Source organism: Indicator indicator, chromosome 16 (assembly GCF_027791375.1).
Source record: "Indicator indicator isolate 239-I01 chromosome 16, UM_Iind_1.1, whole genome shotgun sequence".
Lineage (NCBI taxonomy): Eukaryota > Metazoa > Chordata > Aves > Piciformes > Indicatoridae > Indicator > Indicator indicator.
The window spans coordinates 4833400-4886496 of NC_072025.1; the positions used below are offsets into that span (position 1 = coordinate 4833400).

At 39.5% G+C, this 53097-nt stretch overlaps 2 protein-coding genes across 2 annotated transcripts; one reads left to right on the top strand and one right to left on the bottom strand.

The window, feature by feature from the left end:
• The first annotated feature begins 1530 nt into the window (after positions 1-1530).
• On the top strand, positions 1531-32504 carry ACSBG1 (acyl-CoA synthetase bubblegum family member 1). The gene is made up of 14 exons (XM_054388321.1): positions 1531-1636; positions 7549-7631; positions 15895-16112; positions 16726-16814; positions 17592-17712; positions 19272-19352; positions 22628-22777; positions 25224-25400; positions 25897-26078; positions 26702-26935; positions 27540-27757; positions 30324-30463; positions 31518-31764; positions 32416-32504. Exons 1-14 carry the CDS (start codon positions 1557-1559, stop codon positions 32490-32492), a joined length of 2097 nt encoding a protein of 698 aa, XP_054244296.1. The 5' UTR covers positions 1531-1556; the 3' UTR covers positions 32493-32504.
• Positions 32505-35109: 2605 nt separating this feature from the next.
• IDH3A (isocitrate dehydrogenase (NAD(+)) 3 catalytic subunit alpha) lies at positions 35110-48084 on the bottom strand. Its single transcript, XM_054388322.1, has 11 exons — positions 48007-48084; positions 45644-45706; positions 43271-43354; positions 41857-41971; positions 41110-41297; positions 40759-40892; positions 40014-40116; positions 39875-39939; positions 37732-37816; positions 37104-37256; positions 35110-35193 (listed from the first exon to the last, which is right to left on the bottom strand). The coding sequence occupies exons 1-11, from the start codon at positions 48031-48033 to the stop codon at positions 35110-35112; spliced, it is 1101 nt and encodes a 366-aa protein (XP_054244297.1). The 5' UTR covers positions 48034-48084.
• Between the last annotated feature and the right edge of the window lie 5013 nt (positions 48085-53097).

A 53097-nucleotide genomic window follows, 5' to 3' on the forward strand; every position in this document is an offset into this window, starting at 1 on the left:
GTATAGAAGAGATGTATATTCGAGGTTTTCTGTTTATTTGCTCAAAGGACAGGTTTTAGAGAATAAATAGCCATTCACCTGCAATGGGACAGCCTGTTACCTGGCCACTCAACGGCCAAGATGAAACCCAGGCAAGGGTTTCAATTAGGTATCATCTAGCTAGGTTCTTTTGTATAGCATAGCATATAAAACACTCTAGATGCCCAAAAGAAAGGAACAAAAACCCAACTAAATCAAACCAAAAAATATTTCTTGCAACAGAATTTAATCCTAATTTTTCTTTATGATATTTCTGGAAAGCTAGTTGCAAGCTCATGGAAGATACCTAGCACCTTTCTGAAAACAATCACTGGAACAAAGTGGGAATTTGGAGAATTATCTCAAAATGAAGGAACTAAATGAATCTGACAAAAAAAAAATAATTTTAGCTGTGTTAGATGACACATTTTTACCCTTGAAATATGGTTCTGTTCTATGTTCAGGTATTTTCAGGGCAATTTTCTGGTGTGAGAATAGACCCCTTAGAATCCTACTGCCAAGTTTTCTTTCTTTTCCTTTAATTTCAAATTGTTATATGTACAATCAGACATTTGGATCTGGTGCAAGATGTTCTGGAATAAAAATCACATCTTTCTATAAAGTTAGAGGTTTGATAGTCTTACGTTTTCCTATGGTTTCCTTTGTACCATTAAATAAAACATTCTATCTGATGATCTCTGGCTCTGAAGGCAAATGGCATGGCACAGCTTGCATCCCTCCCTTCCTCCTCCAGACAGGCAGTTATTAGCATTGCCTCCCAGTAACAACTGCTGGCCTGGATTATCCCCTGGCTTAGGGAAGTGCCGGTTTGCACAGACCGAAACCATCTCAGGACAAGTCTTCAGCCATTCCCTGGATCTCTTGTTTACTACTATAGAAGTAGCCTAAGCAGCTAAACAAGACTTTCTAATGTCCTGGGAAAGTAATTTGTTTAGTGATGTGTAGAAACTTTTACAGTATGTGAGAGGCCTGGTTCAGTGAAGTTGATTTAAGTGCTGGTGTAGTGCTACTGGAGGTGCTTGGCTTCTGCAGTGCTGAATTTGATAGGTATAATTGACTTGATGGCTTTTCCTAGTGTAATTGATCTACGTTTTCTTTAAGCAGATAACTTCATTGGATGTTTTTGGGGTTTTTTGTTTTTTTTTTTTATGTTAATAAAATTAGAATTGCTTCAACTTCTGTGAGTTAATTCATTGAAAATCTTGGTAAAAGAAAAGATTTGCATCTTAAAGCATTGTAGACTCATTAAAATTCTTCTCAGGGATAATTAAAGAGAAGTGAATTAAAAAAGGAAAGTTTAACAGTAAGCAGCTTACAGGCACTGTGACATTTCAAGCATGTTAAAATCAGAAAGAAATAGCTTTTGTAGTTGTAGTCTCCTCCCCTTGTATTGCGTCTTGTTTTTTTAACAAATAACCAGTTAGTGTTGGTTTCTTCATTTGTCTGAGGAGCTTATTTATTCCTGACCCGCACAGTTCTTTAGCATATTTGTAACCAGCTTTAGAGGGTTTTTCAGCATGCCTAACAGTGGAAAGACTCTTACAAAAAAATTACAAGATGAAAATAGAGTGAATATTTCAGAAAGCTGTGAAAATGGGTAAAGTAGCTTGACTATTTCTTTTTACAAACTGACTTAACATTTTTTCACAACTTGTCTTCTACTGCTGTGCAGATCTGGGAGAACCTTGGCTGCCTAATGGTGCCTCTATCTCATGCAGAATAAGGTGTATCTTTTGGGGCTAGAGTGAGAGAAAATGGTAACCAAGTTTCTAAACGGGTTTATTCTCCTATGCTAACTTGTAGTTTGGTGTTAATAGCATCAATCATTAAGGACTGTTTTGGTTGTATCCTGTTTGCATGTATCTAGGTGTATAGCGTTTGTTTGAGAGCAGAGGCTCTTAGCCATTAAGTGAGCTCATCAGGGAGTTCATGTGTAGCAGTTGCAACAAGAGGTATGCTTATGTTTGTGAGAAGCTGCTTACAGCTTAGCAAAACCGTGGAATGCTGGTGAAAGTTCTAGTAAACTCCTTGGCTCTTATGCCTCAGTAAATTAAATTATTAATGGCTTTTCAAACATGTGATGAGATTATAGACATTCTTAAATACCAGAAAATAGCAACTTTTAAGTAGTAAAGGCAAAAAAACAATCAGTCCTTCTGTACCCTTCATGTGTTTGATGGTAAGAGCAGCACTGAAGACTCTGCAAGTTCAGTACCAGTTGCTCTGCGTATTAAAATGCATATGATCTAATTTGGACACTAAAAAATACCTCAGCTGCAGCTCTGAAAGCAGGCCTCTCTTCCCTCCTGAATTTGGGGAAATAACCTTTAGATGATAATTAGCCTTTTACGTTGAGCATCATCTTCCCGTCAAAAGCGGCAGAACATAACCAGAGATGGAAGTGGGGAAATTAATTTTAGAATTTTGTTTAGGGGTTATATTTTCATTTTACATGCAAGGTAACCCTGTTGGATGCTGTCTTGTTTCTGTCCTAGCAGCACAAAAGGGAAAAATACTTATTTTTTTCTTGCTAGTCTGTCACTGAAATGGTGTCTGCTGTTAGAGGAAGCTCCCCATCTCTTGAGTTTATGGAAATACCTATTTTAGGAATAGAACAACACATCTCACAGGAAATATTTTAACAGGTGTAAATTTATGAGTTTGTCACTATTACTGAGTACTAATTATCCATTCCCAGAGACTGAACTATTGTATGAGGTAGATACAATACTTCTCTAGGAAGTTAACTTCACAGTTCTTTTAGGTAACAAATGGCATGTTATGTCACTTGGAAGATGTGGTTTGGGCTTTGTAATCCTGGATAAGCATCATTAGGAGCAAAGTGCAGACTTGACGTGTTTCAAAAATAAAAAAGTTTAAGGAATCTTTGAAAGCTTTTGACTGTTTTGTTGTCATTGCTTCGGGCGTCCTAATGCAGTTAATGCTGGAATTGTCATTGTTTTGTTTAATCTGTCCAACGATTCTAACACAGTATGGGTGTATGTAAACAGTGACTCCTGAAAGTTAGGACTTTGGTGAATTAGTAATAATGCCTCTGTTTCAGTCCACGCATGCTTCTACTTGTGACACACTAAAGCAAAAAAAAAAAAAGAAAAAAAAAGTTTTCCATGTTTTCTTACTTAAAAAAACATAAAGGAGATAGTGATTTGCACCCACTGCAAACAGGAAAACAGGAAATTTAAGCTTCCTGTATTAGAAAGATGTCCAGCATTTGGGTTATTTCTGAGTTTACATTGAAAGAATACCACAGAGACTAGAACTCTGCAATACTTTTGATGCTTTGAAACTCCTTGGCATAAATATTTTTGTCAGTGCCTCCTGCCTTGTTCAATAGCGTTGCGGACCTAGTGTGGTGTGAAGTTGGGTAGCAAACTTTATATACCTTTTTTGTGTGCTAGAAGCAGGATTCCAGGTAGAAAGGACTACACAAAGAAAACAAAATTCTAGCAAAATGGAAAGATTAAAAAAAAAAAAGACCTTTTGTAGTGTTGAAATTAAATCAGTATGACCTAAAAAGTGCAGAAGAGATGAAATAATGAGTTCTGTGTGTCCTAACTTTGCTTTGCTCTCTGCAAATACCCATACAGTGGCAGCCACTGGAAGATTTTAGCTTCAGGTCTGGTTTTTTGCTATGCAGGGGAGAACCAAGCCAGAAAATTTGTGTGGAGGTCAGTGAAGGGTTGTAATACACTCCCAACTGCTATTGAATAGAGCCTTTTTTTTGCAGAGTCTGGGCACATTGTTCATTCCTTCCCATTCACCCACACAGTTCTCAGCTATCTGTAAAACTGGTCTGCTCACCAAAATAAATGGGGTTTGAGGATAACGAAGAAAAGATCCTTTAGTTTTATTTTTTGCAAGTAAAAGAGATCTGTTTCACTAGAAGTTGTGTTCCAACTGTATTATATGGTGAAAGAGATCTCAGCTGTTAACTTTAGTACTTTGCTCTTTATGAAGCATTTCTGCTGCTTTTAAATATACCTTTGTGTGGGGAGAAGTTAAATGATTAATCTGAGAAAGCCTGGTTTCTTGTGAAAGTAAACTGATTGTCGAATCAGCTGACAGTAGCAACATACCTGGGCTGATTTGTGGCCCCTTTTTAAGTCTCATGAGGGCATGAGAACCAATTAAAACCTAAATCTAACCTGTTCTTTGAGGACAAAGAGATTTTTTTTTTAATAGAACAAATAAGAAATGGATTGAAATATTGCCCTGATTTGAATAGAGGAGTAATTAGTAAATAAGACAACCAGTCACAATAGACAGCAATGTCCCTGTAAAGGAACATGAGGACCTCTTGTGACTTGTTACTGTGCATCCTCATACAGGAAGAATTTTACAAGTAATACAAAACTGGGATTTAAGGAACTAATGTTGTTTGACATGACTGTGTTGGGTTTTATCCTTATGCTCTAGAAAATATCTTTGAATATCACAGCTCTTCCAAGTCTGGGGATGCAGTACTTGATAGTTGGCCCTTTATGTGCTGGCCCCAGATTTCTACTTAGCTGCTGAGCCATAAAGCTTTGGAACTATCTTGCTATGTTGATGCAAGTCAGAGGCACTTTATTGTCTTTGTCTAGAACTCTAGGACAGATGAGTGTTTCTGAATTTATTGTCTTATGCTCCCTCTTACAACCTCTCCCCAGAGCTCTGTTTTTAAATATTAGATTCAGCACTTGCAGGATGCATGGGGAATCAGGAAATGATTACTCATATATGGGATCCAGATGATGATACTTAGTTTCTGAAGTTTCTAGGCAAAGTGCCAGAGTAATTTTCAGAGGTACGCATAGGTAATTCAAGCCATTGCACTTTACTTCCAGAGGAGTTGTCAGGTGATTACTTAATGATTCCATCTTGAAATCAAATGCCCTAGTGAGCTGTTGAAAATGTCTGACACCCAATGAAAAGTAGCTTGGAATGTGCAGATGTAGGCCCAAAACATACTACAAAAGGAGCTCTAATACAGATTAAGACTTGTGGAATGTATATAGCTGGCTTGTCCAGAAAAACGTGCAACAAAAGCTATGGGGGAAAAAGCATCACTTCTCATTGTTAGAAATAAATATTTAGGACAGTTGTCACAAGGAATGAAGGCAGAAAAACATGCACACTGGTTGGAAGAAGGTGGTGGTGGGGTTATTCTATTGTGTTATGGATTACTCAAATGAACAAGCAAACTGCAGGAGTTTAGAGATTAAATTCACCAAGTTGTCCTCAGGAGAAGCAAGCCCTGAATAAAAGCAAAATTTATGAAGATCTGTCTTGGAGAGAAAAAAACCCAATGTATTTTCCAGTTCAGCATGTTTTGTTGTGGGTGTTTTTTTGGTTTGTTTTGTTTTGGGTTTTTTTTTGTGTATTAAATAAGATTAATATTTAATAGCTAGGAAAGCAAATTAATCCAAAGTGTTTGAGAAGAAAGTATTTGTGCAGATGGGGATTTTGCTCCTAAGATAAACACCTAGATATTACAAAATTTTTCTCTGGGCAAGGCAAGCAGAGAAAGGAGTTTAATTGTAAGGTGGAGACTGTGTTGTGACACACTTACTGCCAGAGTCCAGAGCTTGTAAGTGATATGCTGAGAGGACCAGTGAAACCGATGGAGCTGCACTGCTCTGAATCATCACAGTGTGGACAAAACACAAGGAAGGCTTCCTGAGAGCCAGCAGTGTGGAAGCAGTGCTATGAGAGTGTTCCAGGGAAAGCTAATCAGATTGCTTTTTGGAAAAAGCATGCAATTGACAGAGAAATTGTATGCACTGAGCAGACTCTGTAACTATGCATTCCCTCATTATTGGCTATGGTCTATTGTAGACAACCTGCAGGATAATTAAGTATAAAGGGAGAGCAGGCAGAACATGTTTTAAAATTATTTTAAACGTTTTGTTTTATATTTTTGCCCATATATGTTTTCCTGGTCCATCATTCTGTCCTTGCAACCCCCATCATTAAGTTATCATTGTTCTATATAGCAAACAGAGACTTAATCTTTCAGAATGCAGTAGAATCCCACTCTCTATTCACAGTACTCAGTTTCTCATCACTATCTGCCTTCACCAAGCCAGTGACTATTTTCAGAGCCTAACTCCCTCCTTATCAGAGAAGCCCTTTCATGTTTTGTCTCTGTACAAGAGAGGAAATACCTTCTGAGGCAAGATGAGTGATGACTCCTTGTTTTCCTTCATCTGCTTTTCCAATCAATACCTCTGGTCTGAGACACAGAGATCTGCAGCATGGTAGTAGCAAGGGAGAACATTAACTACAATTGTCACTTCTGATGAGTGAAGAACTACAAAATCTGCTAAGTTCTCATCAAAGGAATCCATCTTTCTTAAGACTTTCTTAAATAATGATTTAATTGTGAATAACAATAATAAATTCTAGAACTGTCCCATGCAGAGGTATTCTACAAACGGTAGTTGGTAATATCAGATAGGAAATAATGTCTGATGTAGTATTTGGATCCTATTTGCTACCTGGCACTGCTGTGCAAATACTTGCTTGTGAAGTTGTTTGTTATTTATTTGAAAGCTGAGAAGGGCATTTTTTGTACTTCTTTGTTGCTACCTTTTGAGTTAATTTATTACACCGTGGAGGGGAAGGACTTCCTGAGCTTCACTCAGGACTCTTCTGTTGTACCTGCTGAGAGGGAATGAAGGTGGTCCTACCTTGTTCTTGGTCTCTGAAGGCTATTGGTTCCCAACCCTTGTCCTATTAAATGAAGACAGCTAAATTGAAAAATCTGCATGTTCCTAGTCATGAATAATTTGCAGTGCATTGCTTGATGCAGTCATTTCAGAATGCTTAGTTATTTAGGTGTTTTTCTCATATAATCCTTTGCAGTCTGTCATATTACAGACCTAATGATTTTGAGTTTGTATTATTTGTGCTGTAAACTGCATCTGGTTCGTTTAAGCCAAGAAAGGTTAATTTTGTCTATGTGATAATGATAATTTGTTACTTTGCTAAACTATTTGAGAAACTTTATTATTATTATTGGGAACTAAATCTCCTTCTTTTAATTAAAAAACAACCAACAACAACAACAACAAAAAACCTAACCTAAGCTTCAGCAGATGTAACAGTGGCAATTTGCAAGGTGTTGTAATGTTAGTGCCATGACAGTGTAAGTAAGGTTATGATCAAAAACTTCTTCTTTATACTTGCACAGTTCATAAGCTCTCTGTTGAGATTAAAAATCAGTATCTCCATCTGCTAGATTTCACGATGTTGGAAACGAAAGACCACAATATGAAATAAGAATGTCATCTTGTGAGTGAAAGCATTGCCTTGTTTAACCTGATTGTAGTGGAGCTTGCAACAAAGGCAAGAAGTACTTTGTTCCTCTGAGCTATTTTCTCCTGTTTGTTTTTTTAAGTGCTTGCAAGCTGTGGTTTAGTTTTCCCTTGGATGTCCTGTGTATTGATTGTAGTGGTTCCTACTAGCACTCCCGGATAACTTTTTAGTGCATATATTTTCTTTTAGAACCTTCACAAATGCACAGACTGTCTGCAGAGATTTGCTGCCTCATTTGGAGAAGACCCAAGATGAAGACATAGAGCCAGAAGGTAAGCATGTAAAAGATGATTCTTGGAATTTTGAGCTTTTCTTAGAATTTATTTAATGTAACTTTTGTGGCTATTCTAGCAAGTTATGACTGACATTTTTTCAGGGCTAAAAATAAAATTCAACTGAAGCGAATTAGAGCAACTGAAAATTTGTCAGGATCTTTCTGTAAAGTTGCATGAATTTGTGAAACACAGCCTGTTCCTGTGGAAAAATGTTCCCATTCTTGTTTTACCTTTGGCAGTCCAGCCTACTTACCAGCTGGTAGTTCTTGAGGATTCAGCATACTGCGTAACAACTTCAGACTCTAAAGGGCTATGTGGACTTTTCAGATACCTGCATTGTAGCACATACATGCCTCTGTGATTTTAAACCAGTTGCAGTGGTAAATTAACCTAGTTGTGCTACCATGTGGCATAAAGGAAGTTTATAGCAGAACTTTCTGAGATTCTTTGGAAGCTTTACAGCCCTGAGGCAGCTCCCTGTTGCCTTGGTGAAGCTGCCTCTGGTATCTAAATTTGCCCATTTGAACACAGATTGTTTGTTCTGTGAGACAACTGGAGCAATGACTGCAAGGTTTTGAAGTAATAACAGATCTATGCAGGAACCTCACAATCAGACTTTATACATATGCATAAATATATACCTATATGCAGTTCTTTGGTACACAATAGGCTTCTTTCCAAGAACTGAACTGCTAGCCACTTGCTTGTGTTTCAGTAGGCAGGAAATAAATGTGGATTGATAAAGATGATAGCTAACTTCTGGTTTCAGATTATCAGAGTAGTTTATTGCACTTGTTGGAGACACACTCTGTGTATATAGATTTTTACTGGGACTGTGATTCTGCAGTGTACTTGCTTGTGTGCTCATGAAGGCTCTGACCTATTTTTCTAAGAATTTATCTGGGACACTGGTTACTGCTGCGAGCTACCTACCCTGCTTGTCTCCCAGAGGCTGCTTCTGACTGCATTTTAGAGTAATATACTGGGCTGTAAACCACAGTGCTCAGGGAGGAATGCACATGCCATTCAACCACTCCTGCAGAGGTGACCACAGCCTCTGGGAGAAAGGTGAGGTGAACAACTGTGGATAGAAGCTGTTCCAGCTGTTCCATCATAATTTCCCTGCAAACACAAGCCACACCCCATACATTTTAATTAAGCAGTTCCTTTATTTGTGTTTAGATACGTTTCTAAGTAGATGAATCAGGAGCTTAAAATTTAAGTTAGCCTTCATCTTTTATTTGGCTTTGGAAGTCTGTGGCACTACTTGTTATCCATTTAAATGAGAAGCAGTGTTTGACTTGGAAACATCACCCAGCTATGCAGATGCTGAGTGGTTAAGTGAGGACTGAATGTCAAAAGTGATCTCCCAGAAAATCATTTGGTAGATGGAAGCCCAAAGGCTAGTTGAGGTGGGTCTGCTTTCTCTATTGAGAGAAAAGAAGGTGATTCTGATGTTTTCTAATTGTGCAGAACTGTTTTTCTTATTGTATAATGGATACATTCTGCAACCTCAGGAGTAAATTTGTCTAATGAGGTCTGCAGATTGTTCTGGAATTTTTTTCCCCCCATTCTTTTCCACCAATGTGTAGAAGCTCATTCCTGTGGAACTACGCCAAACTTTGGTTTCTCTAAGACACTTGTAAATCCAGAGCAACCTTACTGTTAGCACCAAGCATTATAAAGTCTTAAAACCAGTGTAAAGCTAAAAGAGAACTTGGTGATGGTGGTTTTATAGAGAGATTTACAAAATAATTTATGTTGGCAAAGACCACTAATGCAGCTAGTCCAACTTTTCTGCTCACAGGAGATAAGCCCTAAAAGCTTGTTCCGTAGCCTTTGCATGGACCTAAGTGAGTCTGATTAGCCCTAGGTATTTGAATCCTTTTTCTTCCCCTTTTTGAAGACAGGTGTGACATTTGCTATTGCTGTTGCTGTATTTTCATCTCTTTTCTCAGCCCAGCATGCTGCTTTGCTTGCCCTTATTCCCAATAAAATTTTAAAAGACATTTTTTGGCTAGCGTATTTATGCCACTGTCATGGAAACCTTACCTCATTGCTCTAATGTTTCAAAGATGATTTGAGAGCCGCCTTGCGATGACTTCGGTGTGGTCTACACTGTCCCATCTGTGCCTACTGACATTTTCCTGTGTGTCCAGTTTGCATAAGTGGTCCCTACTTTTATTTTCCTCTGCTGCTGTAGGTGAAACTTCTCACCTGCCACTAGGCTCAGAAACTCAGGAAGTCTTATCTGGCCAGCATAGACCAAGGTGAAGATGGCACTGTGTACATCAGCTCTTTTCATGTCCAGTGTCAATGTTGTCCATGATACCTATGGTTCTTCTTTTGACTGTCAGTGCACCTGTGCCAGGGTGGATTTAGGTTAGATACAAGGAAGAACTTCACAATGAAAGTGGTGAAATACTGCAACAGGCTGCCCAGGGATGTGTTTGAGGCCCCATCCCTGGAGGCATTCATGATCAGACTTGATACGGCCCTGGGCAGCGTGATCCAGGTGGAGGTGTCCCTGCTCACTGCAGGGGGGTTGAACAAGATGACCTTTGAGGGTCCCTTCCAACCTAATGCAATCTGTGCATCACTTACCAGTTTCAGTTCCAGCTGAGTTTTGACTTTCCATTCCAGCATGCCTGGGCAGTGTTTCTGCAATGATGTTTCCTCCTGATTACACCCTCCACATGCTTCTGTTTTGGTGCATTGTAATCAGTTTTTGAAGCGTCAGTATTGTTATGAAGCTTGTTTTGTACTTGTCCTGATGCACCACTCCCTCCAGTCAGTTTGTGGAGGCATTCTTTGGAGGATATCTAATTTCTTTGATCCACATTGGTAGTAGTTTACTGATGTAAAGAGCACTATATTTTATTGCAAGTCATAAATATTCCATTTTCCTCCAATGGAAGAGGTACAAGTTGCCATAAACTGAATTATTTGTAATTGATTTGGCCAATTTATACTCGCAAACAGAAAAGACTGAATAAATAGCAGAAATCTGTTTAAAGTTTCTAGTTTATTGTGGAATATTGATAATGTAGCAGAAAACTGTGGCAAGGCAAGCAGCAGGAGGCTGGTTTCTGTATTTTCTGGAATGAATCACTGTATATGTATGTTGACTGATACATTCAGAAGTTCTGTATTTCTGTTGAACCTGTTTGTCGGCACAAGGGGAAGTTTGATACAGATGCCATGTTCTCAGACTCCAACCTCTGTGTACTCAGATCCAGCTTTTACTATAAAAAAGTTAAGCTTTCAGGGATGCAGACATTTGGAAGAAAACTAAAAACTAATGCATGAGAACAGGAGTGATGTATTTGTGTTGTCAGCAGAATGTGATGGCATCATAGCTGTGGAATCCAAGATGATGACTTGTCAGAAACGCCTTCAGCAAAGAGCTAAATACCTTCTCTAATCATTACAGCACAGTGATATTTTGCAGGAACTGGCATATAATCAAGATCCTATGTTGGGAATTAAATCTGAATCACTTTAAAGAAGAAGTTATATTATTGTTTTAATTCCAGCTTCTCAGGGCACATCTGTGGAATATCGCTTGGAGTTACTCAGGTTATGCATCAGGGCCATTCCACCATCAGCCTGTCTGTTTGTTTACCTGTCTGAAAGGTGACCTTGGTTCTTTGCATTTTATATGACATTTTACAAGAGCTGTTCTTCCATAAACATGAGAATTCATTTACATTCCCAAATCCCTTCTGGAGGTCACCAGGATACTTGCAGGTCAGGTTAGTGAAGAGAGACATTTCATTTATATGTTAACTTTGAACTATAGGATTAGTGTATTTACTTTTTTGTTGTTGTTGTTCTTTTCATGTTACCCAGTACACAGTCTTCTTCATACATCCCAGAGTTCCAGAAGTTTCAGCCAGGATGAGTATTCATGCAAAAAAACCCACGAAAAACATAGACTTGCTATTTTTCTATTTACATAATTTTTATGTGGGCCTGGAGAGACAGCCTGTACCACGTCACAACTGTTCTGTCATACATGGTCAAGAGGAGGAACAACTGGCTGATAAAAATACAAAAATTGTGATGTGTTTATGTTGTGTATTATTTTACACTTTGTGGGAAACATCTGAGTAAAAAAATGTGCTTTTATAAATCAACATTCACAAGTAAATGGTTCACAGTTTTTTGTAAAAGATCAGCTGAAGACTTACAAAGTGGTTTTTTTAAAGTGGTAAACAAAACTATTTTTTTCGTTCTGTAAATTTTCTTCTTGAGAGCGTACCCCTCGCTTTGAAAACTGCACACCTATGATTCAAAATGTTACATCAGCTGTCCTTAGAGCAACTCCTAAGACAACCTGCAGTACTGTCATCCTGTTATACCCTGTGTGTATGAGACTGCTTTGAGCCATCTCTCCCTTCAGCAGCAAAGACAGTGAATCATTGAAAATTCAGTCTGATCATGGAATTTGGCCTTGAAGGAGAGTGACGTAGGGGAGAAAAAAACACTTGAACAGGCTGAAAGAGTGACTATCAAGACTTACTATCTGAATAAAGTCTCTGCTGGCTTTTGGTTTAGCTGACAAAACAGGAGCAGATCTTTTCTCACCATCTCTAACTTTCAGTGAATTCGTATGAAGGACATGAGCCAAGTTCACATATTAGTGAATGGAAAAAGTGTTTTGAGTACAAAGGGTAATGCAGGCAACAGGAGTTACTGCAAGCAAGAGGAAAGGAACAAGTATTCCTCTTTGCTTGTGTATAGGGAACTGTCAGTGGTGCGAAGTACTTGGAGCTGGAATGCTGCTTTATTTTTCTTACATTCTCTGTAAAACTCATAGTGTATCTAAAGGATCTTTCCACTTCAGTTTCAGGTGCTGCTGAGTTAATTTCCAACCTAGAGACTGCAATTTAAGTTTCAGATGCTAGTGAGGCAGAGCACCTGTTTTGCTTTTCCCAGAGATTATAACTGATTCATTCAGTGTTTAGCCAGGAATTCCTTTCTAGGCTCTTTCTGAGAAGAACAAGCCCTCTGTTCAAAATCTCCCTGCAAGCTGACAGCAGGAAATATTCTTCATGTTCCCCTGGTTTGACAAATTCTATGGAACAGAATAGTTAGAGCTTTAGAATTATTTGGCTTCTTGTGTAGATTCTGGAACTGGTTTTTGATTTAAGTTTTACCTACAACTACATGCAAGAACAAACTCCAGGCAGTCAAGTTTGTCCACCTTTGCGATATATATTTTATTATTAAGGTAATTCACTGAGTCTCTGTGAAACTGATTCTGTTCTTTGATGTGAATCAAATATACCTTTTTCACACCAGAAGACCCTACATAAGGAAAAGCCAAAGGAGACCCAATTTCAGAGTACAGTTTTGATTTCTGTGTGTAAGTATTGCAATGATTTGATTGATCTTCCCTCTTCTTTGGGTCCAGATAAGGGCTATGAGGATGATCAGAGGGCTGGAGCACCTCTCCTATGAGGACAGACTGAAAGAGTTGGGGCTGTTCCGTCTGGAGAAGAGAAGGCTCTGAGGAGATCTTCTTGTGGCCTTCCAGTATATGAAGGGGGCCTACAAGAAAGCTGGAGAGGGACTTTTTAGGATGTCAGGTAGTGATAGGACTAGGGGGAATGGAGCAAAACTAGAAGTGGGTAGATTCAGATTGGATGTTAAGAAGAAGTTTTACACCATGAGGGTGGTGAAACACTGGAACAGGTTGCCCAGGGAAGTGGTAGAAGCCTCATCCCTGGAGATTTTTAAGGCCAGGCTGGATGTGGCTGTGGGCAACCTGCTCTAGTGTGAGGTGTCCCTGCCTATGGCAGGGGGTTTGGAACTAGCTGATCCTTGTGGTCCCTTCCAACCCTAACAATTCTATGATTCTATGATTTGTGGAAGCTGTTACCTACTGTACATGTGCAGTGAAAGGTAGTAATTAATGCAACTTGTATTATATAATTGTGGGACTGTTGCTGATGTTTTCAGTATGATACAATTTTTTTTTCAACAGAGCAGTCATCCACCTCTGCCCAAACACTATTCCTGCAATTCCTGCCATCCTTGTGGTGTAGAAGTCAGAAAATCATAGAGAGTTTTTTTGTCTAGGCTTTGGTGTGCCACTTAAAAGAAAAAAATTGGATTAATACTAGCTTCTGTCTCTGACAGATCTTCTTATTTGTTTCACAGCAGAATTTGAGTTAAGTTCAGAAGCATCTTCTTTGTCTTCACTACTCATACAAAAATACTTGTTTGGTGCCACTGTTTACACTTTGATATTAGATTCTATTACCTCGAATCCTTCACAGCTACTTGTTTTCTAGACTGTCCAGATTTATAATGCCCTTTTTCCTAAGCAAAATTCCACACCTATGTTTTGAAAGTCATTGCGTGGAATTTCCACATAAGAAAATGAAGGTACAGGGAGGTTAAGCAGCTTTATTTGTATTTATTGCTCTCATTATTACTCTCATTTGTCAAGATAACAAATGCAAAGCTGTGAGTCAGGAACGTAAATGAAACATAATGTGAGTCAGAAACATTAATCCTTCATGAAATGCATCACAGCTTTGAGTGCTTAGTTCACTTTCTGCACCAGTATTTTCATCTACTTACCTGGGAAGGAGTAGAAAAGTGTTGGTTTTTTTTTTTTTTCACTTGTTGTTTTCTCTTCCCCCCCACACTGTTCAGCATGTGCTAGGATATGGCAGGAGGCAGTGACATCATCAGAAATATTTTCACACTATACTGACAGCAAGCTAGACTCATTTGGATAGTTTTCAGGTTAGTGATTGTACTTTATCAGCTGGCTGAGGATGAGCTTTTCTACACAGCTAAGGAACGAAACTATTTTGCTGCAAAGAAAGTTGGTTTCAGTGTTTTTTTGGGAGGTTTTATACGCATTTGGAAGCTTACAATAGCTTACTGTGTCCCTGGCTATCTGTGCAGATTGCAAGCCTGACTTGAGGGAGGCTGCAGGTGTGTTCTAAAGCACTCGTGTGGATCCAGCTATGGCTGCTGTGTTCATATACTGCCAGAAATGCTCAGGGAGATAGTTTCTAGGCCTGTGTGAAACAAGAGGAATAACATTTGAGGGAGATGTGAAAAGCATGTTGTACTTTTGAACTGCCTTTTTTTTTTTCAGTCACTGAGGTACCAAGAAACAGGACAGATGCCTGCCGAGCTTTATTTACAGCTTTTGCTCTCCACAAATGTGGTAAAAGACATTCATGCTTACCAGGGTGTATTAGAAACTTCGAAAGGTTGTATTTTGTGTGACTCTTAGTTCTAGCACACCTAAACTCTTTGGTCCAAAATTTTCGACCAACTTTCTGTGGTGTGTGTGTGTGTGTATGTTTATACTAAAATATTTTTTAATTTATGAAAGCACATCTAAGGAAAAAAGTTATTGAAATATTCTTGTACTGTTTTGTTCATATGTATGGGAGCTAACTGATAAAGAAGTTGTGTATTTTTTTTGGTCTTCATCATGAGAATTCACATAAATTTTGCCAGTTTACTTACCCCTGAATTTATTGCCTGCCCCTCTGTATTTATACTCAGTCTACTTCATACTAGGTTTGCAATAGCCAAGTGGAGTCTTTGAGACAGTAATTTCTTACGGGATTACCCCAGGCCATGGCACCAGTACTGAGACCCAAGTGATGTCAGTTGGTGCTCTGAGTCTGTGTCTTGTCAAGCAGGTGGTAGAAAGGCAGAGCAAGGCAAGAGCAAAAGGTGAAAGATGATGTGGAAATGGGGCAAGACAGGAGTGAGCGGAGTGGCTTTACATACCAGAACACAGGGCAGATGACCATGCAAAAAGCCTGCAGAAAGTGGTGGAGAACAGGGACTGAATGAAGGGAGAATAGCTGGAGGAGAAAGAACTGTAATAAGTAAAAGTAGCTAAACAGGAATAGGTCTGTGGCCTTCTGATTCAGCAATTACTCCAATAGCTCAAAGGGGAGCGGGTTGTGGAGGGCTGAGCATGGGCAAGTAGATTCTTCTGGAATCGGTAGCGTGCTTGTAACATGCAGAAGATCAGCATAATTCTGTATGGTGGCATTTTTATTCAAGACATAGAGCAAAGTGTAAGAATTAAAAATTCTACATAACATGTTTGATAGTTACAAGGTTGAAAAGCCCTTCTCTCAAAAGGTGGGAAATGCCAGAGTTGTGCTTAGTCCTGCAGGGTTTTTTTCAATGCTCCTGTCTTTTGGCACACGGTCATACGATATTTTTCAGTCATAGAGTACCCTGATACTAATGTTTCACTTTCCAGGGTCTCTGTGGACTTCCTTTGCTGATGGCAGTGTCAGACTAAGATTAGATAACTCCTGTCTGCAGACTCCCATAACAGTTCATCAGATGTTCAAGGAAAGCCTAGAGAAATACGGATCCCTTAATGCTTTGGCCAGCAAAAAGAATGGAAAGTGGGAGAAGATAACTTTTTCAGAGTATTATTGCCTCGCCAGGAAAGCAGCCAAGAGCTTCTTGAAGGTAGGTACAGGAAGTAAAACCCATTCCTTTTTCTCCCTTTTGTCTCCATAAAAAAAACCCCAAACAAATCACAAACAAACAAAAAAAAGACAAACCAACAATCTAACAAAAATACTAATGATAAAAATTTTTTTTGGTCAAAGAGACAACACTGCTGTCAAGAAGTCTTGGCTGCAAGTGAAGAGCTACTGTGTTACTGGGGCACTGCTCAGCATAATGCAGGAGTTCAAGAAAGAAAAATAGGTTAAAGCAGCAGTGCTTTCAGTGAATTTTCAGTGAATTCAGCAGTGAATTTAGTGAGATAAAGGCAAATATTAAAACATTCTAAACATGAGGTAAGGTTAGTACCCATTATGCACTTGTTCATACTGGTTTTCAGGTCTTTCTGATAGGATGAGCTCAGCCACACAGGAGAAGGTAGTGGAAAGTTTAAATCATGTTAGTTGCTGATAAATACTGGTTTTAATATGAATATCAACACAGAGATACGCTGGAAATGTCAGTACTGAAATAGCAAATCCATACTTTTCATCTTTTGTATCTGTGTATTTCATGCTATATATTTCTCTCAAGCGTGCCTATGTTATATAACCTTATCCTCATTATTTTTAAGCTTGGTCTTGAACGATTCCACAGCGTAGCAATCCTTGGATTTAATTCTCCTGAATGGTTCATCTCAGCTGTTGGAGCTGTTTTTGCTGGGTAAATCTCTTTCTGTTTTGATTTGGCATGAGGATGGGAAGATTTCTGTATTGCTAGGTCTGTAGCAGATCAGTATTTGGTGTCATATCTTGAAGGTGTGCTGCACCTGATTAGCATGTTTAGTGACTGGCTGGAGTCTCATAGCTTTCAGTGATCTGAAATAGTCCAGACACTCATAAATTGATCCTGTTTGCTATGGGCTTAACTGTGACAGTCATACAGAAGCTATTGCAAAGTATCTTATCACTGGAAGATGTGGAAAACAATTGAGCCTCACACTTTTATATCAATAATTGTCTACAGCAAGGTATGTTCAGGTAGATGAAGTGACAGATAAATACTGTTGAGCCTAATTCCTTCTGTCCTGATACCCGCTTATACAAGTTGGATTTTTCATCTTAAGCTGTTCCTGTGCTAGTGAAATATCAGTGTGCAGCTTGAACAGAAAGAGGACATAAGTGGTTCTTTTTTTCCTGCTTCCTGAGCTAGCTCTGGTGTAGTCTCAAGTGGGTTAAAATGCTGAATCTTTGCCTATGGCATCTTCTACTGAACAGAGGTCAGAGATGATTTTTTGCAATGTGCATGTATCAGATATTGATGTATATCCAAAACCAGCTGTGCTGCTGTTTAATTCCACATCTTCATACTCTTTAAACTTTCATCTGATCTTTGATTATTATTCTTTCTTTTTGATACTAAATTTATATGTGTGTGTATATGTATGTAAATATGTTCATAACATATATATATTTATACACGTGTGTGGTTTTCATACAGAGGAATTGTCACAGGAATATATACAACAAATTCTCCAGAAGCCTGCCACTACATTGCTCATGACAGCAAAACCAACATCATGGTTGTGGAAAATCAGAAACAATTGGACAAGATAATGCAGGTACAAAATGGCTGAATGATTATTTAGAAGCCATAATTTTCCCATTTCTTGATGCTAGATTGGTCCCAAATATTGTATTCACTGTCTGCATTGTGAAACCTTTCATGGGAGAGTTCTTAATTGGAAATCTGGTGTCTGGGGTTTGGATGTTGGGGAGCGTGCAGCTCTGTTCTCTGTGCTGTCCATGGCTCACATCTAAGCAGTTCTGACTGACTCCAGCAGAAAGCTCGTTGGCTGGTTCAGGGCAAACTTACCTGGAAAAAAAACCCCACATTTTGACCCCATGTTTACTATGTCACCACTTGGTACTGTTTGAAAAAGCCCAGTCCATTTGAATGGTAGAGATGAGGATGTTAGTGTCCAGAATTTCCTGTTTCCGAACTGCCATCTTTTCATGTAACCACTAAGGTTGTTGAGCTCACTGCACATTGACAGTGTGATGGTTGACACGGGAGAGACTTGAGTGAGAAAGAAGGAGGCTCTTCATAACAGTCACAATTTTGACAAAACTCTGGCAGCTTTGAGTGGGTTTCTGCAATGATGGCAGACTGAAAGACCAACTTGAAGGAAAATCCCTATTTCATGACGTAAGTGAGACCCACAGGGCAGCTTCCTGGAAAGACCTTGTCTGTCAGGAAGATGATGAGGGAGGCCTTTGGGTGGAGATAAGGCAACAAACTTGCACCAGATTGCATTTTTTGCTGAAGCAGGGGGGCCTCCGTCATGGAGTTTCCTGTCAAAACCATGTACCTGCTAGGGAGGAATATAAACTGAAGAACTTGAGGGATTTCATTCATACACATTTCTGTCTAGAAAAAGAGAAGGCAACTCTGGCCAGCACTCCTTTACCCAACTGAAGGGGTTTTGAAACTTCTTTTTTCCTGGAAGAACCCAGGACTTAAATCATAACATAATATGTTCAGTTCAAAATATGATTAATTCCAAGGCACCTATGAGGCAATGGGTTTTACAAAGTGCAGTGAAATGAATGTTCTCTGCAGGCCATGCAAAGCAGAGAAAGAGCTGCTGAACCCAGCAGCCATTGCTCTCTGCCCTGTAAGCCTACAGCCTTAGATTTTAATTTTTCCTTAAAATGGGCATATAGCTTCTTTTGTTTAAAAAAAAAAAAAAAAAAAGAAATGGTTGAACTTGTTTTAGCAGTTTAGCAACAGTTTTTGGTGAAGGACTTAACTCTATCTTTAGTGGTAATTGTAGCACCTAGAGTAAGCTTCTAGCTTGACCTAGACTGCGTCTCTGGTGTGTTGTGAGAACGGATACTGAGAAGCCATCTCTGGTGTTTTGGGTTTTAAAAGCTTTTAACTGAAAATAGATTGTCTAGAGCAGAGTGTGTAGCATCTCCTTTTTTCCTCTCCTTCTCCCCACCTCTGGTTGAGCTAGTTGGTTGTGAGTTTAGGGGAGAATATTATGACGGTGAAGGGAAACAGATGCTTTTTTGTGTGGCTGTAAAGCCATTACAGTTTTGGCAGTATTGTAGTGAAAACACCACTGTCTGCCCTCCCAAGATGAAAATAATAAATTTGGTTTTAAAAATCCAACAGATCTGGAATCGCTTGCCGCACTTGAAAGCTGTTGTACTGTATAAAGACTCCATTCCAGAGAGACATCCAAATTTGTACACGGTATGTGACTACTAGAAGAGAGTTGTAATTAATGGGGTATTATTTATCTCATGATTTTCTACTATATTGAATCTGCGAAGTGTCTACCATTGCTCTGTTCCAGCAAACACATGCAAAATCTTCATCAGCCTTTTCTGTTCAGTTTACCTCTAGCTTCGTGTTTGATCCTTGACATTTAAAGACAGATCTACCTTGCTTAACTGTCTTTTATCTCCTGTCTTTTTACTTGGCTGAATTAACAAAACACCAAAAGGCTTCAGGTGAGAATGTGTGCTCTCAAATGGTTGAAAACACAAGTTTTCCACTGATGTTAGTGAAAGCTGAATTGTGGTTACTTATACTGGATCCACTAAAATGAAAATGCTTGTACTTCTACAGATGATGATTGCATTTTGTTTGCAGGAAATACCTATGGTGATAAGCAACAAGTGAAGAGAAATGACTATGGACTACACAAAGAGGGGCACATTTTCTTAGGATATGTAGAATCTTTGTATCTCATGGTAAAAATAAAGCAGAAAAAAGGACAAAGCCAGGATCAGAAATTTCTCAGTGACAGAATTCTAGCCTCTAATTTAAGAAATATGAGGACCTGAAGCAGAATGGATTTTTTGTGAACAGGTTATTCCAGTTGTGGTAGTTTGAGGCTATGCCTTTAAAATTTTTTCACAGATCTTGAGCAGCAAGTAGTAAAAATGTAAACAAATCACTATTGGTTGTAAAAAGGAAAAATAATAATTACTCTAAACAATTTAATTGGAGGGATAGCTCCCATAAGATTTGGTTCTCAAAACAATCCTTAGCAGTGTGACAGTGTGTTCTGCTCTCTTCCTGCTTCTTCACTGGGGAGGTATACTAACAGGCTTTGGCTGACCTTGGCTGCATCGCTTTGTTTTGGTGTTAACCTATCCTGCTTCTTTCTCTCTTTCCTTTTTACAGGGGGGTCAGGGAGGGGGAGGAAGGGAGGCAATTTTCCCTGACCTTTTGGCCAGGGTGGGTACCTGTGCTGCTTTGCTAATTATAAATACCTGTAAATATTGTAAATACTGTATAACTGTATATATTCATTGCATTCCATTGTAGATTGTAGTTTGGCTTGTAAATACGGCTCCATTTACTTCCAAACTGAGCAAGTCTGGTAAAGATAATGTTGGGGGCGTGGGAATTTCCAACCCACCACACCAGTACATTTTTAAAATATAATGAAAAAATAGTAATAAGAATACAAAGATCGGCAATTTAAGTGGACTGCAGATTATCAGATTTTAGGCTGAAAAACTTCATCTGGGGAAAAAAGTGTTTTAATGAAGAGTGACCAGCTTAGAAATATTTTAAAATACTTGCAATTTCGGTGATCTGAGGTACTCAGGAAAAAAGTCTTCTGCACTTCCCTTAATCGTATCTTCTTTAGCTATGTTGAATGTCATATAACATTTAATAATAAACAGCTACTGTTCCAGTCCTGTCTGTACTGTTACATAGTTTACCTTGCATCTTATTATTGGTATTTCTTAGTAAAAAGACTAAGTCTAGCAATTAATTCTAGAACAGCATTCAGTTGCTGAAACCTAGATGCCTGAGAATTGATGTATTTGAAAGCACCCCTGTCAAAGTGTCGTGCTGGACACTTTTTTCAGTGGACAATGATAGCTGTGAGGGTGTCTGACAGTTGCCAAAGTATGTAATCTAAAGGAAACCTCAGAGATAAATCACCAAAGGCAGATTTTTTTTTTTAAATTAGATTTGATATTAAGCAAACCACCCAGACCACATGACACCTGATAAAAGGGATTTGTGTTGCAAGTTGACAGCTCCTGTACAATGAGCAATTGCTGCAGTAACGGTAGAGCCCTAGCTGACTGCTCAGTGCATGTTCCAGAAAGCAAATGCAAAGTCAGTAGCGTGTGTGACTGTTTAACAACATGTGCAGTGTGAATGTTCTTTGTTCCAGGTTCAGTAAACAAAGCCTAGGCAACAGATTCACATGGATTAATGCAGTCTAGTATGAGGAGACAGTAAGCTCAGACAAACAGGCTAAGTCACATAGGAACAATTATGTCTTTAATACTTCCAATTTACCATGAGCTAGGGAAAATGATACAGCCACATTACATGGGAAAGGATAAAATGTGACAAATGCCCTACTTGCTACAGAGCCATGCATTGTACTGCCTGTCTTTCAGAGCTGTGGTGTGGTGGAAGGAAGTATAAAAATAAAGAATCCTTACAACAGCCTTGACACTCAAGAAAAGGAAGTCTAGGTGTCACAGTGGCTAACTATTGGAACCTTAGTAGCACACTGGCAGTAAGGTCTAAAGAAAACAATGAATCCTCCCTGAAGCACAAGCTCTCTTTTTTAACCTTTGCTGTGCTTTGCACTGTCCCCTTTACTACTCTATGGTCCTAGATACTATCTCCAAAAAATCATTGAAGAATGCAAATGCTGCATCTTGCATCTGAACAACATGCTTCTGAAGCACAGTGTGAATCATCTGATCCCAATGGATGAATATTGACTTTCTTAACAAATTTTGTTATGCCCTGGTTTTCAGTTAGTATTGAAATCATTGTTACACTTAGTAGCATATCAGGTACATGCAATAGAAGTATCTGGGAGCAACCAGTATAATATGGAGGATCACATTCAGCATACTTCTGAGCCCATTTGCATGGCACAAAGCTCCGCCATCATAAAAGGTTTAGCTCATTCTAGATTGAGCCAAATTTGAATGGAAGTTGTGACCATCATCATATGCTCTGTTTACTATAAAACAGCAGATAATTTGGGCAAACATTCACACATCTAGATAATGATGCTTTTGAAAAGAAGCTTTCACCCAATTGATTTGTATTTGTATAGAGGATAAGGAATTACAGATGGAATGTCGTAAGTATACTCTTACTTAAAACCAGTACATCTGAACTCCTTTAAATAAGATGCAAACAGTCTGAGGCAGTAACAGAATTTTAGCCTCTATGACTTGTCTGTAATATCCATCTTGGAGGAGAAATAGTATTGTCATTACCTTTTTAGGTACAAGAAAAACTCAGAGCAGCACAATTTGGATAGTCTATTTTCAATTTGCACATAAAGTTCTAAGCTCTTCTTATCATATTTCCTACATAGACAAGACCTGGGGAACCGTGCCTTGGAAATGTGTTCTGAGCAAAGCACTGAAGTTTTCTGCCATTTTTGAGACTGGTAAGGTAATCATCTTTCCCACTTGTAAGCAGCCATTTATTTGATACCATGTGTTTTCTGTTACATCTTCTAGATGGAAGAGTTTCTGGAGTTGGGAAATGATGTACCTGATAGGACTTTGGATGATATTATTAACTCCCAAAAGCCAAATCAATGCTGTGTACTAATATACACATCCGGAACAACTGGGAAGCCGAAAGGAGCCATGCTGAGTCATGACAATGTATGTATTCCTTCGGCATAAAACCAGCAAAGCATGAGGATATTTATTGCTGTGTTTTGACATGACTGGTACCTACTAGAGACTTGAAGTCCTTTTGCTTTTGTGCCATGGGTAGTGTACTTCCTACAAAGCAAAAGTCAAAATACAGTTGGCTGTTTCTGTTTTGGCATAAACAAGATAAAGAATGAAATTCCATTCAAAGCAGCATTTCACAAGGCTGAACAGTTTTCTAGGGATTTTATTTTTTTTTTGTCACTGTTTTTTTGGTGAGATATAATGGATATATTCATAAATATAATTCAGATGGCCATAGTCTGTCAGGTGATATCACATGTCATCACAAACAAATTATATACATCAACCAGCCACTATCAAAACAGCCTGATAGACTGCTTTTGCAAATTTTATTAAAATTGGGGGTTGATGTGTGGCTTTTTTAACTTTGGCGTTTTATTCCTAGAGATGGGTTTCTATGTCTGTCACTGGAGGATTAATACAGCTCTAGTGCGTAGTGCTGGTACCTAAAATAGCACTACCTGCATTGTTGCAAAAAGAAAATCTTCCAGTAATAGAGAAAAGTTGTTTGCAAAAAGAACTTTTCCCAAAGGTCTGCTAGCAAAGAAGTGTAGTTGTTTTGTTTTTCTTGGTTTTTTTTTGTTTGATTGATTTTTAAGGTGGCTGAGTGGGCATGGAGAGTTACAGGGAGCCTTTCTAAACACATGAACAGTCAGTGAAAGGACTGGGCTAAGTTGTGGCCTCTTGTCTTAGAGCAGAAACTATTGCAGACACACACTGTGAGGAGCAATTCACCCAAATGTAGCCAATTAGTACATTAGTATCTGGAGCAGAATGTCTTGGACTTGGTAGACAAAAAGACTGATCTGACGTTGCAAATCCTGTGCTCTTCTATCTCAAAGGAGTCTGGTGTCATTTCCATGTTAGCTGCCAAACTATTCCTGGCTGCTGATCACAAGCAGGCTATTTTTATGTTGATGAACAGTGGAAAACATGCTTTGCCTGTGGCTGTGCTGCTGCCTTCTTTAGTCAAAAGATGTTTGCCACTGTCCGTGTGCAATACCAGCGCTGAGGCAGTCATGTATGTACCCACATGGGTCTGCCATGAGTGTGCCTGCGTGCTTCAAGGCCTGAGTTGTAAGCAATCAATAATAGCCACATCTCAAAGACATCCTATTCTGTGTGCTGTGTAAGTCTCCCATAGCTTCTTGTCCAGTGCTGCCATCCTAACTTGGAGTGGCCTGGCTTGACACCATGCTGCTCTTTAAAAAACTCTCTTGAGACTCTGTATTCTGTTAGACCAAACATACTCTTGTACCTTCTAATTTGTTACAAAGAAAAGGAGCTGGCAGGAGCACACTGTGAAAGAAGGTGTTGCATGAGATCTCTATCTCCTTTCTACCATCTTGAATAATCTCATTTCTCCACCCATCTCTACCCATTTTAGGTACCTTTGTTAGGTAAACAAGAGCTTTGTTTTATACAGTACAGACTCCTGTGCAAAAAAGATAGGTGTTTTGGTTTGGTTTGGTTTTTTGTGGGGGGAGGTGTTGAGGTTGGATGCTTTTTTGGTTGGTGCTTTGGCCTTTTTTTTTTTTTCTGTGCACATACATCTTGTTTTGCTCCCTTCCAATATCCATGTATGGTCTTCCACACACTATATTCCAATAATGAAGATAGGCATATTTAGCATCTTTGAATGGCATCTTTTGTTGAGATAAAGTGGGAATTAGGAAGAAGGGGGGGGAAACATCATCCAGTTTCACTAAGAAATGAGGCAGTACATCTTCAAAAATATTGATGTGTGCAGAACTGCCATGAAGGGTTGTATGGGGCAGGGTATCACTTGTGAACCACTGTGTCCAGAGGCTTCCAGAGGAGCAGAATACAGCTGTTGTCTTTCATATTAGTGTTTAACCCAGTAACGATCTATACAAAACAATGGGCTTGTTGCTGATACTAAGCCATTCTTTTTTTGTCACTGATCACTGAATATTTATTGCTTTTTTCTAGGTAAACATGTAGACACAGTACTGGTGGAAAGTGTGAGCTTGATAGAAAGTGTGCAAAGTAGGAGAGCTGCAAAAGAATGGGCAGATCAATTTACTCCTTGCCCATCCAGTGCACGGCCATCCTGCTTAGTGTGCCACTAGGGCATGGGGAGTTAGCATTCATAACCCGGTTGGGCAGCTGAAAGACTGTGTTTGCTTATGTTATCTTCAAGTCTGCATTGCTATTAGGTTCATCTTGCCTTTGACCAAGTTTCCCCAGGGAATTGACAGTGATGTATTGTCAAAGATTGTAGTGTCTTCAGAAATCCCTGTGAGCACAGATTCTTCATCATTACATTAGCATAGCATGCAGATAATTTGTGTTAAAAGGAAAAAAGAAAAAAACCACCATACCTGTTTTTTATTATTTATTTTAACAGATAACTTGGACATCAGCATATTGCAGCAGAGCAGGAGGTATGCAACCTGCGGAGGTCCAGCAGGAATCTATAGTCAGTTATCTGCCCCTCAGCCACATAGCTGCACAGATATATGACCTGTGGACTGGAATCAAATGGGGAGAGCAAATTTACTTTGCTGAGCCAGATGCTCTGAAGGTATCTGTCTTTATTGCACCTAATTAAGATTGAACTTTTTCCTCTTAGAAAACATCCCAATGAGAGAATATGTCTTTGAAGAGATGCGGAGAGTTCATTATTGTAATAATTACGGAAAAATAAAACCAGTTAGACTTGTGATCCAGTGCTCTAGATTTCAATTAAAATATATAATGCCAATCCATAAAGTTCTTGTAAGACAGAAGAGTATACATCCAAAGCAAAAAAAGCGTAAGCAATTTTTGGAGGAAAGGGAGGCAGAAGGAACTAGACCACCCATATGTTTTCCTTCTTGAATACACACCTCCCCAATATGCCAGAGCTAGCACATGTTAGTACATGTGTCTGAAATAGGTTTGGCAGTTGTTTTTTATATCCTACGTGTCCGCTGATGTTCTACATGTTAGTATTGCAAGATGCAGGCTGCATCACCAAGTCTCTTTGCCATTGCTGTGGATCTTTGCAATGTTTTGAAATGATTTAACAACTTTAACAGGGCAGCTTGATCAACACACTAAGAGAAGTGCAGCCAACATCCCACATGGGAGTCCCCCGTGTGTGGGAGAAAATCATGGAGAAACTAAAAGATGCTTCTGCTCAGTCAGGATTTATGAAGAAGAAAATGTTGTCATGGGCTATGTCACTTAGCTTAGAGAGAAACTTAAACTGCTCAAGCAGGTATGTATTATATTGAGTGAGATTTACAGCAACCTGAAAGTAGCTCTCTGCTTGGGGTAAACTGTAAAGCATCAGTGAGACTATAAGTGTAAACGGGTAAAATTTGGCCTGTCAACACAGCAAATTCAGTGCAAGAGGGAGGGTGTGGTTATTGGTTACAGTAGGCTGATCTTAAACACAAGTGACTGTTAGAAGTGTCTCCTTATCCTTCCTGAAAGCTTATTCCCACTAACCTGTCCCCAGCTTGGTGTCTTCTCTGAGTTGAACAGGCTAGTTTTCAGCTGTACAAGTGCTAGTTACTGGTGCAAGAAATGGACATGACTTTGAATGGGGTGTATGAAAGGGCAGAAATGTTATGGGACACTCCCAGACATTTTTATAGATCCTTTATGTATCTGCAGTACTCAGACAGCGTGAGAGTTGAGTTCACTAGCAGCAAAAGACACTGATGAATGAATGAGGAAAGGATAAATATGTAACCTGTTCTTACTGATGCCATTTTTGTCAATACCCAAACCCAAATGGCAAATGTATCTCTAAATGAAACTCATGTCTGACTTTGTTTGGGAAGTTTCACAGATTACTCTGACTTATTGTCTCCTTCTTGTCTGTTTTGTGTTCAGCAGTGATTTAAAGCAGTTCTGGACAAGGTTAGCAGACTACTTAGTGCTTGCAAAAATACGCAATGCACTGGGTTTTTCTTCTTGTCAGAAGCACTTTTGTGGTGCTGCTCCTCTCAACACAGAAACACTGTATTTCTTCTTGGGTCTGAACATCACCCTGTATGAGGCCTATGGGATGAGTGAGACCACAGGCCCACATTGCCTATCTGGGCCTTATATTTACAGGCAGCACAGGTAATTTTATTTCTTTTTTTAATCTTCTATTTAAAAGAAGAAAAGAAAAAAGAGGGGAAAAAAGAAAATAAAAGGTATATTTTATTATGAGAAGAGTATTTGCTGAGTTCATCAGTGATCTCATGGCTTATTTTATTTTCTCTGAATGCACTGATACTCTGTTGTGACTTTGGGAGGCAAAATAACTTCCCAGTCATAAGCTGAATGTATTGCCTCCATAGCATGCCATGCCAGGAGCACTCAAAGTGATCTACAGCATTATATGCAGAACACAGTTACTAAACCTTCTTAGCCCTGGCCCAGGGTAGGATAATTCTGAAATGCAAGACCACAAATACAGAAGTGGTTTTATGCATGAAGATACAGAGAGGAAAAAAAAACACAGAAAGCAGAGGACAAAATAGATATCTGGAAAGTGCTTAGATACTTTGACATTTCTGCCCTAGTGAGTTAATATTCCACAGCTTTCAAACAGTTACAGCAATTTGCTATTCATAGTCACTAGCATTTGCTAGATTTGGGAATTTGGCATGTTAGATATCTTACCAGTATTATGTTCAATAATTCTATGCTCCTTGTGGGTTATTGTGCTCCTCTCTGATAGCTGTGGTAAACCAGCACCTGGTTGCAGAGTGAAATTGGTGGACAAAGATGCAGAAGGCAACGGAGAAATCTGTTTCTGGGGAAGGACTGTTTTCATGGGTTATTTAAATATGGAAGACAAAACAAAAGAAGCCATTGATGAGGATGGCTGGCTCCATTCTGGAGATGTAGGAAAAGTAGACAAGGATGGCTTTCTGTTTGTCACTGGAAGAATTAAAGGTAATAAACAAAATCTTGCTCAATGTTTACGGTTACTGTTCAGCACTGTTCAGTCATGTGTCAGATGTGGCCCATCTAATGAAGTGTCTTTCATCTAGTGCCACTAGCACTGACCTAAGAGGAAAGTAAAATAGTCTCCTGTGAGGAAACAGCAGTGTGCCCTGTTCAGGAAAGGCTTCCCTGTAGTCTGTAATAGGTGGAGATGATTCAGTTCCTAAAATGAGGCATTTTATCTCCCAGACTTTTATTCATTATTAATTATAATCAGTAATAAAAAATAATAATGCAGGTTTAATGTGTCTTTTTCAAATCTAATGATCCATCTTCCTTTGAATCTTGAACCTTTGAATCTTGCTACATTGTCTTAATGGCACATTAAAATGTTTAGACAGTAACAAGAGACAACCCTCTGTTACATATAAGATGTTGCTGCAGGTCAGAGGTAGGTTCCTCTGATGCCTTAGGTGATGTGTTTGCAGAGTATTGAAGTTAGAGAGCAGACTGTAGAACAAAACAATTACTGGCTTTGCTGTGGCATGTGAAGTTAGAGAGCAGAAGGGAAGTTAGCATTGAAGCTAGAGTTAAAAGTCAAAGTTAAAACAATAAATCTCTGGGTATTAGTGAAGTCTCAGGGTAAGACCGGTCACTTGCTTTCTTGGAAGCTTTTTTTCATGATGCGTATTCAGAGTCATAGTCAAGACGTAACTGAAGAAGGTATAAAAATTGAGTAACTACCATCTTGGAATATATGATGAATCACTAAGGAGTTAACACAGATGAGTGAATTTGTCATGGGATGAGTTAGTGTCCTGTTAGGAGTCAGAGCGTAAGCAGATAGTATTAATAGCCTAGGCCAAAAGCGGCTATCTTGATTTTAACTTCCTTTCTTGTCTGATTCATTTTCCTTTAGCATAGCAGTTAGCACCGGCTAGTCTCATTCCATCATAACAACATTTCTGTTTCACTTACATCTTCCTTGACTGCTGAGCTAATAACAATTACTCTAAATTACGGGGTAGGTGAATCATCTGGGATAAGATACCTGTGTCCAGTTTCATTAAAGTTTTAAAAATCCAAGTCTAAATAAAGTAAAGGCTGATCAGCACTTTGGTCCTATGGCTCTTACAAGCTTTAGGACTCATTAGCTACAGAGCACAAAGATGAAGCTACATGAAGTCCATACAGGAAGACTATTTGTAGAGGTGTGGAAAAAGTTGTTACAATTATTACAGTTGTCTGGATCAGCTGGGGAAAAGCTGCCATCTCAGACAATGAAAAACAAAGTTCCAGAGAGACTGGTAGAGGAGCTAAGACAAAACCAGGATTAAGGCAAAAGGAGAATGGAATGAAAGGAAAAAATAGACCTAGATAACACACAGCTAACTTTGGTTAGTTTGTGGTTTGACACAATCTGTGATTTGACAGAAGTCTTTCATTCTGTAAACACTCGTGTTTCCTCAAAGGTGTGCAGTGCAGTGTGTTGACTGGGAGGTGAAATAACTTCTATAGTTATAAAACCAATGCCTATTCCATATAAGAAGGTTGAGTGCAAACTGGAAGTTATTTCTCATCGTGGTTCTCTTGGGGCAGTAGAGGTGGCAGGCCCCAGACCTGTGAATGCTGAAAGGGTGATATACTAAATTCAAGTTTATTGCTGACGAAATCAGGTACCAACCCAATCCCTGTTGCATGCAGTGAGCTGTATTAGTACACACAGGACTGCTGTGCCATTTGTCTGCATTATTGCAGCATGTCCTGAAATGCTGCAAACACTATTATTTGAGGACAGTGAGAAGCTGCCAGTATAATCACAGAATGTTAGAGATTGGAAGGGAATGAAAGCAAAGAGTTGGAATTTCCTTAAAGAATACTCAAATATTTGAGAATCCTATGAATATCTGTATTGTGCTTCAGAACAAATACAGTCAAATAGAAATGTATGTTTGTCAGTAGAATAATGTATCATGACTATAATTCACAAACCTTAAAAATACTGAGATTCCAGTGTGTCATTATATTCCCCTCATGTCAGAAGCAGGGCAGGAATAATGACTCCCACTGCAAACTTGCCCATTTGCCTTCTCCCTCACACTTCTCTCTCCCTGCTTTCCGTGTTGCTTTCATAGAGCTTTCCAGTAGTAGTAACTGATTTTTGTCTGACCCCTCTTGGTGGCTTTAAGAATTACTTCTATGAAAACAACTTGCTTTTTGATGAGATGGCAGTAGTACAATAGAGTGAATTGCATGCTGATTTGGAAGAGGTGATTGCTCAAAAGAAAAAATTCAGATTGTGCAACAGTGCTAGAAGATAACTAATCTGTGACTGGATTATGTAAAAATTATGTGGAGTGAACATGTTACACTGAGGGAGAACTGAGAACTTGAAAATTATGAGTAGCATTATTTTTAAGATAATTAACAGGCTTTGTTGTCTTTGAAAACATTGTCTTCAGAAAAAAAAAAAACCAAAACAACTCTTTATGTCAGGAGCAGTGTGTTGGTCCAGACAACATGATCTTCAGAATTTGAGTTCAACTAACAGCCTTTCTTTTTTTTTTTTGCCTAGATTTGATCATTACAGCTGGAGGTGAAAACGTGCCTCCAATTCCAATTGAAGATGCTGTTAAAAAAGAACTCCCAATCGTTAGCAATGCTATGGTGGTTGGAGATAAAAAAAAGTTTTTGTCTATGTTGCTGACCCTAAAGGTAAACCAGTTTTAAAACTGAATTCAGGGAAATTATATACCTGGAACTAATTAAAGAATTTTAAACTGTTTGCAAGAAGACCTCAAATTAGATGTGAGCATGTTACTGGAAAAAAATGGATAGCACCTCCAGACCAAACTAACGGCCTGAACCTTCTTATGGTTAGGTGGTCTGCTAAGCACCTGTTTACTGTTTTTTCCCTAATACATATAATAAGACCTTCTGAAAAGCACAAAACCAACCAAACAAAATCTTAAACCCAAATGCTAAAAAATGCAAATGTGATTTTTTAATTAAGTCATCCCTTCCAACCCCTAACATTCTGTGATCCTGTGAGAGTGAGAAGTCTATGTATCTGAGTACAGCAGTAACTTTTATTCTTGCAGATGAGGAAAGCCAATAAATGTTTCTGTTATGGACAAAACCAGTTTCTAGAAGTTTCCAACAGAAACATTTCTCTACAATTTCTTTTGATATAACACCAGAAGGATGACTGTAGAACAAAACAATTACTGGCTTTGCTCTGGCATGTGCTTCATTTAAGAAACCACTGTTCTTGCACTTTGTTCTGTGTGCACACATACTGAATGACCCTTTAGTTTGTCTCAAATGCTCCGTATCTACATGTACAATTGTACTAGTTTTAAGAAGCTTAACTTCAATAAATACTTCTCTCTCAAGCTTTGTACATTACACTGGAGTAATGTAATTTACACAGAATCACAGAATTAATGATTAGCACAGTGTTCCCCTGTAACAATGGAGTAATTTGGAAAATACGGTTAAAATTCAAGGCCTGTACTTCATGTCATCTGCATAAAGGCAAAATACCCCTGTGCATTCACTAGCCAGTTGGAATGAAAATTACTACAGTCTGTATGTGGTTTTGCTTTTTAAGGCTTATAGAATGTTTGTGGTTTTGCTTTTTAAGGCTTATAGAATGTTTGATGCTGAGCCCTGTTGGTTCTTACTAGTCAGGGAGGACCTGATGGGAAAAACACTTCATGCCTTGCAAGAGCAAGTATTTGATGATTCCCTTCATTTGGTATTTTAGAGTGTGCTGGACCCAGATACATCTGATCCCACTGACATTCTCACTGAACAAGCCAGAGACTTCTGCCACAAGATGGGAAGTAAAGCCACTAAAGTATCAGAGATAGTAGCTACAAGAGACCAGGCAATCTATCAGGCCATTCAGGAGGGAATCAACAAAGTCAACAGGAATGCTACTAACAGGGTTCATTGCATTCAAAAATGGATAGTCCTGCCGAGAGATTTTTCCATTTCTGGGGGAGAACTAGGTAAGATTCACTTATCTATATTGAGCTGTGCACACAGGAAAGAACCTGCTGATCTGAAAGTATTCAAATGCAGTTTTGTAAGCAAAACTTTGGGTACAGCCACTAGAGGGAAAGGAAAAAACTACTGTTACACAGTATATGTTAAAGAACACAAAAACTGGAGGGTTTGCTGTGTACATAGTTTATCAATCTGTGCTCAAGTACAGATCTATAGGTAAATTTCAGATTCTTTGGGCAATTAAGGAATTGATTTTGGTTAATTCCTTGTGCATTATGGTATTAACTTCTAGTACTAATATTGAAAAATTATTGTTAAAAAGAGAAAAGCAAAAACAGTGAAAGCCTGACAACAATGCCTCAGACACACTACCAAGTTCTTGGAGTAAACTGAGAATTGTTTAAAAGCTTTCAAAACCATCATACTTTATTTTTGAATGAAAATAAGCAGTAGTAGTAGGCAGTCATCACCCTCCGATGGAAACAACCCTACATACCATGCTTGCTTCCCACTTTTAGCAGGCAGTTACAGTTTGAAGGTGGGAGATATTTTTCCAAACAGGCCCTGGATTAGAAAATCTTGGGAACTAAAGCTCAAACTAAGTAAGAAAATTCTTCCTATTTCTGCTGTTGTGACTACCTCCCTCTTTTAAGGTCCAACAATGAAGTTAAAACGACTTGCTGTGCTTGAGAAATACAAAAATGAAGTAGCCTCCTTCTACGAAGAATAAGACATCTTTCATCCAAGCATTAAAAAAGATCTGTGAGATAAAGAATTTCACAATCAAAAGCATTAATAAGGATTTATGCTTGTTTTGGTTTTGTAGTCTATTGAGTAGAACCACTAGAAAACTGCTGTCGATTTAGTTGTTCGTGATACTCTCCTGATCATTTATTCTCTTTTTATAGAAGCATCTACACACTGTGTTTATTTTCTAATGCTGTTTTCACTTTATGACCTAAATGATTAAGATTAAAAACATCCTCTTGTATTGTATAAAGCAGAAACTACTGATTAATTCCTCTAAACTGACATACATAATACAGTGATTTTTTTTTTCGTATTTTTCATTTTCAGGACATTGCCTGTAGCTCATACTTGGGTAGATAAGTAGTGAGCAGTGCTCCTTAATGAACCTGTTATACCATTCCACGATAAAAGATAATTACTTCAACAACAACAAAAAAATCAAAAGGACTGATTTTTTTTCCATCCCAGAAAAGTTTCTTTTTGTCCACTAACACATTTCAGAACCTAAAGACACTCTTCTTCCATTCTTACAGAGGCTAGAATTCAGACTTGTGAAAAGAGCAGCTCACCATTTCTTGAATCCATATTGAAATTACTGTTTCTTCTAATCTATTTTTAGAAGAAATAGTAATTCAACACGATCAAAAAATTGTGGGAATAGCTCCCTAAAAGACATGAAGTAGCAAATATGGGAGCTCTCACGTCAAACTGTTATGTAGAACAGAAGGTTCTTTTAAAAAAAAGTGCTGTGAACAATTCTAAAGCAAGAGCTTAGTGCATTCCTTCATGCACATATAAAAACCAAATCCCGTGATGTGAAGGATATGTGTGACAGCAAATTGTCTGAAGGGCTTGCTGTTAGTAAATGATCTTAGAGCATTCTGATAGCTAACACGAGCAGGCAGGCTAGAGCTTCTGCTCCAAAACCCCTGCGGAATAGGATATTGTTTCCATGAAAGTTTCATTACCAGTCTCATGCATCTTAGACTTAAGATTTGTTGCAAGCTGAACACATAAGGTAGCAGCCTGGGATTATATATAGAAAATAAGCAATAGGTCTTTGAAAAGTTTATTTTTACCCATTTTGTGCGCAATGGTAATTCAGAAGTTTTTGAACAGTATTAATCTAAAGGAAACAAGGAAGCAGCAGCTTGTAAAACACAGGAAGAAATGTTGCCCTATTCACCAAAAGCAGAGTGCACAAAGAATAAAGCTTATTGTCTCTCCTCCAACATGGTGTTAGACTGTATTAAAACAAAACAAACAAAAAAAGCTGGGGTGCTTACTTTGACAGTAGAAGTTGTTACTGAAAAATTCATTTTACTTCTGAAACAACCAGTTTAAACAGTCTTAATAGAAAGTAATGAAGTAGAGTAGTGTCTATTAATACAATTAAGCTTTAAGAAGTGTGGTTCTGGCAGTAGGGATAATCTTGTGCTATAATAATGAGTTTTAAAATACACATTTTCTGGTAGGGCATACTAATGGAACCATACCTTAAGACATACAGATCAGAATGACTCACGACAATCTGTATGTGAAGAGAGTGAAGAGAGTTGCCTTTACACCCACTAAACTTAGCAAGCAAGGAAAAAATAGTCTCAGATCCCCTTGAATAGGGATGAAATGTATTTCTGGAACATAGGAACCAGAGCCAAACCTTCAATCTCTCTTAATCCATTTAGGACGAGTCCTTACATTCAGAGTTTCTAGAATAACATGACTAGTCAATACAGTAAGACACATTGAACAGACTATGCATAAAAGTACAGCACAAAAAGCATTCCAGCAGAAATAACAGAATATTGAGTATAAAATTTCAAATTTAACACTTTCCCCTCACAATACATGGCAGAAGTAATTTTGTATAATTTATGCTTTCATTAGTATTCTGTTGTAGTGTGTTTCAGAGAGGAAAATTTCTAAGAATTGTTTTGGTATATAGATCTGAAAAATAATTTTACTTCAACATCAATTCTCACCCTTTGCTGTTTAATGGTTGTGGGCTTTTGAAGATAACACAAATAGATTAATTTTTTAGTTTTTTTTTTTTTTTTCATGAATCACCAGAGTATCTAAGTGGTTATTTTGACTTTAACATGAAATTGCTATTTTAAGTTATTTTATACCCATTTCTGTTCATGATGGTCATCTTGTGCTATTGTTAGGCTGAAAACCTCCCTTTCAAATTTCAGTAAGATCAATGTAGTAGGTTTTAACCATTAGGTGCTTTTATGTTTCACTGATTCTGTTACTGGTTTATTTGCATAACTCTTCTTTGTGGAAAGTAAAAACCTCTGGTTGAAATGGAAAATGGTAGACAGTTACAGTGGCAATAAAGGAATTCACTTACATAAAAATGTTCACCAGATTGAAAAAAAATAAATAAGACAAAGCACTTAGAAAAGTCCACTGAAGCAGGCACAAGCATCATTTGTAGCCATCTGGATTAAATTTATTAATGGAGAGGCCCTAAGGAAAAAGTTTGTGCTCTTTTAAGAGACAAGCAAACCATATGCGTATGGGTATCAGGTTACATAGAAGGTACTTGGTGTGATGTGTCCCTTCTGAGCCAATACAAGTAGAAGGAGAGAAGTTTAATCTGTGTCCCGTACTCTGCGGCAGATCTCTTCTGTGAACTCTGAACACTTGGCATTGCCTCCCAAGTCTTTTGTCAAAACCTGAATGAAAGAAAGAAAAAAAAATAGTATTGCTAAAAAATGCTTTGTGGGCCTCATTTCTGAACAGTTCTATATTGTTATTCTTCTGTGTTGTGTTATGAATACTAAGCAGGGATCAGAAGGAACACACCAAGTTGACTTTTTCTGCATCCCACATAGCATTCATTATAAGCACTGTGCAGACGGAGCAGGTAGAGAAAACTTCAGTGTGAACATCAAGTATTATGGCACCAGATTTCAACATGATTTTATCTTAACTACAGGATAAAAGTGTGTTTGGTCAAAGCTCTCCAAAGTCCCCTGGCTACATAATAGTGTAAATAATTAAGTTTTTAGTACAAAGTTGGAAATAGAATTCAGGTATGAAGGCTCAGCACAATGGCATATAAATAAAAATTTACCTTTTTTTTTTTTTTTTAAAGACTACAAAGAAAAAGCACACACAGCTCTTAATGCTGCATGGTAACAGTTCTTTAAGTTAGCTTAGTTTACTTAAGAGAGGGAAAAATGAAGCGTTAAAAGAAACTCTATCATCAAATATAATCCCTGCCTGGGATCATGAAAATAGTGAAGTACTAAAAGCACTAAAAAAGTGGGAAGCATTGCTTGCCCCACTTAGCTAGATGGAAGCAGTCTGGGAGAGAATTTACAATCATTGGTTTTCTCTGCACATGATATACACACAGATCTTAATTAAATGCCTGGGGTGAAAGAGAGGAAGAAATAGCAAGTGTGAGAGGGAACCAAGATTACTATTTTAGGATCTTGTCATTTTAACTGCGTTATGCTTTTTTTTAAATTGAAAAAGACTTTCTCTGTTATGAGCATATCATCAGAACACTACAGGTAGCTATTAAACAAGCAGCCATGTCATAAAACTTGCATTGTTATTTGCCATAGAATTACTGACCTGCAGATGGAGGATTTAATTTCCAGAGCAGCATAAGAATTTACAGGAGCACCTTTTTATTCACTTGTAAGTTTAGACCTTAGGTGTTTTTTTTTACTGGCTCTTACACACAGAAAGAGAGCTGCAAACAGACTACTTATTAAATCATAACAGCTTTTTGTTTAAGCATGTTTGTTACTTGTAATTACAAAGCAGATTCTCAGCAGTTCCTGCCCAAGATCATCAGCATGATAACCTGACATGAAGCAGCAAGGCTAACTGGTAATCCTCTTAAACTTCAGTCTTCGGATTTTTCCAGCTATGCTGTTTTGAAAAGGTGGATGTCAGTGTAAATGAGTGAACCAATGTTGTTATAAGCAAAAATTCAAGTCAGATTTCAGAGCATAAGTCCTCCCCCCCAGACTATCCTATCTGAGTCTTAAATCTGGACATACTGCTTAAATGAAATCACATACAGTCTTAATGGAAAAGTAGATGCTGATAAAAATTGTTCTTTTGTAGACCAAAAATGAGGAAAAAGAAAATAATTGACCTGAAAAAAAGGAGCAGAAGTAATACAGCCAGGACTGAAAAGCTATTAACAGAAGGGTGTGAAGGACAAGTGAGTATCCTTCATCTCAAGATCTAGATTTAAATAGATATGTTTTGTATGCATTACAAACTTGACAAGTGAAATAGCCCTAGTTACTGAAACCTCTAATCCCCCTCATGAAGAACAGACAGACAGTTCTCGCTTTGAGAGTTAAAGCAATGGGGAAGTAAGATGAGCATTACTGAGAGACAAGAAATGCTACAGCCTGTGCTTATTATTACTGAGCAGGGCTGTTTTAATACCATCAAAAGTAATGTAATTTCTGTCAGAGAAGGACAGCGGCACTGCTCACGTGTCAGGCCAGCAGAGCAGGTCAGCCACTGTTCCAGTGTTCATGTTCTAAGTTAATTTTGCTGTCATAGAATATGAGTTTAATTCACTGCACTTATTGGCACACCCTGATATTACCTTTCCATCTTTAATTGTCTCAAAGCAGGCTGTCTCAATTTTTGTGGCATGCTTGTGCATCCCCATGTGACGCAACATCATTACAGCACTCAGAAGAAGGGCAGTTGGATTTGCCATGTCTTTTCCTGCAATGTCTGGTGCAGTTCCATGAACCTGGAAACAAATGTGAACGTGTCTGTTACGATGCTAATATGCAGTTCACAATGTCCTAAGCAATTCAGCTGTATGCAAGCAACCTGAAACATTGCCCTCATTCTCAGGCATGTTAAAACAGGCCTTACTACACTGTGATACAGTTAGTGGAAAGGACATAGACCAAAACAGTTCAGTGCAAAGGCATAAGAAAGGGGAAACCAGGTCACCTAACATCTCCCAACTGTGCCCTAGAAGTTTTGTTTCACAGAGCATATTTATCTTATGAAAACCAGGGAAAACAAAGTGTCAGTAAAAAGACATGGAAAAAAATGTGTAAAACATACTTTAACCACTCTCTCGGGGTATAACTGCAGCATCTTTACAGCAAAAATTAGTTCTATGGGTAGCTTAACTGACAGCCACACTGCATGTTATGAAAACGTTATAATTTCTCAAGCTGAGACAAAGTAGCTGTTAACATCAGAAGACTTACTGATTCAAAAATTGCCACTCCATTAGCACCAATATTTCCACTTGGTGTTACTCCAAGACCTCCAATCAATCCAGCACACAAGTCACTGAAAAAAAAAAAAACCCAAACAAAACCAAAATGAAATCCTCACAAGTTGTTCCATATACAGGTGTCTATGCAAGGTATTTAAGTATATTTGTTTCTCATTTTATTGCAACAACAATTTATTTTATATACCTGCATACTCTGAAAATAACATTGGGAAATAAATGCTGCTAGTTGTGTTTGAAAATTTGCAGGACTAGTAGCAGGAGACAATTTAATAAACAAAAATTAAAAGGAATTTTCAAATACTAGAATAAAGCTGATTAAGACACAGGCACAACAAAGGTACTCACAGCACAGAGTACTGCAGAAGTCTCAACAGCAAACACTGTATAGTTCCCTATAACTATCCAGAAGCCTTCTTCCTTCTGAAGAGGCCACAGAGCTACTTTTCATATGTAAAATTCTTCTAAAATACGTGGAAGAACTTTGCTCAAGTAGATGAATTACTAATAGTTGTGAAGTTTATTGCCTGGAGCTTAAGGAACATATTCCAAGTGACACCAGACAGGCTCTCCCCTTCTCTCTTCTTTGGATGGCCCATAAGTCGCAAGTCTCACGTTAGCAGAGCATCAGCTGTTAGCAATCTGTGTTTAGCTTCCTCAAAAATCAACATGGGGAAGGAAAAACCAGCTGTTCTTACAGTCACCATACTGTACCCTCAAAGCTGAGCATACTGATAAAAAAGGCTCTTAAAACGGGTATTTTAGCACACTTTTATTGCCCACAACTTAACTAACCAAGGGCTAACAAGCAGGAAAGTTTGGAAGACCCTGCAGAACACTATTTTAAGTTCAAGCTAAAAAACAGATGAATTAGCTTTAGTTGTATGAAGTCTGTGGAAAAGATGAATACTGTCTACATTTGTCACTGTAAGTATTAATACTTTAGTAGAGTTCCTTCTGTCCAAGAAACCTGTCTGGCATTATGTTCGCACTTCTTTAAAAAGGGCTGGGGGTGAGACATTCACACAGGGACATAAGCGCCCTGCTTCAACAACAGACCCACATCCATTAGAAATTTTTAGAACTATGAAATTCATTACTTAATTTCACTTTGAAATCAGTGATACTGAACTAGCTAAAGTGAGTTGAAATAGTACTGATAATGAGACTCGTCTCATTTGATCTCTTAGTTAACAGCTACTGTGAAGCTTTAACTCAAAGCCAGAAGGCATTAGTTGGAGTCTGATTTTCCTTAAAGCTGACACACAGCTTTTTTTTTTAAGAGAGGCTGAACAAGCATTTCTTTATTATCTGTACAAAACCAGGAGATGGCTTTTAAGATGTAAATAATTGTTGAACTTTTAAACAAATTCAGGCTATTTTCTCAATCTCTCCTTAGAGTTGCAGCGTTAGGAGACAATAATTTTGCATGCAGCATTTAGCTGAATATACTCTCTACATAAACTTCTTACAGACTGGAAAGTGTGTGCCGATGGATTTTGGCATCAAAACATCAAGTACCTCTAGTACTGATGTTATTCAAATATGAAATTCAATTTGAAGGACAAAAAAACCCCAAACCAACCGCAAACCAAAACAATACATAAAATGAGCTGATAGGATGTTAATGAGGCCACACATTTCATTCTTCAGTGATCCAGCAGAATCATTCCAGTGTATGGCAAACATGCTGTAAAATTCATGGTCCTACAGGCATCTTATACTATCTATTTTACCTCTTACAGTTAGAAAGTTTTCCCCCGCATCTAACTAGGTGTTCTTTATTGAAATTTAAGACATAAAATCCTTCACACATTTAGAGAAGTTTCTCTCCCTGCCCTATGTGAACAATATTCATAGCCTTCAAAAGCAGGCACTTCTTAAAAAAAAAATAACCAGCACATTCTTATCATACAGTCACTCCCAACAACGTTAGTAACTGAAGTGTGGTAATACCACCCACCCTTTCTTCTCATCTGAAATCTGATTTATAAAGTTTTAAACTCTGGATGCAAAAAAATCATCAGCCATATGGCTAGTATATAACCTGAATAACTGTCTGGGGAGTAGCAGTACTTTACATGTTGGATTCATTTCAATTAAAATCTCCATACCTGAGGATGTCACCGTACAAGTTTGGCATAACAAGAACATCAAATTGTGATGGATCTTGAACCATCTAGAAAGAAGTATATTTTCATTAAGATTAAGAAGTTAAGGTAAAAAATAACCACAGTTAAAACAAACACTCACATTCAGACACACAGTATCCAGATACATTTCATTAAACTTAATATCTTTACAGTTTTCTGCTGCCTCCCTGCATTTTCTCAAGAAAAGCCCATCAGACATTCTCCTGGAATAAAATAAACAAGAGAATATTCAGTCACTGTAAGCAAGCAATTCTGAAGATCAAGAAAGACTGCATGCAATAACAGATGAAATTATTAAGAGTGCAGAAACTTAATTTGTAGCCACTTCTACCTTATGTTAAATATAAATAACACTTTAAATGTTACAGTCAGAGAAGTTATGCCTCCTAAAATACTTTTGTATCAGTAGTTTAACAGGCATACATTAATTCTCAGAATGACTCATTCATTCACAAAAGGCTTACTGAGTGTCCAAAGGTGGTGTCATGTAATATTATGTGCTATGACTTAGTTCAGTACAAGGTGGTTTGGAAGCTAAAAGACACCAGCCACTTTCATGCTCAATTTTAAAATTTGGCTGGTAGTTTATTTTTGAAGTAAAAGCTTTGCAAGGGAAATCACAAGATTACTACAAACTTACTAATGGAAACAGTATGTAACTATTATAGACCTATCAGTACTGGGTCAGGATTGCCCATTTTACTTAGGAAGCATTTACTTATTTCCCATTTTACTTACTTGGAGGAGCATCAACAGAAGTTACACATTTGAGGAAGATTAAAAAAATTATTTATAATTAAATACATATTACTGTTTGTTGTTCTCAAAATGAAGTGTCGACATACATAATATTTGCCTTGTGCACAGCAGTAACGTGGCTTCTCTGATTATTTCTGGCATACTCAAAAGCAAATTCTGCAATACGCTTGCTAGCTTCTTCTGTGATCAGCTTGATACTTTGCACAACACCATCAACAATCTGTAAAGTAAAAATGTAATTTTTCAAGTCACTAGTGTGAATGTTTGTAACACAGTAGAAGAGTTAGGCAGCTTCAACAGCGCATTTCACAATAAAGTAACTTTGTAATGGGTAGCAAAACCCACCACTGAACCTCAATAGTAGGCCTCTGAGACCAGCAGAGTTACCACTCATGAAACACAAAGCCATCAGAAAGACTCTGCTTGCAGCAACATACCACGTGCTCGATGCCGCTGTATTCGCCTTCTGTGTTCTCCCGAATGGTGACGATGTTCACATCTGTGTACGGGGTCTTGTACCCCTCAATGGAGACACAGGGACGCACATTTGCGTAAAGGTCAAACGTCTTACGCAGAAGCAGGTTCATTGATGGGTGCCCTGCAGCAATGGGGGTCTTTAAAGGCCCTGAAGGGAAAAAAAATGAAAGCAAGAATAAATGTGAAGAGAAACCCCTCCAGGAATCTGAGTTGAACCTCTTGGTAACATGGAGCTCCTACAGAGGATCTCTATGTTCCCACTTAACCTTTGTGCTGAAATGCCAGAGGAGTTCTCTGTGCTATTGAGTGCTACACAGTGACATTAATCAGCTGTTTGAAGGCCAAACTGCAATCCTTATATGGAATATGAGCTTTTAGAAAAGGTTTTCTCTGAAAACAACTTAAAAAGATGCTATTCATTAGGAATGTAGCTATTCATTAGGAATGCATACTACCATGTATCAGCTGTGTTAGAAATGCATTCTGCAAAGGATGGTATTCAGTCGTACCTGCCTTTGACAGTTCCTAGTTCTACGAGTTACAGCCTGGAACTGAACGACTGTTTCAAGATTACAGAAGACTACCTGACAGGCTGTCCCTTATAATTAGCCATTTGATTGTGCTACATGTAAAGGACTTGGGCTTTAAATCACACTCATGAAAAAAACAACAGTATTTAATATCTTCATAGTAACTCCCTAAAGTACCTTTTAATCCCATTTTGTTTTTATCCATGGATTCTTTGGCTTCTGGAGGTATCATCCACTTTCCTCCTGGTCCTTGGATAGCTGTAACATTCCGCTCTTCCCACTGAATAGGAGCCTAAACACATTGGCTCTATGTTAGTTTAAACATCATGAGTTTTGCTTTGAGTTTTAACTTCTGTTTCAGAAAAAGGTGCATAAGGAATTCTGTCCACGACTTCCTAAACAAATTTTCTCTGGTAAACAAGAGTAAGCGTGAGATGTTTGAACTCAAAACCAAACAATATTCATTTTAAAACTGTAATTGAGTGACAGTGAAATAGTATGAACAGTTGTCATCATAAACTTGAATACCACAGTGCCTCCCTAGGCATCCTACACACAGAAATCATTAGAACTGCAATACACGTGCTATTTCTTGCAGGCTCTTACAAGACATTTGAAAATTGAATTCATTGAGAACTCACCAGCCATACTGCCTGGAAGACATAAATACATGCTCTCTAACTGAAAATCTGCAGATGTTCCCCAATGCTTTCAGAATCTGCATTCAGTACAGGAATATTCTAAGTAGAGGGAGACCACCACCCATTCCTTGCATCAGAAAGGACCACAAAGGAAAAGACACAAGGGCTTTCATAAGCAAACAGAACCAACCTAAGAATAACATCCCAGAGAAGTCCCTTTGAATCAAATAAATCTGATGAAGAATTGCAAACATACACTCACACACACTGAGGTTTTATTCCTCCCTATCTCCTGCTTGACTCTCCAGAAGCAACCAAAACTATGATAAGGTTCTCATATGTAATTACAAAGAAGTTCACTTCTTCCAAATCTAAGTTGGATAGTTGTAAAAGAAAGATTATTTCTTGGTGCTGTTACTACTGGGGAACAGCTGAAGAGGCTGCTTTCCTAAAGAGATGTCTGCCCTTTCAAGGAAACATGACAAATTCTGGTGAAGTTCCTCAGACAGGTAGTAAAGGAGGTCCTCGATACGCTTAGTTTTCATATCTCTGAAGTGAATGTGGTTAGCAGAGCAGCAGTTGGATTTCTAGGAATAAACCAGTCCTTTCATTCACACTGTCATCTGCACTGGAAGTCATAGTGAATGAACAAACATCCTCTATCAGCTGCTCAAGACTGCTACATCACATATGTTGAGTTCATCATTTCAAAATTTAAACACAGCATTTGCTCTCAACTTTCTACTCCTCTGCCAGCTAATGGTTTCAAGCCTTTCCCTGCTATCATAACCCTATCTGATATTAGTTGAAGCTTCAGACTCTATTGTCAAGAAGTTTTAATAGCTTAACTTCCAAAAGATCAAGGCATGTTTAAAGACAAAACATTTTTAATATGCCTAGTTTATACTTGCTGTAGTTAAAATGGTTATAGGAAGACAAACATGACTTACTTTAGCAGCATCAAAGATCTTCATGACTGCAGCAGAAATCTCAGGTCCTATGCCATCTCCTGGTATTAAAGTTACTGTTTGTGTCTAGGTAAAGAAATATCAGTAGTACAACAAATTAATGCTTGTTTTCTATGTAGGAAACATTTTCATGTGTTGTAGGAACCAAGTAACTACTAGAAGATAAAGTTTCACTTATAAAATACTGACTGTGAAGAGGAGCAGTAATGGACAGAAGCAAGGATGACCAGCTTGCTTTAAAGGGAGTGTGCAAACATTTCAGGGAATTGTGAGAAAATCTGCCAACTATCTGTTTCTGTTTCAAAACACAGATTTAACCTGAAAGGCAGGTTCCTGCTCAGTACTCCTTGAAATGAGTAACCTCAGCGTGCTTTCTTCTTGAAATTTGGAGAGGAGATAGTACCTAGTTATGGCTCTGCTATCCACATGTCTCCAGTACATACTACTTAATATTGACACATGCTAGAAAAGATGATAAAAACTACATTCACCTTAAAAAAACCCAACTTGTGCATGTCTAAAATTCTCCAGTGAATTCCTAAAAATCCAAGACACCTGTTGAACAATACCAACTTATTTTCCTCCCATAATGTTCTCAGTCTTGTCTCTCTTATCATCATCAAAACAGATGAAATAAACCGCACAGCCCAGGCTCAATGAGTAACAGGAGAAGAAAGTACTCTGCTTTATTATGATCACTATTCTAATCATACATGCCTGTGGCAGTTTAGGCTGGGTACCTCCTGTTACTGCCACTAAGTTACACCTCTGGTGTCCTGAGTGAACAACCCAACAAGGTGGACACAGGAAATGGTGTATTTCTACCCATAAATCCTGCACCCTATAAATTTATCTGCAAAGTCATTCTCCTCCTCTCTCTTCCCTCTCTGCTCTCGTGGGAGATGCTCCCTATCGGGTAATGGTGGGGGAGTATCTCAAGGCCTCTTAGGCCTGTCTAGGCATAATGCCAGGAGGAGAAGGGGGGTGAGGGGGCAGTCTCAGACCTGGCCAGCCTGAGACTAGCCTAGCAGTGGCAGGGGAAGAGCGAGCCCTGGGGGTTTTGGATATACCCTCAGGTGGGCAGAAGGGAAGTGTTGGGAGCCTCTGGGTGTTGTAGAAGGGACTCTGTACGCTTTGGGATATCTTTGCCATTATGCTTTGTAGTTTTTGTAAAACACTAATTGCTTTTCCGTTTAAACTTTCCATCACTCTCCAATCCATTTGTGTGAGTGTCATTCTTTTGCCCCTCTTGGGGCAATAGAGAATCTGTCTAGCTCTAAGGCAGGACAATGCCCTAGCTCTTTATGTCCTCTTTAGAGATTTCCCCAATGGTTTTGCAAGGGCTCGTAAGGATCTACAAAAAAGGCAGCTCAAGTAAGAGCATTCTTTGCAAAACTCCAATTAAAGTCTACTCAGAAGATATGTTTCCATCCTTCTCTGCACAAAGCATTCAGAATTTCAGTATATACAGACTGATATTTTAACTGATCTGAGCTGAAGAAATTCACTGTGCGCAACAAAAAAGCAGAGCTTCAAATAAAAACAATGCTGTTGAGCAAGCATGAAAATGATGGAATGCTTCAACATGAGTTTTGTGCTGTCTTGCACTGTTGCTTTGCAGCACAGCAAGACTCCACCTGTAACAGAGGATGTTTCCTCTAAAACACTAATATGGTAGAAAATGAACCAGAAGTGCCGTACCCTTCAGTTTCTTTTCTAGCTGTTCTACCTGCTGTTCAACAAAATATATAATTAAAAGCCACAGTTCCTCTTCAAAATGATGACCTGCTTAAGAGTGCATGCAGTGGTGCTGAGCCCCACTTCTGCCTATGCAGTTTTCAAGTCTTCCTGAACTGAAAAAAAAGGCCCATGGGCACTTCAAACACCAATACACAAAGAAGGTAGAACATCTACAAGGAAATATAGTCAATGTCTAAGATACTGAAGGGAGAGCCTTGATAAGGCACAGCTTTAGATGCAAGGTATTCTAAAAGCAGCAGTAAAGTAAATCTAGTGCTTGGAGGAAAGTCTGCAAAAAATAGAAAATGAGAAGCTTCTCAACAATTTCTATTTGCCCATTTTCACATGAGTTTAAGAAGACTGGCTTATGTCCGTATTTTCTAAAAGGTTTTCATGCCACTTTTATCTTTTGCTAGAGCCTTTTGTATTATTGTTTACACTTTAATATGCAATTGCCAAAGTAATTAACAATCTAATTCCAGCATGGCATTTAGAGCATATATGTTCACTTATTTTGGCCTTATTTTTGGGGGAATGTAAGATTAACAACAGCAATTTTATAACCCCTTTCTTGAGAAACTTCTTAAAAGAAAAAGGTGGTACTATTATACTCACAGCACTAACAAAACTTCTGGTCACCTGTTTTGGGGTTTTGAAAGCACCTAGCAACCGAGAAACCTGCAAGAACATAAAGCAAATATAAATGCAAAACAAAATAACAACATAAATCAAAAAGATGCTATTTTACCACACAAATGGGATTTTAAAGACCTATCAATATTGCAGCAAATCTTCATTTTAAAAATCCTATTGCTTTAAATTCCTCTCTCAAACAAGCATAAAACTCCAGATGAAACAAGAGTAACACACTTTGCCAAGCTGCTCTCTGACATTCTGTGCACTGACACCTCCTGGGTATTCTTAGCACAAGGTGAACCCAGGACAGTGGCGCTTTGCAGTGCACCCTACTCTCTTATTCTGCTCTAGGGCGAGGGGAAGTTACAGCACAATAACCTCAGTCCTTACAAACTGCACATTTGCAGTAATGTTGCAGTAACTCTTAACTAAACATTACATGATAAGGATTAAGATTCATGGAAAGCAAAGTGAAAAAATCAAACACTGTGACCAACATTTAGGTGGACAGTAAACATTTTAGGTAATGCTTCCAAAACAACTTTGCATTAGGGTCACTTCTTCCACTCAAACTGTGGTGGAATTCTTTCTTCCACCTTTTACATCTGTAGGTGTTGTATCACTGCCTTCTGCAAGCCTTTCAGTTTTGCAAATGCTTGACTGAAATGCATGTTAAAGAAAAAATTCACCATAGCAACGAGTCTACACAACATAGTCAAAGAATTACACTTCCTAACATCTGAATATTCTAAACTGGCTTAAGCTTGAAAACTGGGATATGTCAGCTTGAGCTCTTGTCTAGCTGAGCACCATGGACAAAACCCCCAATTATATCAGTTGAGCACCATGGACAAAACCCCCAATTATATCAGTATTTAACTGCTGAAAAATCACAGCCTTCCAGTCCTACCCTCCCCCCTGGGACTTGTTATGCCTCTGCGACTTAGGAGTCTGAAGACTTTAAGTGACACCAGACTTAGGCTATGTAAATTCTAACACATTCACCTATGCTGCCTCTCTGCAGCTAGCAGCCTAGGCAGCAAGGTACTGAGCAGTTTGCATTCCTCTCCTGTCCAATTTGTGTTTCTCTCTTTACTGATGTATGCCCAAAGATAGCTGTACAGCAAAAGGCATACAATTTTGGCACTAATAGCAACAAGAAACACCAGCATTCTCATGTGGGAGAAGTAATTTAGACTACAATTTATTTTTACTTGTAACCCAACATGAGATGTGCAAGGTCATTGTACCAGGTAGGCAATGTTTACCCTAAGAAGCCGTATCTTTCAGCCAACAGTTGGAGCACTTAAAGTGGAAGCTCACTACAAGTGCCCTCCCAGTACAGTTCCGGCAAGGCGAGTAAGGATTCACATTCCAGAGTAGTGCAGGAAAGGGAACCATCGGTCTTGCCAGAAATCCCGGGCCTGGCACATTATACTTAAGTTCAACATCTGTAAGACTAGGAAGAGAATCAGGCTAAACAAAATGGGCCCATTCTGACTTTGAAGTCGTGAGTGCAGATTAACCCATGACAGTTCTTCCGTACTTTAGCAGACGAAGAGGGGCTTACTTGATGACTTAGCTGCCAATGAGTCATTATTAAAGGCACACAAAAAAATTCATGTGCTCAAGGCAAAAGCAGCACTGTTTCTGTGACAGCCCCGGGCCAACGGTTGCGTTTCAGAACGGTTCCCAGCCGCTAACCCCCAAAAGACAGGTAGAGAGCCAAAATGCAATGGAACTGGGCCCAGAAGCTCTGTTTTTCCCCAGAAGACACGGCAATGGCTGGTACCGCAGGCTCTTTTCAGGAGTGACGTTTTCAGCCGTCACCGTTTGAAACAGCGCTCCGTTAGTTCCACTTGGGGCCCTGGCCGCCCCCAGCTGCAGTCATCCCCCCTCGATCGTTGCCGCCTGGAGGATGATACCCGCTCCGCGGCCTGACAGTGACGAAGGGCTCTGGTGCCGCTGTGACCTCTACGGCGCGACCTCCCCGCCAGGCCGCCGCCGCCCTCCCACCGGGCGCTCGCGGGCAGCAGCGGCTGTTTGAGTAACGGCTCACCGTAGACCCTTCCCGCCCCCACCCTGAGAGTCCGGCCCGCAGAAGGAACAGAGCAAGCCCCACTGCCGCGGGACCGCCATTCGGCTACGTGTCCCGAGGCTCTACGACCCTCGGGAACGCAGCCAGGGCCCGGTGGCACCACGACCTTGCAGGCTGCGGCCCCCCGCAGCAGCACCGCCTCAGGCGCCACCAAGCAACTGCCGGGGCCAAGGTCACAGGCCCACCCCGGGCAGCTACTCGCCCCAGGGCGGCGCGGGGAAGGGGCTTGTCCCCCGTCGCTTACCGTAGGCATCCACGCGGCTGCAGCCATGATACCCCCAGGGACCGCAGCTCACCGAGGCCTGAGAGCACCCGCGCTCGCCTCGAGGCCGGAACCGGCGCGCGGAGAACAGTACGCCCCTCCCCGCGGCCGTGAGGCTCCGCCTCCGCGAGCTGCCGTTGCGGCAGCGCCAACCGCTCAGATCCCGTTCGCCGTTACCTGAGCTGAGCTCTGGACAGCAGGGCAGGCATTCGTCTGCGGGCCGGCGGCGCTGCCCTCACGGTGTGTGGCTGGACGCGTGTCCCCTTTACCCCCGACCCCAGTAGCCCGCTGAGGTAGGGCGAGGAGTGCTCACGGCTGCCCGCCACGGGCCCCGTCGCCAGCCCTGGGGAGCCATCGCTGAGCCATGGCGCAAGGGTGGGCTCAGTCCGCTGCCGCCGGAGGACGGAGTCCGGCGGAGAGCCGCAGGGAGCCGCGAGTGTGGTGTCTGAAGAGGTACCGTTATAGCATCTACGTAGGGACAAACAAAGGTAGTTTTGAAAGCGGCTTCCAATTTTGAAGCTTTTGATATTTGTATAAAAACTCATATTCTACAGTTGGGTCGTTTACGGTGAACAATCGTCATTAAGGAAGAAGAATATCAGCTATTTGTTGCAGCAGAGAAACATACATTTTGAAGTGTCAGACAAGAAGACCGTTGAAATAGGGGCAGGTGAAAATGTGAGTTTTGCCTTATTTTTTGAGGTACTTGTCTCATTGATGATGCTGTGCGTTTTTAGGAATCCACTTAGGCCCACTTAGGCTGTGGCTGTGGGAGGCCTCAAGGTGTGTAACGCCCCATCATGAGCTGCATACAGCAAGGGGGACAACACTGTTGTCAGGATAAGTAAGAACTTAGCTATTGGAAGGTCCCACCCAAAGTAGTTAAGAAATGCTTGTTCTTCTGTATGCTTAAGGGTGGTAAAGTAGCTTGGGATGTTCTTGAGATCAAAGCACCATGATAGACCTAAGGTAGTTTGAGGCCAGACCTCTGGGAGTAATAGCTTTATTTGACTTAAAATATCTTCCCTTTCTGTGAAATGGTGCTAATCCACCTTCTGTTTGGGCTGCTTAGACAAAGTGTTGCAGAGACTTTCTTATGACGTGATAGGCTCTGCTGTGTAAAATAATGGTATAATATATCCTGGAAGTTTAAATTCAAAAGATAACAGGTCTCTGATTTGTGTCTTAGAGGGTGATAAGACCAAAGGACAAGATGGGTACCATCTAGAGGGACAGGCTGGAGAACGGGGCTCAGGTTCAATAACGCAAAGTGCAAGGTCCTGCACCTAGCTTGGGGCAATCCTCAATACAGGCTGAGGGATGATGAGATTGAGAGCAGTCCTGCAGAAAAGGACTTGGGGGTGCTGCTGGATGAGAAGCTGGACATGAGGCAACAATGCGCACTCGCAGCTCAGAAGGCCAATGGCATCCTGGGCCGCATCAAAAGAAGTGTGGCCAGCAGATGGAGAGGGGTGAGGGGTGATGGAGAGGGGTGACTGTGCTCTGGTGAGGCCTCCCCTGGAGTGCTGTGTCCAGCTCTGGGGCCCCCAACACATGAGAGAGATGGACTTGCTGGAGCGGGCCTGAGGAGGGCCACAAAGATGATCAGGGGGCTGGAGCACCTCTTCAATGAAGACAAGCTGAAAGAATTTGGGCTTTTCAGCCTGGAGAAGAGAAGGCTCCAGGGAGATCTTACAATTACATTTCTGTATCTGAAGGGGACCTACAGGAAGATAGGGGAGGGAGTGTTTAGAAGGGCTTGTAGTGGTAGGTCGAGGGGCAGTGGTTTGAAACTCTGGCAGGGTAGCTTTAAGCTGATCATAAGAAGGAAGTTTTTTACAATGTGGGTGGTAAAGTACTGGAACAGGCTGCTCAGGGATGTGGTTGAGGCCCAGTTCCTGGAGATATGCTAGATCAGACTTGCTGTGGCCCTGGGCAGCCTGGTCTAGTTGGAGGTGTCCCTGCTGCCTGCAGGTGGATTGGACAAGATGCCCTTTGAGGGTACTTTTCCAAGCCAACGCAATCTGTGAATCTGCCCTTAACAGTGGCTGCTTTGGATCTGTTCTGAGAGGGGCTAAACACCACAGTAAGAAAACCATCAGCAGTTATTTTGCCTAGAAAAAATGATGCCTACATAGAGATAGCAGCAGCTTCTTTCTCCTAGTGATCACTGTATATTTAATCATTGTATTCAATTTAGTCTGGTTAGGAAATAATTATTATTGCATAATACTTAGAATTGTCTTGTGTAAAGCATCTTTTTTTAAATGAAGAGTAATTTTTACTTGATTTATTATGGATAAATTAGACTTAATGAAATGCAGTCATAAACTTCCATTTTCTAAGGTAGTTTATTTCATTAAGCTAGAAAGATAAGATCATAAACCAAACAAATTTGGCACAAGGTTTTCCTTTCTGATTGTTTTCTTCAGCATGTAAAAAGTTTTCATCCATCATAACAAGTGGGATTTAGTCAGATAGTCACCATCTTTCATTGGTTTGAGGGCATCATTCCCAAGGTCTTTTTATTCATTCATAAGTCCCATGAAGCATTCTCTTACAGATTAGTGCTTGCAGGCACATTTTGTGGGGTTTAAGCATCCTCCTGTCACTCGTGTTGGAAAAGCAACTTTTACATTCGTTGCAGTAGCGTCACACTGTCCTTTTTACTTGTTTCAGGATTTCTATTTTGTAACCATGTATTTGCAGTTAATTTTTTATTTGTAGTTTGCAGTAACTATTAAGTAAGAGCCAGGTTCTGACAGTTGGTGTGGCATATTACAATGGTAGTATTTTGTAGCTCTGTAGCATCTTTAATGGGCTCAAAAGTGTTTTCATTATTTTAGCTCCACAGTACCTATTGTAGGGGAACATTATTATTATTATTCCCCATTTCATTCAAGTAAATGAAACAAGCTCCACAGACTCAAGGGGAATTTCCATAGCATCAGCGGAGGATAGAATTTTGTCTTTTCTTTGCAAGCAATGATCATCATTATACTTGATATAGAAGGGGGCCACAACAACTCATAGGAAGTGGCAACACAATAAATGTACAGGCAGCCCTTCTGGATTAAAACTGTTCTTTTTGCTAATAATCTGCAAGGAAGCATCAGTGTGAGAGAGAAATTGTTGGAACATCTGGTGTAGTGGGCATGAAATTCTGCAGATTCTTTTCTTTTCCAGTTAAAAGTTGTAGCAAACAGGCTTGAGCAGTGAAGGCTGTACAGAGATGATTGATTGTTAAAGTCTATGTGGATCGTCTTGTTAATAGGTGCATTGATTTTTGTTGATAATAGCTTGATCTTCCTTTGATAAGAGCATTCATGGTTAGACCCCAGTGAAATTCTCACTGCATAATTTAAAGAGGCAATTTAGGGCAGCATGATCTGTCTGTTAGAGGTTATTAAACTTACACCTCTACCAACAAATCAGAGGAGAGTCCCTTGATGTAGTAGCCATGGCTAGCAACAGTCAGAGCAGGAGGCTTGGCACTGAAGGGGACAGGGAGTACTGGTGTGGGTTGTTCCACTGCCTGAGCTCGGGCTGTGGAAACAAGTCCCTGGAGCTGTTGTCACATGGTATAGCTCTAAGTGGGAGCTGAGTTATTGCAGCTGATGGCCATCTTGCTGTAGAAAGTTACATCTGGTGTACATGGTTGTGAGTGTATTTTCAGCTCTATGAATTGAACTTTTAAAGCAGATGAACAGTGGTTACTTAACCATGTTCTCTGGTATAATGGATACTGTAATTGCAATGCTATAGTATGTTTACTGTCCTCCTTAGTAAACTTGTTTTTGCAGCTGTTTGCAAGATACGTGCTTATGTGTTGCTAAGTAGCTTAAAATCCCTTTCTTTGGCAAATAGTTTAGAAAAATTCAAATACAGCAAAGTGTGATGAGAGGCCAGCTATTGCTGTGCACACAGAAAAATACTGATTTGTTGCAGTAACTTGTGCTGGGAATAAGTATTGTTATCACCCAGCTGGCAAATAAAACTCAACATTGATAAATACAAATAGAAGTGAAAAAGAGCAAACTGGAGAATTGTCTGATCTTTGATATGTACAAATAGGAGTGAGAAAAAGTCTGTATATTTTTTAAAAATTGTACACACTTCCTGTAGTGAGATAATTATGCAGTGAAGTACAATTACTATAGAATGCTTGAGAAGAGCTAGCTAGTATAGTAGAACCCTCAATAACCAGTATTTGAGTCCTCTTTTAAAAATGTGAGGATCATTAGAAGTGGTAGGGGAAAAGCAGATGTTCTCCAAGTGTTTTATTAAACATGTTGTCTTCTATAACAATAGTAATGATCATTAGCAGAGCTGTAGATAAAGTAGGAATTTTATGGGATATTATTAAACCTCTCCCATTCCTGTGTGCACAAACAGGAAGTGAGCAGTCCAAAGAAACTTAGTCCTAGCAGGTCTTCTCTCCTTTCTTGCTCAACTGTCCTCCTACCAGTGTTGCAAGATCTTTTCCTTCTGCAGATGCTAAGTAGTAGTATAGTTTTATTTATGGATTTATTCTTTTTTCCTGCTTACAGCTTTCTTACATGTTCTTCTATTTATTTAATTATTTATTTCAGTTTTCCAGGAAACAGGGGATTGTATTCCTTCATAAACTAGACTGTGAGCCCTCTGGTGGTACTTTCTTTTCTACCTGTGTTGTAAACTGTGCTAGCTTTCCCGCTCTGCTCGCTTGAGGCGAAGGAGTCAGTTTGAGGTCTATTTCAACTACTTTCATCTTCCTGATGGTTTTTTACTTAATCAATGTGAGATGGAACACTCGCTTTCAATGTCATACCTGGGAGTTTGGCACCTCTGTCAGTGACCTCGCATCCTTGGTAGCCGGGGCTGGTGACAACCACAGTGCAGACGTAAGGGTTTATTGGGGAGCCCCTGCGGCTTCTGGTGGTGCTGTGCGGACGCATCCCAGCGCCTCCATCCAGCCGTTTTTAAGGTTGTCAGCAGGGCACAGGCCAAAGGCTGTGCCCCACCTGCTGGGAGCCCACTGCCGCTCCGTGTGCGCGCCCGAACCGTGCCCGCTGGCTCGGCCGGTGTGGGGGT

Coding starts and splice junctions, on each gene's coding strand:
- ACSBG1 (XM_054388321.1), top strand. CDS start 1,557: ATGCCTAACAGTGGAAAGACTCTTACAAAAAAATTACAAGATGAAAAT. Junction 16,113..16,725: donor CAGCCAAGAGCTTCTTGAAG/GTAGGTACAGGA, acceptor ATTATTTTTAAG/CTTGGTCTTGAACGATTCCA. Junction 26,936..27,539: donor TATATTTACAGGCAGCACAG/GTAATTTTATTT, acceptor CCTCTCTGATAG/CTGTGGTAAACCAGCACCTG.
- IDH3A (XM_054388322.1), bottom strand. CDS start 48,033: ATGGCTGCAGCCGCGTGGATGCCTACG. Junction 40,893..41,109: donor ACAGCGGCATCGAGCACGTG/GTATGTTGCTGC, acceptor TTTACTTTACAG/ATTGTTGATGGTGTTGTGCA. Junction 39,940..40,013: donor TGGATACTGTGTGTCTGAAT/GTGAGTGTTTGT, acceptor ACTTCTTTCTAG/ATGGTTCAAGATCCATCACA.